Source organism: Lathyrus oleraceus, chromosome 5 (genome assembly GCF_024323335.1).
Source record: "Lathyrus oleraceus cultivar Zhongwan6 chromosome 5, CAAS_Psat_ZW6_1.0, whole genome shotgun sequence".
Lineage (NCBI taxonomy): Eukaryota > Viridiplantae > Streptophyta > Magnoliopsida > Fabales > Fabaceae > Lathyrus > Lathyrus oleraceus.
The window spans coordinates 549,664,932-549,737,020 of NC_066583.1; the positions used below are offsets into that span (position 1 = coordinate 549,664,932).

Here is a 72,089-nt window from a genome sequence, read left to right on the forward strand (position 1 = left end):
CTTTGAAATGGGCTTGTGTGAGAATGCTTAAAAGAAAAACAAAAGCGTAGCTTTTGTATCTAATGCTGAAGAGGAGTCAGAAGCAGGATCTACTGGAGGTGATGAAAGCATATCAGAAGCCTTAGCCATGCTTGGGAGACAGTTCAACAAGTTCGTGAAGAAGATTGATCAAAGAGGTAGACTTAATGTCAAGAACATCTCGTCTGACATCAAGAAAAGATCAACTTCTGAAGAAAAGTTCAACCAAGGCAAGGGAATCCAGTGTCATGGTTGTGAAGGGTATGGACATGTCAGAGCTGAATGCCCTACTTACCTCAAGATGCAAAAGAAGGGGCTAGCTATCACATGGTCTGAAGGAGATTCTGAAAGTGAATCTGAAGGAGAATCTGCTAAACATGTCACTGCACTAACCAGTGTTTGTGCCACTGATGCTGACTCAAGTGCAGATGAACTAACCTTTGATGAACTTGCTGCAGCTTATAAAAAGCTATGTGTCACCAGTGCAGAAGTGCGTGTACAAGGAGAAAAGCAGAAGAAACTCATCAAGGAGCTGGAAGATGATAGACAGAAGCATCTGACGGGCATAGAGGGTCTAAATGGTGAGATAACCCTGCTGACCTCCAAGCTGAATCAGATGACTAAATCCATCAGAATGATGAATAAAGGAACTGACACCTTGGAAGAGATCCTTAAGGTGGGACAGAAGTCTGGAACCATATCTGGTTTAGGCTTTGGGAAAAGATCCTCAGCTGAACACAAACGCTCAAAGGCTAAAATTCAGAAATCCAAACATAGGTCACATCCAATGTCTCAACATCGGGGTACCAGGATGAATAATCATCAGAAGAGGAAATTCCAGAAATGGAGATGTCACCACTGTGGTAGGCTTGGGCATATAAAAGCCTTCTGCTACAGGCTTCAAGGTTACCCGAACCAAGTCCACCATGTCAGGCCTAAGCACAAGACATATAGGCACCATGTCTCAAACAAGAAGAGACAATGGTATGCTAGGTTAGCTCACACAGCTCTAAGGGCTTCTACCAAAGAAGACTGGTACTTTGACAGTGGATGCTCAAGACATATGACTGGTATGGAAAATCTATTGGTAGATATTCAACCTCACACTACCAGCTATGTGACCTTTGGTGATGGTGCTAAAGGAAAAATAAAAGGGTTGGGTAAGTTGGACTGCTCTGGAGTTCCAAAACTGAATAATGTGTTGTTAGTAAGAGGACTAACTGCAAACCTCATCAGCATAAGCCAGCTGTGTGATCAAGGGTTCTATGTTCAGTTTACTAAGGAGCTATGTATTGTGACGAATGGTGACAATCAGGAAGTTATGAGAGGATCCAGGTCCAAAGATAACTGCTATCTGTGGGAACCTAAAGTCCCAAACTTCTCCACAATCTGCTCTTCAGCCAAGGAAGAACAGGAGGTGAAGTTGTGGCATAGACGCCTTGGACATCTCCACTTACGGGGAATGAAGAAGATCATATCCAAGGAAGCAGTCAGAGGAATTCCAAAGTTGCTTATTGATGAAGGAAGAGTCTGTGGAGAATGCCAGGTAGGCAAGCAAACCAAGATGTCACATCCGAAGCTGGGACATCCTACAACTTCCAGAGTTCTGGAACTGTTGCACATGGACTTAATGGGACCTATGCAGGTTGAAAGTCTGGGTGGAAAGAGATATGCATACGTGGTGGTTGATGACCATTCCAGATACACGTGGATAAGCTTTATCAGAGAGAAGTCAGATACATTTGATGTCTTCAAAGACCTGTGCATCAGACTCCAAAGGGAAAAAGGACAGTTGTGTTGTCCGAATTAGGAGTGATCATGGTACGGAATTCAAAAATTCCAAGTTTGATGAGTTTTGCTCGTCTGAAGGAATAAGTCATGAATTCTTCTCCCCTATAACTCCCCAGCAGAATGGGATAGTTGAAAGGAAAAATAGAACTATTCAAGAATCTGCCAGAGCTATGATTCATGCAAAGAAGCTCCCTATGCACTTTTGGGCTGAAGCTATGAATACCACGTGCTATGTTCACAACAGAGTCACCTTGAGAAAAGGAACCTCCTCCACTCTGTATGAAATATGGAAAGGAAGAAAACCCACTGTGAAGTACTTTCATATCTTTGGAAGTAAATGCTACATTCTCACAGATCGTGAACAGAGAAGGAAACTGGATCCCAAAAGTGATGAGGGTATATTTCTAGGATACTCCACTAACAACAGAGCTTACAGAGTGTTCAACTACAGGACCAACGTCCTGATGGAATCCATAAATGTTATTGTGGATGATAAAGAGGAAGGAATTGATGTCATATAGGATGTTGAAACATTCCTTGACAGTTCAACAGACATTCCAGTCAAGTCTGAAGAAGTACAGGAACCTCCTCCTGAATGTGAAGTAGATGCAACCACCAAAATGCCATCTATCAGAATTCAGAAAGACCACCCTAAGGATCTTATCATAGGGGATCCCAATAGTGGTGTGACTACCAGGTCAAGGAGAATAAGCTCAAATTCCTGTTTTGTATCCAAGGTTGAACCAAAGAATGTGAAAGAAACCCTGACTGACGAATACTGGATCAATGCCATGCAAGAGGAACTTGAGCAGTTTAAGAGGAATGAAGTATGGGAGTTAGTTCCAAGACCTGAAGGGACCAATATCATTGGTACCAAATGGATCTACAAAAACAAGTCTGATGAGAAAGGAGTAATTACTAGGAATAAAGCAAGACTAGTAGCTCAAGGATATACTCAAGTTGAAGGGGTTGACTTTGATGAGACGTTTGCTCCTGTTGCTAGGCTTGAGTCCATCAGATTGTTGTTAGGTGTAGCATGCATTCTGAAGTTCAAACTGTTCCAAATGGATGTGAAGAGTGCATTCTTGAATGGCTACTTGAATGAAGAAGTCTATGTGGAACAACCTAAAGGGTTCTGTGATCCTAACCAACCTAAGCATGTGTACAAGTTGAAGAAAGCCTTGTATGGGTTGAAGCAAGCTCTTAGAGCATGGTATGAAAGGTTGACTGAATTTCTTACCTCAAATGGATACAGAAAAGGTGGGATAGATAAAACCCTGTTTGTGAAAGATGAAGAAGGGAAAATCATGATTGCTCAAATCTATGTGGATGATATAGTCTTTGGTGGAATGTAAGAACAAATGGTAAAATATTTTGTTCATCAAATGCAATCTGAGTTTGAAATGAGTCTGGTTGGGGAACTGACTTATTTTCTTGGAATGCAAGTCAACCAAATGGAGGACTCTATGTTTCTCTCTCAAAGCAAGTATGCCAAAAACATAGTTAAGAAGTTTGGTATGGATAATGCTTGGCACAAGAGAACTCCTGCTCCTACTCATCTAAAGTTAACCAAAGATGATGGAGGGCCTAGTGTTGATCAATGTTTGTATAGAAGCATGATAGGCAGTCTATTATACCTCACTGCAAGTAGACCTGACATTTCTTATGCAGTTCGAGTGTGTGCTAGATACCAAGCAGAGCCTAAATTGAGCCACTTGAATCAAGTCAAAAGAATTCTCAAGTACGTCAATGGGACTTGTGACTATGGGATGTTGTACTCACATGGTTCTGAGCCTGTCTTATCTGGGTACTGTGATGCTGACTGGGCTGGGAGTGCTGATGACAGAAAAAGCACATCAGGAGGTTGTTTCTTCTTGGGAGACAATCTCATATCTTGGTTCAACAAGAAGCAGAATTGTGTATCCCTGTCCACTGTTGAGGCTGAATACATAGCTGCTGGAAGCAGTTGTTCCCAACTGGTTTGGATGAAACAGATGCTCACTGAGTACAATGTCACTCAAAATGTCATGACATTGTTCTGTGATAATCTCAGTGCCATCAATATTTCCAAGAATCCCATCCAAAACAGCAGGACCAAACATATTGACATTAGACATCATTTCATCAGAGATCTGGTGGAAGACAAGGTGATTACCTTGGTACATGTAGCCACTGAACTTTAACTGGCTGACATATTTACAAAGGCTCTGGATGCTACTCAGTTTGAAAACTTAAGGGGCAAACTGGGAATATGTCTCTCTGAGAATTTATAGCAACCAATGATGTTTGGAATGTATTGTTTAATATCTCTGCCTATTAAACAAATGGAACTATGCTCTGATTGGTCAACAGATCATAGCTATGCCACTTACAACAAGTGTGGCAACAAGAGGATAAGGAGATATCCTAACGTGAGGCGGCCTATGCACCTGCTGGAGTTCAAGGACGATGTTCATGCAGGAGTGGTTCTGGATGTCAGAAACAAAGTCATGGCATCTGATATGGCTGTACCTACTGTAAAGTAAAAGTGGATGATTACCTGATCAAAGCTGTGAAGCAAGATCAAGTGGATGCTAACTTGGTTGAAACTGTGAGACAAAACCAACTCTATAATTCTGTCATTTGTGTGTAATTCTGTTTTTTTCTGTGGTCTGTAATTTAAAGTGTTGCTTTGGCAACATTGTTGACAAAAAGGGGGAGTAACAGGTGATACCCCAGGACAACAGATTAGTGTGTTGAAACAGATATTCATGACAGATTCAAGATTCCCTCCCCTGCAGCTGATGTGTGATGAAGTTTTTATTTAACTTCTGTTTGTGTGCTGATGTGTGTGTGAAGTTTTTATTTAACTTCCATCTGTGTGAGTGTGTTGTCACTCTGAGTGTATTAGCTAGGTCTATTCCCTGCTAGATGTGTGATTTCCGCTGCTATGAACTTTGTTGTGGGATCAAAGTGTTTTAGCCAAAAATTTTCCAAAGGGGGAGTTTGTAGGTGTTTAATTGGCTGCATTGTATGGTAAAACACTAGCTAGATTCTAATGTCTTGACTGATGTCATGACATGTTGTGAAGGCGTATGTGTAACTGCATTGGAGGTTAGAGTATCTAACTATACTCTGATGTCTTGACTAATGTCATGACATACTTGAGTAACTTACTGCAGGATTAGCTAATACAGGATTTATTGAATGTCAAATTGGATGTGGTGACATTCATCCCTGTCAGCAGATACTGAGGAATAGAACAGTTGGTGTTCTGTTAGAGCTCAGTATTCATTTTCAGTCTGGTTATCAAGGAAATACCAGACCTGGCATAAGGCCTACTATATGAATGTCAAACGGGATGTTATGACATTCATCATGGACAGCATATACTGAACAATAGACAGAGTGGTGTTCTGCTACACTTCAGTATATTTCTCAGTTTGCCCTTCAAAAGGATAACAGAACTGACTTAAGGCTAAATGTGTAAATGTCAAATTGGATGCTTTGACATTTATTATTGTAAGTTGCTACTGTAGAATGGACAGTTTGGTCCTGTACAGTTCAGCAAACTTGTACAGTCTGTTTTCAGGAAAAACAGACTTAGCATATGGTCCTTGATGTCAAGCTGAATGTTATGACATTCATTCCTGACAGCATATGTTATATTGTAGGTTGTTTAGTTTTCTGTTTCAGCTTTTTCTCAGGCTATTCTTCAGGGATTCAACATCTGAGAGAAAATCCAGGAAATCAACAACCAAGCTACAATTAATGAACCTAACAAATAGCCTATTTGTTAGTAACCTAGATGTGGAATTTAAGGGAACTCGCGTGACCTTAATTTTAGGAGAATACAAGTGCAAAGCCCAAGTACTGCAATATAAAAGGAAGTCGTTCCTTCATTCAGAACTGGGGATTTTGAGGCGTGAAGATTTAGTGTGTCCATCATACTTCACTGCTGTATTTTTGTGAGTCTTGTATTAGACATATCTTGTAAACCAAGTTGTTATCTCGTAGATGATTGCTTTGGTGTAGGGTGTTCATTGAGTTGTAAGTGTTGTGTCACTCTAAGCTTTTAAGCGTGAGTGCTATGTATCTTGATGATCGCGACTTTATGAGTCGAATTTGGGGTACAAACTGCAAGTGCACAGTTCTATCGCGTAGTTTTAAAAGATATCGATCCCACAGGGACTTATGAATCGATATACCGTTTTCTAAGGTTACTTCGTAAAGCTAAGGCGGATGATAATTTGTTTGTTCGGGGGAAAAGTTAAAACTAAAATAAGATATAGATTAAATATCAATTAAGCGGATATCGGTATGTAGTTCGTCGTAATTAGGGAATCAAATCTTCGTTGGTTTCTTGGTTTTAAAATAAATCTTTTCAGTAGATACTATTGATTAAAAATCTTTTCTCAAACTCTCGCTCTGTTGAATAGACTATGACTTTATATTAACGTAGCTGTCACTTATTGGTTAAGTCAAAATCACTTTTTGAAAACAACAGAATCTATAGAAACTCTTTTTAAGAAAACACTAATCGTTTAAACACCCTCGTCTCAAACTCTCGCTCTGTTGACTTAGATTATATAATTAAATTCAAATGCTTAACTCTCGTCCTCACATTTAACTTTTAAAAATACTTTTTGAAAAAGATCAGAATTTAATTAACTCTAAAAATTGCTTTCGCCCTGATCTAGAATTAATGCTCAATTTACTATGTCCAGTTAAAAACTCAAACTCTCGTTCTATAGAATTTAACTTCTTTATGTCTTTTACTCTTGTACAAAAACTTTGTTATTAAACCTGTAAATTGAGACCATAAAAAGAGTGATTTTGTTTTTAAACGTAATTAAACCGACTTAGTTTTGATTCCTTCATTCCGCTTACTTTACATACCGATACCTAAGTAAATTAGCCAGACATGCTAAATAGATCTAAACAATCATTATGCTTAAATAAATTCATCTCAGGCAAACAATATAAATAAACAATAATGCAGGATATATAAATTTAAACAATAATTAAAGAACCTGAATAATTTATAGCAATCTTTGAACACTCCACCACAGACCGGTTGGATTTGTTCTTGAATTCTTCAATCGGACAGGAAAATAAAAAGTGAAGGAATAAAAAAACCTAGGGTCTAACGTAAGGTTAGATCTGGTAAAAGATACACAATAGTTTCCGGTGTAGAAACTATTGTGTGAAAAATTAATTAAGTGCTTAAAGGAATTGCTGGAAAAGAAAATAAAAAATTGCAAATAAAGCAAAAACTGTAAAAATAATGCTGTAAGGTATGCTTGCACGGTTGGAAGAGAAAAATTGAACGAAGCAGAGAAACGGCCGAGAGCTGCAGGGTTTGCCAAAAGCCACTATTTATATTGGTCACTTTTTGTAACGGTTTCCAAAGACCTTCCGTGTAAAAATCCTCACGTTCCAATAGTCAAGCGTAACAATAGGCTTCAACGTGCCTCTGTTGCGCTTCTGAAGCCAAAAATATAGGAGAATGGTGTGACGTCCGTCACACCATGTGTTACGCTCGTAACACAAGTAGGCAGGGCGTGACGCTCGTCACACCTTGTGTGGCGCTCGTCACAGGCGCAACGCCTGTGCTTTTGGGCTGGGCTTTGGCTTGGTGGAATTTGCTTCTTTTCATTTCTTTTTGCACCTCCTTTTCTTCCTTTTTCACTTGTGCTTCAAAAAAACTACCTGAGATAAATAGAAAGTGTCGCAACCCGAAAAATACGGAGTGCGAAAAAAACAACCGGCGAAAGAAAATGACAGAAGAGTCGCCACCGTGCGTTATTTATCCCAAAGGAGGGAAAGGAAACGCTCGAAGTAAACCTGGAGAAAGGAAAGGAAAAGACAAGGTCTCGCAACCAAATCTTGGGTTCGGGAGTCGATTATGCGAAGGGAAGGTATTAGCACCCCTACGCATCCGTAGTACTCTACGGGATCCACTCTTGTTGTTTCTTGTCTAAAGGGTGTGTGTTTATCTAATGTACTATTTATTAAAAGGGTCAAGAGAAAAATGACTCGCATAGATATCGCATCCACTGCATACGTATCTCATCTGGAATGAGAATCAGAGTCTTCGTAGCTCGGGTACCTATGGGTGAAAGGGATGTGTGCTCGCTAAGACAACGTGTCTTATGCCTACGTATCTCATCGGGAATGAGAATCAGAGCAAAACGTAGTTCAAGCTAACTACGGGAACAAAGGTCTCGATTGCGACTAGGGCAAGAGAAAAGGAAAGGTCTCGATCGCAACGAGGGCGAGAGAAAGGATCGCAACAAGGGCAAAAGCAAACAAGGATTAGTTGTTAGTCGTTAGTCAAACTCGGCAAGACATCGCATCTTGTGCCTACGTATCTCATCTGAACATGAGAATCAGAGTTGCCGTAGTTCGGCTAACACTCACCAACAAACACAGGCAAACGTGGAGCCTGACTGCCAATCACTGGGCTTACATCAGCATCCGAACCAAAACACACAAAAAGGCAAACGTGGAGCCCGAACGCCAATTACTGGACTTACATCAGCATCCGAACCAAAACACACGCACACTAGAACCCGAATGCCACTCGATGGACTTACATCAGCTTCCAAGCACACAACAACCAAACAAAAAAAAATAGGGAGTCGGGAACTCGAGCCTATAACTGTCAAGCACACACACAAAAAGAAAGAAAAGAAAGTGCCCGGAGAGATCTCGCACGATCTCCTGCCTACGTACCTCATCTGGTATGAGAATCAGGGCGACGTAGTTCCCCTGCATAGGGGAAAGGAACTAATAGGGAGTCTGGAACTCAATCCTAAAAGTCAAACAAACAAGAAGAGACGCTGAGACGTCAAAAGGAACAACAGGTTGGACGCACACAACACAAAAAAAAAAGAAGAGAAAAGGGCGCCCGGAGAGATCTCGCTCGATCTCCTGCCTACGTACCTCATCTGGTATGAGAATCAGGGCGACGTAGTTCCCCTACGGAGGGGTTGCCATCTGAACATGGACTTAGAAAAGGAGGACACCAGTTGTGTCAAAGGAGAGTGGGCAATGTGTTCACATCCTAGCAGTAGGTGTCGCAGCTCGCTGAATCGAGTCTTAGGCAGTTACCTCTTTGCAATAGAACGGACTACATGCCACAAGATCGGAGACGCTCGGAAAGGTCTAAAAGAAATGGGGAAGCTCTTCCCTAGAGTTGTCATGCAATGTGTACTTAAGTGTTTAGGATTTACAAATGGGGACATCTACCTAATGTTAGCATGCAAAGAATAAGGGAATCCTACCTATGTTATCATACAAAAGGATATGGGAATCCTACCTATGTTACCATACAAAAGGATATGGGAATCCTACCTATGTTATCATACAAAGGGTTCTATCTAATGGGTGCTACCTAATCGGAACAAGAATCGACGAATGGAGCAAGGAGAAGTGTTAGGGATGAGGGTAGACGGCGATGCATGAAGCAATCGACTTACAAGGTTGATGGCGATGCATGAAGCAATCGACTTACAAGGTTGATGGCGATGCATGAAGCAATCGACTTACAAGGTTGATGGCGATGCATAAAGCAATCGACTTACAAAAAGGGTGGATGAATACGTGCTGGTTCTGTTAGGTTTTGAAAAATGATTACTCGACGTTGGATCAAGGTTTTGGTCTTGTTTTGAAATGGTTATCGGGTGTTCATTTTATTTCTTGTATTAACAGATGAATAAAGAATGAAAGAATGTTATACATTTCATGGGAGAGGGATACATTTGTTATGAATGGGGATTGACATGGCAATCAAACAATATAAGTATATGCCTCATACACCATACAAGTAGGCCACAGTTAATCACACAAGTAAAATATTTAAACAAACATGTGATCAAATCAAATAATCAAAGAAAAGAAATGAATGAACATTAAACAACGTGTAAGTGTAAGGGAACCGGCTCATTGTAAGAAAGCCCAAGAGTAAGCTATGTGAAGAAAATAAATAACACAACAAGTTATATTTACAAAACACTTAAAAATTAAATCGAAAAAAGGATAAAATCGGGATTTGCACGGATGGAAATTGAGGGACACATAAAACCTAAATAATGTGCTCAAAGCCGGTTTGCACATATTGACAACAATTGAAATGTCATATGTGATTAGTCAAAACGCGGCGAAATACTATCACTTTATCGATAAAAATAATCACGGATAAATAACAAGAAAATTGTCAAATCCATAAATTAAAATCGATATTTAACAAATAAAAAATAAAATAACAGCGAGAGAATAAAAACTAAAATTGAAAAGTGAGAATAAAATAAAATAAAATGATTAATAATAAAAATAAAAAAAAATCCTAAATCAATTGAATAAAGTGAAAAAACTAAAACCAAAGTGAAGCACAAGGGTATTGAACCCGAGACCAAAGGTTTGCCAAAGCATTCCTTTACCAACTCCGCCAGACAAGCATCCTTGTAGTATGATCTCAAGCACTAATACATAAGATAAACAAACGGACCAAAATTTTTAAATGAAATGCAAAGTTGGAAAAAAAACAGTAGCAACAAGTTCATCGTTAACGCACTCTATTTCTTTCCAGTAGCAACAAGTTCATCGTTAACGCACTCTGTTTCTTTCCATTTTGAACATCAAAATTTTAACAGGAAGTTGACATCACAAACAAACAGGCAGCAGTATTTCTAAATCAAACATGGAGTTCAAAGCATAATCGAAACATAGAAATAAAGCTCGGAAAGGAAGCTAACCGGTTGCGGCGAGCTCGATCGACGAATGTGAGTAAGCATTTCACCTGAAGCGGTTTTGATCTTCTTGTCCGCTCTTCACCACCAAGAAAAAATATGGCCTTCTTTTCTCCTTGCCGTCTACTCCTCTTTCTCTCAGTGAACAGTGGCGGCTATCCTCCAAAGAATTTAGGGTTTTTTTCAGCTCTTTTTCTTAGTGAACAGTAACGGATCCTCTTATAGTCCCACTGCTAGGGTTTTGAATTGGCAGCTGAGATCAAAAGGATGTCGGACTTGGAAGTGCTTTTGGTGCCGTCAGTTTGTCTACCCTGTTTTGGTGCCTATTCTGAAAAAAGGTAACATGTACCTTGTACCTCTTCTGAAAATACTTTGATTCCCTTTTGCTTGTGGATTTTTACCGCCGGTAAAAAGCTATTCACGGCTGCGAATTTACTTGAATATGATATGTATTATTTGATGTTTGCAGGAAGGAGGCATGAATTGAATTAAGAAGAGCTTGTTGAAACTTGAGAGACGCCGGCGTTTACTGCGAGGACACTTTACCGGGATCCATGGTAACTCAAAGTTGGAGTTCTCAACTGAGGAATAACTACTGCTTTCAAAAATATTAGCCAATTTCAAGAATATGGAATAATTTTGCCATATTTAGCTCCAGCAGTCTTTTTAAGCTCGAATTAACAATATTTCTTCGATCAATATCAGAAAGTTCAGAAGCAGAGAAATTGTTCACAAGATTTGGTTTCTCATTTTGAGTTTCGCCGCACAAATCAAACGATGGTACTGAGAAAACACCAAGAGATGGCTCTTCAATGTGTTTGAATTGATCATTCCAATCTTGTTCCACAACGTCAGTTTCTACGTCATCATCAAGTGGAGAAGAATAAAAAAACAACAACATCACCAAGAATCTCCTCCGACACACCGTTAAAATTGTTGTCGAAAAACCAACAGTTCTTCATATTAACATTATCCGGAACTGAACTGGAAATTTAAACGGCGGTGGCAGTAGAGTGAATAATGAAGAGATGAGGAAGCACTTATCTACTGCTGCACTTGATTGATGATGCTGAACTATTTTCTCTATGAACCTGAATTTCCGAATCCGCGTTAGTAGCATGACAAACCACAAAATCACCGAGTTCTTCAACTTTATCTGCAGCACCTGCGAGAACATCTGTGCCAGTTTTTTTTGGTTGGAACCTGGTTGACAGCTTATCCACTTGATTTGAATTAACTGGCAAACTATGCACAATGATATGAGAAGAATCGCCATCACAGGCATTGAACTTTTGCAGCTCTAAACTACCACCTTCATGATCATTAATAGTCATATTTTGGCTTGTCTTGATAGCAGATATACAGCATGTGCCAATTGAAGTCATTCTGGAGGCAACCTGAGGATTTATTTTGTCAAGTTGCAGCACAATATCTCCCAAAAACTCATAGCCAGACCCATCCTTTGGCAATTACAAGTATATAGCAAGCTGCAGTGCGGTACCATCTACGTTGAAAACATTCCTCAAACAATTCTGTGGATCTTCCAGCAGCAGAGAACAAATCTGCCCAATGACGACCATCTGTTTTTCTTGCAACACTAACAACAACATCCAAGTACTCTGGAAAATTTCGGATAAGATCGCAGGTCTTCTCCAAAAGAGTTTTTACATGTTTAAGAACCGACATCTGGTTCTTGTCTACATTTGGCCTGGATATATCTGCTTCAAATACTGTAAAAAGAAGCCACTCTAGACAATGTGAAAAATGAGGCTTTTCTGCTGATAGTTCTGCCAGCCTTAAAGCTTCCTCAATTTTGTCTCTCTGAAGAAGATGGCGGAGTAGGCACTGCAGTATAGTTTGTGCTTGAGGAGATGGCTCAAAACACGGGAATTCTGCACTTGATGGAAATGACATTCTCTGGGAAACACCAACAACTACACCAGCATTCGGAAGAAGTCCCAGAGGGTATACTTCACGATCAAGCTCCAGCTCCGGATCCAGCTGCAAGAAGTCTTCCTGCTTAAAAGAATTTGGACCTGGAGATGGATACCAAACCTGCATGCCCCGATGACCGTAATCTAACCATGAAACTTCCTCAATCAAATTTGTTTTATCCTCAAACTGGCCACAAGTGACCCCAAAAAAAAGCTCAACTGAATCCGTAAGATTTCTCTCCCGCCCATCATCCAAATCAAGAAGCGAAAGCTCCCCATTTGACCTCAATATCAGACATCTTGCTGGTTCTCCACTAAATGAATCTGATGAAGATGAAATGTAACTTTTTTGAAATAGGTTCTCGTGGGATTTGATCAGGAATGAATCGCATTGCTGCAGGATGACTCTTGGCAGTCATAATTGAAAGTTCTCGTACTGCAGAAAGCTGTAAATCTGGATTTCATTTTGGAAGAATCAATATAGTTGCAGACAACAACAATCTTTCCCAGCCATAGCAAGCCCTTACACTGAATCTTTTGTTCCTGTGTAACATCTCCAAATACTCTCCATCTTTTCAATCGTATACCATACAATATCAAACCATGGAGACCAGCGACTGCTAAGTACATTCCATCCTGACTAGCTGCCACATGTTGAACAGGCCAGTTTTGGGAAATATAAGAAACTGGAAGCTTGAGATGCAGCATTTTAAGCTCGTCAATCTCTTCTGACTGCACAATGAGCAACCGGTCTTCCCCATAAATCACTTGCCGGATGTATGCAATTCCGGAAACACCTATGTTAAGACAGCATTTTCCAAAAGAGAATGAAAGAATTCTCTCTGAAGATCTCTCCTCAATAACATAAAGTCTATACCCATGTTCACCCCACTGCATCAGTGAGGTACCACCCATCAATGGCTCATGCTTACAATCACGGTTTGGCTTAGCAACTGGAGAAGATACAGAACTTAAACCTATCTGTCGGATTGTTGACATCAAGCGGCACCCAGAAACTGACCAAACTGTAAGCCCCCTTAATTTCCACCCAACTGCAAAAGCAGAGTTATCAGGTGTCCATGCAATGCAACTAACAGGGCCAGTGTCATCCATTGAATATCCCCAGTCATACCAAGAAACTGTGCGTATAAGCATTAATGACTCAGCCAAATCATACAACTCCACAATTCCTCTTCTGGTACCAACAGCCAGAATATCCTGCTCAAGAGCTACTGAAGCACATACAGCGTCCCCACAAGCCAACCTCTTTTCTGCTTTAATACAGTCAACTTGCTTTAAACCTTTCTTACTAATGGAACATGAGACAAGGTGCCCATCAGAATACAAGACAAATAGTAACCTCAAAGAAAGGCAAAGCTCCAGCTGTTTGATTTCAGAATTTTTTTGAATAATGTGATTGGGCATAGGAACCTTTAGGAGGTCTTTAAGCGAAACACCATTCTCTAAAGAATGTGGAAATTGAGAATTATCAAAGCTAGCAGAAGGATTTGGATCAAATTGAAAAGCTCCATAGGACTCCCCCTTCCAAGATATACTGTACAATGTTCCATCAGAAAGTCCAAGCAGCATATGTTTGCTATCACTAACAATATTGCTCAACGACAAATCCTTTGCTGCAAAAGGAACTTGCTCAGTAAGAAGAAGAGATATAGTTGCTAGGGACAAAGCAGAAGGTTGTTTCCCACCAATGTGTATTTTTGTATGGAATCAAATGTAATGAAATAAAATTGAAATGGATTAACAAAATGGTTTGAAGTTGGTTTCACAATTGGTTTTTTGTTTATGACTTGAGTGCTTGACTTTTGAAAAATAACTTGACCGATAATGCACGTGAACAAAGCCATGAAATGAGACCATAAGGTCAGGGTTTTGACATAGTATCCATGGACCAATAACTTGACTGGCAAGTGGCTAGAAACACAAGAAACTTGGTTGTTCAGATGATCAAGACCATATGTGCATTAACAATCACATGAACAACACCATGACTTTGGATCAAAACCAATCCTCATGTAAAACCAAAGTTAGGTTAGGCCAAGCATGCCAAACAAACATAAAAAATTCAGGAGCAAAATCGGGGTATGACAGTTGCCCCTATTTAAGCGTCTTCAACTAGAGAATATGAAGCAGGATGTTCTTCACATGATCGTAGTGGGAGATGGTTAAATACTAAGAAGACCCGGATTTTGATCATGAATCCCTATGAAACAATGCGTGTCAGCATCGTCAAAGAAGCAATCTCAAAAGAAAAATCCGTCTGATACGGTGAAAATCGGCCTGAGTACCGAAACAGAAAGTTGACCTGGATACCAAAATAAATGGTAACGTAGGAATACCCATGGCCTGAACGCCACACATTAGTCTGAACACTAAGCATTGGAATATGAGAGTATCAATGTTGGTCTGATCACCGAAAATCTGGTCTGAACACCACAAGTTCTTCGTCCTGATTGTTGAGAACTTCTTCGATCTGGAAATCGGAAACTGGCCTGAATGCCACTTCGGTCTGGATACCGGGAACTGGCCTGAATGCCACTTCGGTCTGGATACCGGGAAAACTGGCCTGAATGCCACTTCGGTCTGGATACCGGGAAAACTGGCCTGAATGCCACTTCGGTCTGGATACCGGGAAAACTGGCCTGAATGCCACTTCGGTCTGGATACCGGGAAAACTGGCCTGGATGCCACTTCGGTCTAGATACCGGGAATACTCTGGCCTGAACGCCACTTCGGTCTGGATACCGGGAAAACTGGCCTGGATGCCACCTCGGTCTGAATACCGGAAAACTGGCCTGAATGCCACTTCGGTCTGGATACCGGGAAAACTGGTCTGAACACCACAAGTTCTTCGTCCTGATTGTTGAGAACTTCTTCGATCTGGAAATCGGAAACTGGCCTGAATGCCACTTCGGTCTGGATACCGGGAAAACTGGTCTGAATACCATAAGTTCTTCGTCCTGATTGTTGAGAACTTCTTCGATCTGGAAATCGGAAACTGGCTTGAATGCCACTTCGGTCTGGATACCGGGAAAACTGGTCTGAATACCATAAGTTCTTCGTCCTGATTGTTGAGAACTTCTTCGATCTGGAAATCGGAAACTGGCTTGAATGCCACTTCGGTCTGGATACCGGGAAAACTTCATGTCTATCAGCATCGGCGAAGATAACAAAACAGTGATACGTGAGCCGGCCCGCATGCCAAAGACCTACGTTGGGGATAACAATCGAAAGATTGACCAAAGAGTGCATGAGATATATTATCTATAGTCGTCAAAACGTAGATAATACACTCGCATGGAAGATTATCCATAACCGGGTTGCAGGTTGTTAAATGAATGATCGACCGAAAAGAAAGGCATCAGGGTACCAGGACTAGGCATGCAAAAGATGACCAATCAAAAGAGGATAAAGTTGCTAACTCGGAGCAAATACCCAAAAGAAAGGGGAAGACCCACTGGGGACAATACTGCTTGATCAAGGCAAGTATCCAGAGGGGAAAAGAATATCAATACCGCAAACTGGATGCTGATAACTGCAAAGAGGGGATTACATCTACCGGTTTGTAGGCAGAAAACCACAGAAAGGTAACCAGTCATCGATAGGATGAGCACAAAGGGTTAACTCCAACAAGGGGATGAAAGTGGGATTTTACAACTACCTGCTAGTAGGTAGAAAACCACAGAAAAGTAACCAGTCATCAATAGGATGAGCACAAAGGGTTAACTCTGCTAGGGGATGAAAGTGGGATTTTACAACTACCAGTTAGTAGGTAGAAAACCACAAAGATAGGACTTGCAACTACCGGTTCGTTGGTAGAAGCCACAAACAGTCTGCTGAGAGACCGAGCGAGAAAAAAGGATTTACAACTACCGGGTAGTAGGTAGAAGACCGCAAAATCCGCCAACAATCAGAATGAACCACAACGGTTACCTCTGCTAGGGGATGAAAGTGGGATTTTACAACTACCAGTTAGTAGGTAGAAAACCACAAAGATAGGACTTACAACTACCGGTTCGTTGGTAGAAGCCACAAATTCTGCCGAGGATAAGATGAATGAGTGCCGGTTAATGAGCGACTATTCATTTATGCCCCAGGGAAGCACGGGAGACAGCCAACAGGAAGCCAATTTAGGATCGATCCAAAAAGGCAGACTGAATCAGGACTCATCCTAATGAGGAAAGAACTCAATAGGGAAAACCCATCCCATTAGGGAGGGAACGGAAACAACCGTCATCCACGAGGATGTATCTCAGTGGGGAAATGGCAGTAAAGGATAGACACTTTCTGCTTAAGGGGTTGGATCTACATGGAGAGATCAGACACGCCCACATATGCTAGGGGAATTGAACCAAGCTTGCAAAATGATGCCAACTTCGGGGAGTAACACTGCTGGGGATACCCACTTAACTAAGGAGTCACTTGTTGGGAAAACACCAACTTCTCAACCATGCTGATGAACCCACTTGTTGGGGATACCCACTTATCCAATGGCGCGATGCTAAACTCTTTCCAACAACCCAATCTCGGCTGGTCACCACGGCCTAGGGCTAATGGACATGTTTGCAATGTTGATGCATGAGTTTTTTTCTTGTTTTACACAATGCCCCATGATCATGGAAATGCTATGCACTAATGATGCAATATGCTATGCTTATCTAAATGATGAATGCATAAACACACGTCTCCTCCAGAGACCACACCGGCGAACTCCAGGAACTGTGCTGAGGATCTTATAATCACGTCAACTTCCACCCTGCTGGGGAAAGACAAACCTTGCTGGGGATGCACTCCATCGAACCCGAACTGCTTGGAGATTGCCCTACTAGGGGAGGCAACCCATTCTTATCTCTATTGGGGATGATTTTCTCCGAACTCGATCCGCTTGGGGATCTCACTGAGGGAAAACCATCAACACAAACCCTACTGGGAAGGCAGTAACCTTCAGGCTCGCTGAGGAGACACTGATCTCAAATCTGTTAGGGAGGATCTACTGGAGAGATCTGTATCAACAAATAGCAGGAGACAACCATCAACAGATACACGGCAACAGCTGCATCATGAGTATCTGAATGCTATGATTATGCATGCATGCATGATACCTAAGAATGTATGATGAATGCTGACAAACAGACGTGCTCAACACACAGGTCCGGGAATCAACCATCCGGTACCACTCTTCCGGAGGGAAAACCAAAGTCACCAGAGAGACGAGAAAATCCATTGGAGACTGGGATATCAGGGAGCAACACCATCCTGCAGGGGAGGAAGGCCACCAGAGGCTTCCGGAGGGATCGTCGGTCACAACCGGAGAACAGAGCTCAGCATACAAGCGGACGCGCCATGACCACTCGTGCTGGAGATCAGAGATACCATGAAGCAACCAGATCTCTGATAAGGATAGATAGGCACCGGTAAAGCTCATCATGCCAACAACTCCGCTGGGGATCTACCTGAGGACATGATGGAGTACTGGGATGTCAATCCACCAAATACTGAATCTTCCAAGAAGAGCACCCATGCTGGGGGAGGGAGGAAGACTGCTCTGCTGGAGAGAGGAAAGTTGAAGTCTTTAATAAATGCTCTGCCTAGGACTGCCCCACAAAAAGCGTCCAAAAAGCAAACTTGCTAGGGATGCCCCACAATAGGGCTCAAACAGCACTCTACTAGAGATGCCCCACAATAGGGCTAACAGGGACTTGGAGGAAGGAAACTGCACTGCCGGGGACATGAAGATGAACAACTTCAACCAACACTACACTGGGCAATCTCGCTGAGGAGAAAACATGAGAGGTTCTACAGGGAAAAGATACAGTCATGCTCGAGATACGAACAGTTGTCTTACCTGTTGGTAATCATACCGCCCTTGGGAGAGCACTGTGGGTCTCCTAAGTATCCTTCCATCATTGTGAATATTCACTTAGTTTGAGAGCAATTTTGAAAAATTTATTTATTTTGAAAAACAATGATACTTTATCAATTAAAACATGCAAAACGTTTGTTGAGTTGAAACAAATAAGAGTGCAAATAATTGGATAAAAGCTCAAATTGACGTGATGGAATGGTAGTCTGCAAAGGGCGAGACTCCATAGATCTGTACAAGTTTGAAATCGGTGATATATATTGGAGAGGGCTACATTGAACATAATGACCCTTACTCTACCATTCTGAATTTCGATGTATTCAGAGCTTCAGTCGACGACGCATCGAGAATTCCTGACGGATGACAGATGTACGGCACAGTCTTGTCAGGATGCAGTTACTTGCCAAATCCCTAATTTTTGCCTAGATTGCCCCAGCGTGAGGTGATCAATCTAGCGGGATGCAAATTCTTTTTTCAATGTCTCTAACTTTTGCCTGGATCGCCCTTTCGGGTTTTCAATCCACCGAGACGCTCCTTTTTGCCTAAGTCGCCCTTTGGGGTGTTCGACTTAGCGAGCTTTTTGTTCTTTTTTGTTTTTTTGCGAAGTATTTCTTGACTGCATCGGGAATTCACAGGACGAGTGAACTTCTTCATCCATTGCTGTAAGTCTCAGAGCACCGCCTGAAAAGACTCTCTTGACAACCTATGGGCGTTCATAGCTTAGGGTTCACTTGCCCCTGGAATCGGGTACGAAAGACAAGACTTTCTTGAGCACAGGGTCCCTCGGAACACACGAGGCTTGACCTTCTTATAGCATGCTTTCGTCACTCTCCGCTGATATAACTGACCATGACACATGGCAGTTAATCTCTTCTTTTCGATCGAATTCAGCATCAGTCAACTTGGGACTTTGAGGGTGCTATTTTTTCTTTTTTTTTTCTTTCTTTCTTTCTTTTGATTTTGATTTCTTTTGATTTTGCACCCTCTTCTTTCTTTGTATTTTCTTTTTTCTTTTTCTTTTATGCCCCAGTTGGCTGTTCTGCTGATTCTCGAGATACAGCTGAGTGATCTTCTTTTCTTGCTCAAGAAGTCGGAAAATCTCGTCAAGAATCCCTTCAACATCATCTTCTTCCGCTTCGAATACAGGGAATTCACAATTGGGAGATGACGTCAGATCATTGTGTTCAATGGGTTTAAGAAACAACCTGCATAATGATTTTGATATGAAAAGCTTTTTGGAAATCAAACAAGACAATCGTTATGCAGATGAAAAGATTGTTTTTATTCCTGTTTTTAGGGTTTTTTGTGATCACCAATTTCATGTAAAAAGCGAAAAAGGAAAACAATTGGAAAAAACAAATGTTTAACATGCATTTATTTGAATGAAAATATCATTGCACAAAATGTTGCCAACAATGTCATCACTTCTCCTTTTGGCATGGGAGAAGGGTTTTTAAACAAAGTGATTATTACTCTGACTTCTGAGCAACTGTAGGAACACCCACAGTGACCCATTTGTGATAGATCCCACCAGGGATAACAACTGTCAGTATCCTTTGCATCAGCAACTTCTGCTTTTGAACAAACCTCTTCGTTGAAGACCTCAGAAGAACAACCATCGCCAACCCGGGACTTGCCGCCTTCAAGCTTGATTAACACGGGGACCTAAGTCTTCAAAGCTCAGAATCCCTGACCTCACAAGGTCTTGAACCTTCATCTTCAGCTGGAAACAACTATCCACATCATGACCAGGAGCACCCGAATGATACACACAATGCTGTTCAGGCCTATACCACCACCGAGGGTTGACGGGTATAGCCGGCGGGTCTCTGGGAGTAATCAAGTTCCGCTCTATCAAAGAGGGATACAGCTCTGCATAGGACATAGGGATCGGATCAAAAATGATTTTCTTCCTCTCATTACTCGTACTGGATTGATTACCATTGGGAGGCCGGTAAGCCTGCTGCTGAGGACGGTGTTGCTGATGTTGATATTGCTGAGTTGGTCTTCTCTGTTGTTGTTGAGTTTGAGTGGCTGGAATAGTCACAGCAGCAACTTGCCGATGCTGTCCTTTGTTCACGCTCCTCCGACGGTGCACAACGTTTGTTTCACCCTCTCCCCTTCTGGGTGCCCCAGAGGATGGCTTTTTAGAACTTGAAGGATTTGAAGAGCCAGGATGGCGAACCGGAGCAAGGGTTGCTCTGACATTAACAGTCTCTGTAGCAAGGGGCTGTCCACTGATTATAATACCCCTCAAATCTTCACCCACGGCATAGTTGTTGACGGGAATAGTGACAGCAGTAATTTGATAATTGACAGGGACCCTCTCTGGTGAAGCACGACTGGGCGACAGAATCACAGCTTCCTGTCTCTGGGCTAAGGCACGCAGCTCCTCTTGCCCCTGAACAACTCCTTGCATCATGGTCATGAACTGGGCCATGTTCTGCCCTCATCTCAGCCAACTCAGTTTGGACTTGATCCATACTCCTCTGATGATTCAATCTGGTTGCGGTGCGGACGATGATCAACAATCCCGTCTCAGTCAAAACCCAGAGTGAGAAGTCTCTCCCAAGCATGTCTGCAATGCAAGGATGATATGTGCATGATATGCATATGATGCAGATGCTATTTTATCATGAATGATCCTGAAAAGGATATGCACATGCGAGTTAACTTTTTTTTTTTCATGCATTATTATTTTTTGGAAAATAAACATGCTATGATGCAAAGGATGGAGCCAAGACTGGCAGGTTGTGCATCTCGGCACACAGGATCCGAAGCTTCGGCTTGAACTCTGATCACAACCATCTGAAACCCAAAGTCAATCTGATCAACTGGCATCTGAACCCACGTCTGGAGAACTGAGTCACCATCTGAGTGAGCACCCACAGATTCAGCCCAGGGATCCGAAATAAACGGAACCCGCTGATAAACCACGGACAGAACTCCAGCGTCCCAGAAATAAACGTCCATAAATTTGGCTGAACCAAAGTCACCATCACAGCACCACTGGCAAAAACCGTATCTGTAGAGATCAAACCCTCCCCTCACTGGTAGGTTCTAAGAACAGAAGTTTGTCAGCTTCAGCCCTTCAGTCGAGAATAATACGTTTACCACTGAAGGTTTGGCATTATTACGGGATAAAAGACCTCTGCTGACTCCCCTCAACAGGATATCCTAAAGCAAGTTCCCAGTCTCGGGGTCCTCGGGTTGAGCAGTGAGAATGCGCCCACCAGAGCTAACATAATCCCGTCTCGGAGGAGAGGCCTCGACTGAGTTCTCGGGAAATGGTCACCAGAGTCGATAATTTCTAGAGGAACATCATGTCGTTACGGAACATCCGTAGGACATAATATATCCAAGAGAAACCTCGTCTGGGTGTGGTTCTTCATGAACGACTTAACGTAGCAACATGCCACGCAAGCCTCATGAACATCCACTCTAAAATCTGTGTGTACACTCAAACCTGGGTAATGGGCTTACCTCTCATAGAACACCCCACCCCAACAAACAGATAAACGGCAGCAGATACAGCAAACATATGTACATGAATGCAATAAGGTAAAGCAGGTAAATGCTGAAAATAAATAAATGTACAAAAGAATAAACACCCAATAAACAAGAAACCTACAAAAGCTAGGAGGGACTCGCTTAGGGAAACCACTTCCCCAGCAGAGTCGCCAGCTGTCGCAACCCGAAAAATACGGTCTGCGAAAAAAACAACCGGCGAGAAAGAAAATGACAGAAGAGTCGCCACCGTGCGTTATTTATCCCAAAGGAGGGAAAGGAAACGCTCGAAGTAAACCTGGAGAAAGGAAAGGAAAAGACAAGGTCTCGCAACCAAATCTTGGGTTCGGGAGTCGATTATGCGAAGGGAAGGTATTAGCACCCCTACGCATCCGTAGTACTCTACGGGATCCACTCTTGTTGTTTCTTGTCTAAAGGGTGTGTGTTTATCTAATGTACTATTTATTAAAAGGGTCAAGAGAAAAATGACTCGCATAGATATCGCATCCACTGCATACGTATCTCATCTGGAATGAGAATCAGAGTCTTCGTAGCTCGGGTACCTATGGGTGAAAGGGATGTGTGCTCGCTAAGACAACGTGTCTTATGCCTACGTATCTCATCGGGAATGAGAATCAGAGCAAAACGTAGTTCAAGCTAACTACGGGAACAAAGGTCTCGATTGCGACTAGGGCAAGAGAAAAGGAAAGGTCTCGATCGCAACGAGGGCGAGAGAAAGGATCGCAACAAGGGCAAAAGCAAACAAGGATTAGTTGTTAGTCGTTAGTCAAACTCGGCAAGACATCGCATCTTGTGCCTACGTATCTCATCTGAACATGAGAATCAGAGTTGCCGTAGTTCGGCTAACACTCACCAACAAACACAGGCAAACGTGGAGCCTGACTGCCAATCACTGGGCTTACATCAGCATCCGAACCAAAACACACAAAAAGGCAAACGTGGAGCCCGAACGCCAATTACTGGACTTACATCAGCATCCGAACCAAAACACACGCACACTGGAACCCGAATGCCACTCGATGGACTTACATCAGCTTCCAAGCACACAACAACCAAACAAAAAAAAATAGGGAGTCGGGAACTCGAGCCTATAACTGTCAAGCACACACACAAAAAGAAAGAAAAGAAAGTTCCCGGAGAGATCTCGCACGATCTCCTGCCTACGTACCTCATCTGGTATGAGAATCAGGGCGACGTAGTTCCCCTGCATAGGGGAAAGGAACTAATAGGGAGTCTGGAACTCAATCCTAAAAGTCAAACAAACAAGAAGAGACGCTGAGACGTCAAAAGGAACAACAGGTTGGACGCACACAACACAAAAAAAAAAAGAAGAGAAAAGGGCGCCCGGAGAGATCTCGCTCGATCTCCTGCCTACGTACCTCATCTGGTATGAGAATCAGGGCGACGTAGTTCCCCTACGGAGGGGTTGCCATCTGAACATGGACTTAGAAAAGGAGGACACCAGTTGTGTCAAAGGAGAGTGGGCAATGTGTTCACATCCTAGCAGTAGGTGTCGCAGCTCGCTGAATCGAGTCTTAGGCAGTTACCTCTTTGCAATAGAACGGACTACATGCCACAAGATCGGAGACGCTCGGAAAGGTCTAAAAGAAATGGGGAAGCTCTTCCCTAGAGTTGTCATGCAATGTGTACTTAAGTGTTTAGGATTTACAAATGGGGACATCTACCTAATGTTAGCATGCAAAGAATAAGGGAATCCTACCTATGTTATCATACAAAAGGATATGGGAATCCTACCTATGTTACCATACAAAAGGATATGGGAATCCTACCTATGTTATCATACAAAGGGTTCTATCTAATGGGTGCTACCTAATCGGAACAAGAATCGACGAATGGAGCAAGGAGAAGTGTTAGGGATGAGGGTAGACGGCGATGCATGAAGCAATCGACTTACAAGGTTGATGGCGATGCATGAAGCAATCGACTTACAAGGTTGATGGCGATGCATGAAGCAATCGACTTACAAGGTTGATGGCGATGCATAAAGCAATCGACTTACAAAAAGGGTGGATGAATACGTGCTGGTTCTGTTAGGTTTTGAAAAATGATTACTCGACGTTGGATCAAGGTTTTGGTCTTGTTTTGAAATGGTTATCGGGTGTTCATTTTATTTCTTGTATTAACAGATGAATAAAGAATGAAAGAATGTTATACATTTCATGGGAGAGGGATACATTTGTTATGAATGGGGATTGACATGGCAATCAAACAATATAAGTATATGCCTCATACACCATACAAGTAGGCCACAGTTAATCACACAAGTAAAATATTTAAACAAACATGTGATCAAATCAAATAATCAAAGAAAAGAAATGAATGAACATTAAACAACGTGTAAGTGTAAGGGAACCGGCTCATTGTAAGAAAGCCCAAGAGTAAGCTATGTGAAGAAAATAAATAACACAACAAGTTATATTTACAAAACACTTAAAAATTAAATCGAAAAAAGGATAAAATCGGGATTTACACGGATGGAAATTGAGGGACACATAAAACCTAAATAATGTGCTCAAAGCCGGTTTGCACATATTGACAACAATTGAAATGTCATATGTGATTAGTCAAAACGCGGCGAAATACTATCACTTTATCGATAAAAATAATCACGGATAAATAACAAGAAAATTGTCAAATCCATAAATTAAAATCGATATTTAACAAATAAAAAATAAAATAACAGCGAGAGAATAAAAACTAAAATTGAAAAGTGAGAATAAAATAAAATAAAATGATTAATAATAAAAATAAAAAAAAATCCTAAATCAATTGAATAAAGTGAAAAAACTAAAACCAAAGTGAAGCACAAGGGTATTGAACCCGAGACCAAAGGTTTGCCAAAGCATTCCTTTACCAACTCCGCCAGACAAGCATCCTTGTAGTATGATCTCAAGCACTAATACATAAGATAAACAAACGGACCAAAATTTTTAAATGAAATACAAAGTTGGAAAAAAAACAGTAGCAACAAGTTCATCGTTAACGCACTCTGTTTCTTTCCAGTAGCAACAAGTTCATCGTTAACGCACTCTGTTTCTTTCCATTTTGAACATCAAAATTTTAACAGGAAGTTGACATCACAAACAAACAGGCAGCAGTATTTCTAAATCAAACATGGAGTTCAAAGCATAATCGAAACATAGAAATAAAGCTCGGAAAGGAAGCTAACCGGTTGCGGCGAGCTCGATCGACGAATGTGAGTAAGCATTTCACCTGAAGCGGTTTTGATCTTCTTGTCCGCTCTTCACCACCAAGAAAAAATATGGCCTTCTTTTCTCCTTGCCGTCTACTCCTCTTTCTCTCAGTGAACAGTGGCGGCTATCCTCCAAAGAATTTAGGGTTTTTTTCAGCTCTTTTTCTTAGTGAACAGTAACGGATCCTCTTATAGTCCCACTGCTAGGGTTTTGAATTGGCAGCTGAGATCAAAAGGATGTCGGACTTGGAAGTGCTTTTGGTGCCGTCAGTTTGTCTACCCTGTTTTGGTGCCTATTCTGAAAAAAGGTAACATGTACCTTGTACCTCTTCTGAAAATACTTTGATTCCCTTTTGCTTGTGGATTTTTACCGCCGGTAAAAAGCTATTCACGGCTGCGAATTTACTTGAATATGATATGTATTATTTGATGTTTGCAGGAAGGAGGCATGAATTGAATTAAGAAGAGCTTGTTGAAACTTGAGAGACGCCGGCGTTTACTGCGAGGACACTTTACCGGGATCCATGGTAACTCAAAGTTGGAGTTCTCAACTGAGGAATAACTACTGCTTTCAAAAATATTAGCCAATTTCAAGAATATGGAATAATTTTGCCATATTTAGCTCCAGCAGTCTTTTTAAGCTCGAATTAACAATATTTCTTCGATCAATATCAGAAAGTTCAGAAGCAGAGAAATTGTTCACAAGATTTGGTTTCTCATTTTGAGTTTCGCCGCACAAATCAAACGATGGTACTGAGAAAACACCAAGAGATGGCTCTTCAATGTGTTTGAATTGATCATTCCAATCTTGTTCCACAACGTCAGTTTCTACGTCATCATCAAGTGGAGAAGAATAAAAAAACAACAACATCACCAAGAATCTCCTCCGACACACCGTTAAAATTGTTGTCGAAAAACCAACAGTTCTTCATATTAACATTATCCGGAACTGAACTGGAAATTTAAACGGCGGTGGCAGTAGAGTGAATAATGAAGAGATGAGGAAGCACTTATCTACTGCTGCACTTGATTGATGATGCTGAACTATTTTCTCTATGAACCTGAATTTCCGAATCCGCGTTAGTAGCATGACAAACCACAAAATCACCGAGTTCTTCAACTTTATCTGCAGCACCTGCGAGAACATCTGTGCCAGTTTTTTTTGGTTGGAACCTGGTTGACAGCTTATCCACTTGATTTGAATTAACTGGCAAACTATGCACAATGATATGAGAAGAATCGCCATCACAGGCATTGAACTTTTGCAGCTCTAAACTACCACCTTCATGATCATTAATAGTCATATTTTGGCTTGTCTTGATAGCAGATATACAGCATGTGCCAATTGAAGTCATTCTGGAGGCAACCTGAGGATTTATTTTGTCAAGTTGCAGCACAATATCTCCCAAAAACTCATAGCCAGACCCATCCTTTGGCAATTACAAGTATATAGCAAGCTGCAGTGCGGTACCATCTACGTTGAAAACATTCCTCAAACAATTCTGTGGATCTTCCAGCAGCAGAGAACAAATCTGCCCAATGACGACCATCTGTTTTTCTTGCAACACTAACAACAACATCCAAGTACTCTGGAAAATTTCGGATAAGATCGCAGGTCTTCTCCAAAAGAGTTTTTACATGTTTAAGAACCGACATCTGGTTCTTGTCTACATTTGGCCTGGATATATCTGCTTCAAATACTGTAAAAAGAAGCCACTCTAGACAATGTGAAAAATGAGGCTTTTCTGCTGATAGTTCTGCCAGCCTTAAAGCTTCCTCAATTTTGTCTCTCTGAAGAAGATGGCGGAGTAGGCACTGCAGTATAGTTTGTGCTTGAGGAGATGGCTCAAAACACGGGAATTCTGCACTTGATGGAAATGACATTCTCTGGGAAACACCAACAACTACACCAGCATTCGGAAGAAGTCCCAGAGGGTATACTTCACGATCAAGCTCCAGCTCCGGATCCAGCTGCAAGAAGTCTTCCTGCTTAAAAGAATTTGGACCTGGAGATGGATACCAAACCTGCATGCCCCGATGACCGTAATCTAACCATGAAACTTCCTCAATCAAATTTGTTTTATCCTCAAACTGGCCACAAGTGACCCCAAAAAAAAGCTCAACTGAATCCGTAAGATTTCTCTCCCGCCCATCATCCAAATCAAGAAGCGAAAGCTCCCCATTTGACCTCAATATCAGACATCTTGCTGGTTCTCCACTAAATGAATCTGATGAAGATGAAATGTAACTTTTTTGAAATAGGTTCTCGTGGGATTTGATCAGGAATGAATCGCATTGCTGCAGGATGACTCTTGGCAGTCATAATTGAAAGTTCTCGTACTGCAGAAAGCTGTAAATCTGGATTTCATTTTGGAAGAATCAATATAGTTGCAGACAACAACAATCTTTCCCAGCCATAGCAAGCCCTTACACTGAATCTTTTGTTCCTGTGTAACATCTCCAAATACTCTCCATCTTTTCAATCGTATACCATACAATATCAAACCATGGAGACCAGCGACTGCTAAGTACATTCCATCCTGACTAGCTGCCACATGTTGAACAGGCCAGTTTTGGGAAATATAAGAAACTGGAAGCTTGAGATGCAGCATTTTAAGCTCGTCAATCTCTTCTGACTGCACAATGAGCAACCGGTCTTCCCCATAAATCACTTGCCGGATGTATGCAATTCCGGAAACACCTATGTTAAGACAGCATTTTCCAAAAGAGAATGAAAGAATTCTCTCTGAAGATCTCTCCTCAATAACATAAAGTCTATACCCATGTTCACCCCACTGCATCAGTGAGGTACCACCCATCAATGGCTCATGCTTACAATCACGGTTTGGCTTAGCAACTGGAGAAGATACAGAACTTAAACCTATCTGTCGGATTGTTGACATCAAGCGGCACCCAGAAACTGACCAAACTGTAAGCCCCCTTAATTTCCACCCAACTGCAAAAGCAGAGTTATCAGGTGTCCATGCAATGCAACTAACAGGGCCAGTGTCATCCATTGAATATCCCCAGTCATACCAAGAAACTGTGCGTATAAGCATTAATGACTCAGCCAAATCATACAACTCCACAATTCCTCTTCTGGTACCAACAGCCAGAATATCCTGCTCAAGAGCTACTGAAGCACATACAGCGTCCCCACAAGCCAACCTCTTTTCTGCTTTAATACAGTCAACTTGCTTTAAACCTTTCTTACTAATGGAACATGAGACAAGGTGCCCATCAGAATACAAGACAAATAGTAACCTCAAAGAAAGGCAAAGCTCCAGCTGTTTGATTTCAGAATTTTTTTGAATAATGTGATTGGGCATAGGAACCTTTAGGAGGTCTTTAAGCGAAACACCATTCTCTAAAGAATGTGGAAATTGAGAATTATCAAAGCTAGCAGAAGGATTTGGATCAAATTGAAAAGCTCCATAGGACTCCCCCTTCCAAGATATACTGTACAATGTTCCATCAGAAAGTCCAAGCAGCATATGTTTGCTATCACTAACAATATTGCTCAACGACAAATCCTTTGCTGCAAAAGGAACTTGCTCAGTAAGAAGAAGAGATATAGTTGCTAGGGACAAAGCAGAAGGTTGTTTCCCACCAATGTGTATTTTTGTATGGAATCAAATGTAATGAAATAAAATTGAAATGGATTAACAAAATGGTTTGAAGTTGGTTTCACAATTGGTTTTTTGTTTATGACTTGAGTGCTTGACTTTTGAAAAATAACTTGACCGATAATGCACGTGAACAAAGCCATGAAATGAGACCATAAGGTCAGGGTTTTGACATAGTATCCATGGACCAATAACTTGACTGGCAAGTGGCTAGAAACACAAGAAACTTGGTTGTTCAGATGATCAAGACCATATGTGCATTAACAATCACATGAACAACACCATGACTTTGGATCAAAACCAATCCTCATGTAAAACCAAAGTTAGGTTAGGCCAAGCATGCCAAACAAACATAAAAAATTCAGGAGCAAAATCGGGGTATGACAGTTGCCCCTATTTAAGCGTCTTCAACTAGAGAATATGAAGCAGGACGTTCTTCACATGATCGTAGTGGGAGATGGTTAAATACTAAGAAGACCCGGATTTTGATCATGAATCCCTATGAAACAATGCGTGTCAGCATCGTCAAAGAAGCAATCTCAAAAGAAAAATCCGTCTGATACGGTGAAAATCGGCCTGAGTACCGAAACAGAAAGTTGACCTGGATACCAAAATAAATGGTAACGTAGGAATACCCATGGCCTGAACGCCACACATTAGTCTGAACACTAAGCATTGGAATATGAGAGTATCAATGTTGGTCTGATCACCGAAAATCTGGTCTGAACACCACAAGTTCTTCGTCCTGATTGTTGAGAACTTCTTCGATCTGGAAATCGGAAACTGGCCTGAATGCCACTTCGGTCTGGATACCGGGAACTGGCCTGAATGCCACTTCGGTCTGGATACCGGGAAAACTGGCCTGAATGCCACTTCGGTCTGGATACCGGGAAAACTGGCCTGAATGCCACTTCGGTCTGGATACCGGGAAAACTGGCCTGAATGCCACTTCGGTCTGGATACCGGGAAAACTGGCCTGGATGCCACTTCGGTCTAGATACCGGGAATACTCTGGCCTGAACGCCACTTCGGTCTGGATACCGGGAAAACTGACCTGGATGCCACCTCGGTCTGAATACCGGAAAACTGGCCTGAATGCCACTTCGGTCTGGATACCGGGAAAACTGGTCTGAACACCACAAGTTCTTCGTCCTGATTGTTGAGAACTTCTTCGATCTGGAAATCGGAAACTGGCCTGAATGCCACTTCGGTCTGGATACCGGGAAAACTGGTCTGAATACCATAAGTTCTTCGTCCTGATTGTTGAGAACTTCTTCGATCTGGAAATCGGAAACTGGCTTGAATGCCACTTCGGTCTGGATACCGGGAAAACTGGTCTGAATACCATAAGTTCTTCGTCCTGATTGTTGAGAACTTCTTCGATCTGGAAATCGGAAACTGGCTTGAATGCCACTTCGGTCTGGATACCGGGAAAACTTCATGTCTATCAGCATCGGCGAAGATAACAAAACAGTGATACGTGAGCCGGCCCGCATGCCAAAGACCTACGTTGGGGATAACAATCGAAAGATTGACCAAAGAGTGCATGAGATATATTATCTATAGTCGTCAAAACGTAGATAATACACTCGCATGGAAGATTATCCATAACCGGGTTGCAGGTTGTTAAATGAATGATCGACCGAAAAGAAAGGCATCAGGGTACCAGGACTAGGCATGCAAAAGATGACCAATCAAAAGAGGATAAAGTTGCTAACTCGGAGCAAATACCCAAAAGAAAGGGGAAGACCCACTGGGGACAATACTGCTTGATCAAGGCAAGTATCCAGAGGGGAAAAGAATATCAATACCGCAAACTGGATGCTGATAACTGCAAAGAGGGGATTACATCTACCGGTTTGTAGGCAGAAAACCACAGAAAGGTAACCAGTCATCGATAGGATGAGCACAAGGGTTAACTCCAACAAGGGGATGAAAGTGGGATTTTACAACTACCTGCTAGTAGGTAGAAAACCACAGAAAAGTAACCAGTCATCAATAGGATGAGCACAAAGGGTTAACTCTGCTAGGGGATGAAAGTGGGATTTTACAACTACCAGTTAGTAGGTAGAAAACCACAAAGATAGGACTTGCAACTACCGGTTCGTTGGTAGAAGCCACAAACAGTCTGCTGAGAGACCGAGCGAGAAAAAAGGATTTACAACTACCGGGTAGTAGGTAGAAGACCGCAAAATCCGCCAACAATCAGAATGAACCACAACGGTTACCTCTGCTAGGGGATGAAAGTGGGATTTTACAACTACCAGTTAGTAGGTAGAAAACCACAAAGATAGGACTTACAACTACCGGTTCGTTGGTAGAAGCCACAAATTCTGCCGAGGATAAGATGAATGAGTGCCGGTTAATGAGCGACTATTCATTTATGCCCCAGGGAAGCACGGGAGACAGCCAACAGGAAGCCAATTTAGGATCGATCCAAAAAGGCAGACTGAATCAGGACTCATCCTAATGAGGAAAGAACTCAATAGGGAAAACCCATCCCATTAGGGAGGGAACGGAAACAACCGTCATCCACGAGGATGTATCTCAGTGGGGAAATGGCAGTAAAGGATAGACACTTTCTGCTTAAGGGGTTGGATCTACATGGAGAGATCAGACACGCCCACATATGCTAGGGGAATTGAACCAAGCTTGCAAAATGATGCCAACTTCGGGGAGTAACACTGCTGGGGATACCCACTTAACTAAGGAGTCACTTGTTGGGAAAACACCAACTTCTCAACCATGCTGATGAACCCACTTGTTGGGGATACCCACTTATCCAATGGCGCGATGCTAAACTCTTTCCAACAACCCAATCTCGGCTGGTCACCACGGCCTAGGGCTAATGGACATGTTTGCAATGTTGATGCATGAGTTTTTTTCTTGTTTTACACAATGCCCCATGATCATGGAAATGCTATGCACTAATGATGCAATATGCTATGCTTATCTAAATGATGAATGCATAAACACACGTCTCCTCCAGAGACCACACCGGCGAACTCCAGGAACTGTGCTGAGGATCTTATAATCACGTCAACTTCCACCCTGCTGGGGAAAGACAAACCTTGCTGGGGATGCACTCCATCGAACCCGAACTGCTTGGAGATTGCCCTACTAGGGGAGGCAACCCATTCTTATCTCTATTGGGGATGATTTTCTCCGAACCCGATCCGCTTGGGGATCTCACTGAGGGAAAACCATCAACACAAACCCTACTGGGAAGGCAGTAACCTTCAGGCTCGCTGAGGAGACACTGATCTCAAATCTGTTAGGGAGGATCTACTGGAGAGATCTGTATCAACAAATAGCAGGAGACAACCATCAACAGATACACGGCAACAGCTGCATCATGAGTATCTGAATGCTATGATTATGCATGCATGCATGATACCTAAGAATATGATGAATGCTGACAAACAGACGTGCTCAACACACAGGTCCGGGAATCAACCATCCGGTACCACTCTTCCGGAGGGAAAACCAAAGTCACCAGAGAGACGAGAAAATCCATTGGAGACTGGGATATCAGGGAGCAACACCATCCTGCAGGGGAGGAATGCCACCAGAGGCTTCCGGAGGGATCGTCGGTCACAACCGGAGAACAGAGCTCAGCATACAGGCGGACGCGCCATGACCACTCGTGCTGGAGATCAGAGATACCATGAAGCAACCAGATCTCTGATAAGGATAGATAGGCACCGGTAAAGCTCATCATGCCAACAACTCCGCTGGGGATCTACCTGAGGACATGATGGAGTACTGGGATGTCAATCCACCAAATACTGAATCTTCCAAGAAGAGCACCCATGCTGGGGGAGGGAGGAAGACTGCTCTGCTGGAGAGAGGAAAGTTGAAGTCTTCAATAAATGCTCTGCCTAGGACTGCCCCACAAAAAGCGTCCAAACAGCAAACTTGCTAGGGATGCCCCACAATAGGGCTCAAACAGCACTCTACTAGAGATGCCCCACAATAGGGCTAACAGGGACTTGGAGGAAGGAAACTGCACTGCCGGGGACATGAAGATGAACAACTTCAACCAACACTACACTGGGCAATCTCGCTGAGGAGAAAACATGAGAGGTTCTACAGGGAAAAGATACAGTCATGCTCGAGATACGAACAGTTGTCTTACCTGTTGGTAATCATACCGCCCTTGGGAGAGCACTGTGGGTCTCCTAAGTATCCTTCCATCATTGTGAATATTCACTTAGTTTGAGAGCAATTTTGAAAAATTTATTTATTTTGAAAAACAATGATACTTTATCAATTAAAACATGCAAAACGTTTGTTGAGTTGAAACAAATAAGAGTGCAAATAATTGGATAAAAGCTCAAATTGACGTGATGGAATGGTAGTCTGCAAAGGGCGAGACTCCATAGATCTGTACAAGTTTGAAATCGGTGATATATATTGGAGAGGGCTACATTGATGGCGATGCATGAAGCAATCGACTTACAAGGTTGATGGCGATGCATGAAGCAATCGACTTACAAGGTTGATGGCGATGCATAAAGCAATCGACTTACAAAAAGGGTGGATGAATACGTGCTGGTTCTGTTAGGTTTTGAAAAATGATTACTCGACGTTGGATCAAGGTTTTGGTCTTGTTTTGAAATGGTTATCGGGTGTTCATTTTATTTCTTGTATTAACAGATGAATAAAGAATGAAAGAATGTTATACATTTCATGGGAGAGGGATACATTTGTTATGAATGGGGATTGACATGGCAATCAAACAATATAAGTATATGCCTCATACACCATACAAGTAGGCCACAGTTAATCACACAAGTAAAATATTTAAACAAACATGTGATCAAATCAAATAATCAAAGAAAAGAAATGAATGAACATTAAACAACGTGTAAGTGTAAGGGAACCGGCTCATTGTAAGAAAGCCCAAGAGTAAGCTATGTGAAGAAAATAAATAACACAACAAGTTATATTTACAAAACACTTAAAAATTAAATCGAAAAAAGGATAAAATCGGGATTTGCACGGATGGAAATTAAGGGACACATAAAACCTAAATAATGTGCTCAAAGCCGGTTTGCACATATTGACAACAATTGAAATGTCATATGTGATTAGTCAAAACGCGGCGAAATACTATCACTTTATCGATAAAAATAATCACGGATAAATAACAAGAAAATTGTCAAATCCATAAATTAAAATCGATATTTAACAAATAAAAAATAAAATAACAGCGAGAGAATAAAAACTAAAATTGAAAAGTGAGAATAAAATAAAATAAAATGATTAATAATAAAAATAAAAAAAAATCCTAAATCAATTGAATAAAGTGAAAAAACTAAAACCAAAGTGAAGCACAAGGGTATTGAACCCGAGACCAAAGGTTTGCCAAAGCATTCCTTTACCAACTCCGCCAGACAAGCATCCTTGTAGTATGATCTCAAGCACTAATACATAAGATAAACAAACGGACCAAAATTTTTAAATGAAATACAAAGTTGGAAAAAAAACAGTAGCAACAAGTTCATCGTTAACGCACTCTGTTTCTTTCCAGTAGCAACAAGTTCATCGTTAACGCACTCTATTTCTTTCCATTTTGAACATCAAAATTTTAACAGGAAGTTGACATCACAAACAAACAGGCAGCAGTATTTCTAAATCAAACATGGAGTTCAAAGCATAATCGAAACATAGAAATAAAGCTCGGAAAGGAAGCTAACCGGTTGCGGCGAGCTCGATCGACGAATGTGAGTAAGCATTTCACCTGAAGCGGTTTTGATCTTCTTGTCCGCTCTTCACCACCAAGAAAAAATATGGCCTTCTTTTCTCCTTGCCGTCTACTCCTCTTTCTCTCAGTGAACAGTGGCGGCTATCCTCCAAAGAATTTAGGGTTTTTTTCAGCTCTTTTTCTTAGTGAACAGTAACGGATCCTCTTATAGTCCCACTGCTAGGGTTTTGAATTGGCAGCTGAGATCAAAAGGATGTCGGACTTGGAAGTGCTTTTGGTGCCGTCAGTTTGTCTACCCTGTTTTGGTGCCTATTCTGAAAAAAGGTAACATGTACCTTGTACCTCTTCTGAAAATACTTTGATTCCCTTTTGCTTGTGGATTTTTACCGCCGGTAAAAAGCTATTCACGGCTGCGAATTTACTTGAATATGATATGTATTATTTGATGTTTGCAGGAAGGAGGCATGAATTGAATTAAGAAGAGCTTGTTGAAACTTGAGAGACGCCGGCGTTTACTGCGAGGACACTTTACCGGGATCCATGGTAACTCAAAGTTGGAGTTCTCAACTGAGGAATAACTACTGCTTTCAAAAATATTAGCCAATTTCAAGAATATGGAATAATTTTGCCATATTTAGCTCCAGCAGTCTTTTTAAGCTCGAATTAACAATATTTCTTCGATCAATATCAGAAAGTTCAGAAGCAGAGAAATTGTTCACAAGATTTGGTTTCTCATTTTGAGTTTCGCCGCACAAATCAAACGATGGTACTGAGAAAACACCAAGAGATGGCTCTTCAATGTGTTTGAATTGATCATTCCAATCTTGTTCCACAACGTCAGTTTCTACGTCATCATCAAGTGGAGAAGAATAAAAAAACAACAACATCACCAAGAATCTCCTCCGACACACCGTTAAAATTGTTGTCGAAAAACCAACAGTTCTTCATATTAACATTATCCGGAACTGAACTGGAAATTTAAACGGCGGTGGCAGTAGAGTGAATAATGAAGAGATGAGGAAGCACTTATCTACTGCTGCACTTGATTGATGATGCTGAACTATTTTCTCTATGAACCTGAATTTCCGAATCCGCGTTAGTAGCATGACAAACCACAAAATCACCGAGTTCTTCAACTTTATCTGCAGCACCTGCGAGAACATCTGTGCCAGTTTTTTTTGGTTGGAACCTGGTTGACAGCTTATCCACTTGATTTGAATTAACTGGCAAACTATGCACAATGATATGAGAAGAATCGCCATCACAGGCATTGAACTTTTGCAGCTCTAAACTACCACCTTCATGATCATTAATAGTCATATTTTGGCTTGTCTTGATAGCAGATATACAGCATGTGCCAATTGAAGTCATTCTGGAGGCAACCTGAGGATTTATTTTGTCAAGTTGCAGCACAATATCTCCCAAAAACTCATAGCCAGACCCATCCTTTGGCAATTACAAGTATATAGCAAGCTGCAGTGCGGTACCATCTACGTTGAAAACATTCCTCAAACAATTCTGTGGATCTTCCAGCAGCAGAGAACAAATCTGCCCAATGACGACCATCTGTTTTTCTTGCAACACTAACAACAACATCCAAGTACTCTGGAAAATTTCGGATAAGATCGCAGGTCTTCTCCAAAAGAGTTTTTACATGTTTAAGAACCGACATCTGGTTCTTGTCTACATTTGGCCTGGATATATCTGCTTCAAATACTGTAAAAAGAAGCCACTCTAGACAATGTGAAAAATGAGGCTTTTCTGCTGATAGTTCTGCCAGCCTTAAAGCTTCCTCAATTTTGTCTCTCTGAAGAAGATGGCGGAGTAGGCACTGCAGTATAGTTTGTGCTTGAGGAGATGGCTCAAAACACGGGAATTCTGCACTTGATGGAAATGACATTCTCTGGGAAACACCAACAACTACACCAGCATTCGGAAGAAGTCCCAGAGGGTATACTTCACGATCAAGCTCCAGCTCCGGATCCAGCTGCAAGAAGTCTTCCTGCTTAAAAGAATTTGGACCTGGAGATGGATACCAAACCTGCATGCCCCGATGACCGTAATCTAACCATGAAACTTCCTCAATCAAATTTGTTTTATCCTCAAACTGGCCACAAGTGACCCCAAAAAAAAGCTCAACTGAATCCGTAAGATTTCTCTCCCGCCCATCATCCAAATCAAGAAGCGAAAGCTCCCCATTTGACCTCAATATCAGACATCTTGCTGGTTCTCCACTAAATGAATCTGATGAAGATGAAATGTAACTTTTTTGAAATAGGTTCTCGTGGGATTTGATCAGGAATGAATCGCATTGCTGCAGGATGACTCTTGGCAGTCATAATTGAAAGTTCTCGTACTGCAGAAAGCTGTAAATCTGGATTTCATTTTGGAAGAATCAATATAGTTGCAGACAACAACAATCTTTCCCAGCCATAGCAAGCCCTTACACTGAATCTTTTGTTCCTGTGTAACATCTCCAAATACTCTCCATCTTTTCAATCGTATACCATACAATATCAAACCATGGAGACCAGCGACTGCTAAGTACATTCCATCCTGACTAGCTGCCACATGTTGAACAGGCCAGTTTTGGGAAATATAAGAAACTGGAAGCTTGAGATGCAGCATTTTAAGCTCGTCAATCTCTTCTGACTGCACAATGAGCAACCGGTCTTCCCCATAAATCACTTGCCGGATGTATGCAATTCCGGAAACACCTATGTTAAGACAGCATTTTCCAAAAGAGAATGAAAGAATTCTCTCTGAAGATCTCTCCTCAATAACATAAAGTCTATACCCATGTTCACCCCACTGCATCAGTGAGGTACCACCCATCAATGGCTCATGCTTACAATCACGGTTTGGCTTAGCAACTGGAGAAGATACAGAACTTAAACCTATCTGTCGGATTGTTGACATCAAGCGGCACCCAGAAACTGACCAAACTGTAAGCCCCCTTAATTTCCACCCAACTGCAAAAGCAGAGTTATCAGGTGTCCATGCAATGCAACTAACAGGGCCAGTGTCATCCATTGAATATCCCCAGTCATACCAAGAAACTGTGCGTATAAGCATTAATGACTCAGCCAAATCATACAACTCCACAATTCCTCTTCTGGTACCAACAGCCAGAATATCCTGCTCAAGAGCTACTGAAGCACATACAGCGTCCCCACAAGCCAACCTCTTTTCTGCTTTAATACAGTCAACTTGCTTTAAACCTTTCTTACTAATGGAACATGAGACAAGGTGCCCATCAGAATACAAGACAAATAGTAACCTCAAAGAAAGGCAAAGCTCCAGCTGTTTGATTTCAGAATTTTTTTGAATAATGTGATTGGGCATAGGAACCTTTAGGAGGTCTTTAAGCGAAACACCATTCTCTAAAGAATGTGGAAATTGAGAATTATCAAAGCTAGCAGAAGGATTTGGATCAAATTGAAAAGCTCCATAGGACTCCCCCTTCCAAGATATACTGTACAATGTTCCATCAGAAAGTCCAAGCAGCATATGTTTGCTATCACTAACAATATTGCTCAACGACAAATCCTTTGCTGCAAAAGGAACTTGCTCAGTAAGAAGAAGAGATATAGTTGCTAGGGACAAAGCAGAAGGTTGTTTCCCACCAATGTGTATTTTTGTATGGAATCAAATGTAATGAAATAAAATTGAAATGGATTAACAAAATGGTTTGAAGTTGGTTTCACAATTGGTTTTTTGTTTATGACTTGAGTGCTTGACTTTTGAAAAATAACTTGACCGATAATGCACGTGAACAAAGCCATGAAATGAGACCATAAGGTCAGGGTTTTGACATAGTATCCATGGACCAATAACTTGACTGGCAAGTGGCTAGAAACACAAGAAACTTGGTTGTTCAGATGATCAAGACCATATGTGCATTAACAATCACATGAACAACACCATGACTTTGGATCAAAACCAATCCTCATGTAAAACCAAAGTTAGGTTAGGCCAAGCATGCCAAACAAACATAAAAAATTCAGGAGCAAAATCGGGGTATGACAGAAAGCAAAATACCAAGTAGTACCGAATAAAATGAAATAAATTGAAGTGAATAATAATATAATTTAATTAAATCGAGTCCTAGAATATGATATTATTTCATGTTATCACTTGATTAAAGCTGTTAAGCACAATCAAGAATTGTTTGAAGTGTGACTTCAAAATTGTCTTTAATATTGATTAAAGGTAGTAATCACTGAGGTGATTGAGGGGGAGTGAGTAGGAACTCTGATCTTAGTGTAAGATTGAAATTGCATTGGGTAGGGATTAAGTGAAGAGTTGTAAACGGGTGAGTTTAGCTTTGAATTAATACTACTGATAGTGGATTTCCTCCCTGGCTTGGTAGCCCCCAGACGTAGGTCATGTTGGACTGAACTGGGTAAACAATTACTTGTGTTATTTACTGCACTTACTTTTAAGATCTGCATAATTCTTGTTTGTGCAGAATTGGATGTCATAACAACCCGTGTGACATCGAAAGTCTGATAACTAGAATTTCAGAAGTGATGTTGGATGAAGTGTTGTGAAATTGTGTTATGTTGTGTCGTTTGAGTCTCATGTTTTGTGATGCGTTTCTTAGAGTCATACTTTAAGTCTTCATGCATTATTCATTTTGATTGGTTTGTTTTGCTGCTAGCTATATATTTAACAATGTTACTAATTTGTTTTAATATGAGACAGTGGTTGCACTATGTCTATTGTTTTGAATGATAAATATGTAATATTGTTGTGTTTATTAATTTTGTGTATTTTCATGTATGTTGAGTATATGTGAGTGCACGTTCTTATCTTTGCAATCACCTTATCATATATTGTATATGTGATCTGTTGTATCTATGTGATGCTATTAATAGCTTTCTTTGTCTCTTTTTGATATTGCCAAAGGGGGAGAAGTATATGAATCTATGATGCATTCATTCAGGGGTAGCCTTCATGGACATGAAACACATAGTTTCAAGTTTTGCTATCATAAAAAAAGCAGAGAAACAGCCGAGAGCTGCAGGGTTTGCCAAAAGCCACTATTTATATTGGTCACTTTTTGTAACGGTTTCCAAAGACCTTCCGTGTAAAAATCCTCACGTTCCAATAGTCAAGCGTAACAATAGGCTTCAACGTACCTCTGTTGCGCTTCTGAAGCCAAAAATACAGGAGAATGGTGTGACGTCCGTCACACCATGTGTTACGCTCGTAACACAAGTAGGCAGGGCGTGACGCTTGTCACATCTTGTGTGGCGCTCGTCACAGGCGCAGCGCCTGTGCTTTTGGACTGGGCTTTGGCTTGGTGGAATTTGCTTCTTTTCATTTCTTTTTGCACCTCCTTTTCTTCCTTTTTCACTTATGCTTCAAATAAACTACCTGAGATAAATAGAAAGCAAAATACCAAGTAGTATCGAATAAAATGAAATAAATTGAAGTGAATAATAATATAATTTAATTAAATCGAGTCCTAGAATGTGATATTATTTCATGTTATCAAACTCCCCCATACTTAGATCTTTGCTTGTCCTCAAGCAAAATACAATATAGAAATCGTTTAAAAATTTAGTCAGATGAAATTTCAAAACACACATCAATTCGTACTAGGTTGCAAGTAGATTTTATTTAGGAGTAACTTGAGTTTAATCTTGACATCAACAACTACCGTTACAACCTCAGGTAACCTCACCTTATGCAAACCAGTTCGAGTCATGCCATTATAGCTAGCCTAGTTCTTTCACTCTTATTTCACCTGTTTTCATTCTAGCGAAATCACATTAAGCCCTTTATCGTTTCGCGCACATAGTGGAGTGACCGGTTAGTGATTCCGATTCCCTTTTTAGCTTGAAGCTCTGGTACATTAGTCGGATAACTTCATTATTTGGTCCATTGCAAATTGCGGGGGATCGGACCGTAGTCCGCCCTACCAAGTTCAGCACCAGATACCTGCTGAACCAACTCCTAATGGATCTTTCGTATTATGTTTTTGTATGATCTGCAACCTTTAGATTAAATGATCTGGTAAGGATCACCTAACTTAGTTAGTGCATTTCCTGATATATATTTTTTATTTATTTTGGGAATCATTCACTTATATTCATCGGCCCTCCACGTAGTTTGCTATTAAGATGGTGCTGACTTCTTGTATAAACTACTCGGGGTTACTATAAAGTTAAAAGTCCAGGGACTTGTATAACAGGTACCTTTCTGATCTAATATTTTGAGGTTTGTTTAGAGTGTTGGGGCGGTAATAATTTTTTGTCTTAATTTTTCTCAAGTTTGATAAAATAAGCAACTTTTATACTTACTGAGTGTGTTGAATTTTTGTTATGGCTCATGAAAATTTGAGGGAATAGATAATAGAAATTTCTCACACTAGGGACTTAATTTAGAATAAATATATATTATAATTTTTTTTCATAAATAATAGAAAGGGAAATAACATTGAAAGGAAAGATAACGTATTTGAAAAGGGAAAGTTTAAAGAACAAGGTTCCCCCCTGTCGCGTTACGCGAAAAACCGGCGGGAAAACGAAAACAACAGAGCCGCCACCGTGCATTATTTATCCCAAAAGAGGGAAAGGAAACGCTCAGAGTAAACCTGGAAAAGACGTGGTCTCGCGACCAAAGAGAAAGGGTAAGGGAGTCGGTTACGCAAGGGGAAGGTATTAGCACCCCTCACGCCCGTCGTACTCGACGGGATCCACGCTCTAAGAAAGAAAAGGTTGCTAAAACAAACACCACACACACACACACTGGCTGAAAGAGACACAAGAAAACAAACAAGACTGAAACTGACTCGGCAGGATATCGCATCCTGGGCCTACTTAGTCTATCAGGCATAGACATCAGAGTCGAAGTAGTTCGGACTGGGGAAACGACACGTGCTCGCTAGGATGTCGCATCCTATGCATACGTATCTCCTTGGACGAAGGAGAATCAAAGCATTCGTAGCTCAGCTGACACGCACACAAAAACAGGCAAAGGCAAACGTGGAGCCCGAATGCCAATCACTGGACTTACATCAGCATCCAAACCAACACACGCACACTGGAACCCAGATGCCACTCGATGGACTTATACCGGCTTCCAAGCACACAACAAGAACAAACAGACAACAAATTGCTAAGGAGTCGGGAACTCGAGCCTAGCAATCGTCAAACAACACACACAAAAAGAAAAAAGGTGCCCGGAGAGACCTCGCACGGTCTCCTGCCTACATACCTCGTCTGGAACGAGGATCAGGGCGATGTAGTTCCCCTACAGAGGGGAGAAAGACTAGCCTAACCAGATAACAGAGGGAGACACAACTAGGGAGACTACGACTCGAGCCTAGATGTTATCATGCAAATCATCCCTAAGTTAAGGTTTCTAGCTAACTTGCACAGGAAGCAAGCCTATCCTAACCCTGACTTGCACAGGAAGCAAGCCAAACTAAACCTAACTTGCACAGGAAGCAAGCTAAACTAAACCTAACTTGCACAGGAAGCAAGTCAAACAAACACACAAGCACAAGTAGCACACACTATATGCAAACAATGGGCTCAATCAAGGTTAGGTTTTAGTCGAGGGGTCATATCAACCTCAACAAACAAACCTCTGTAACTGGGTTAATGGTGCTCTTAACCTTGACATTGAGAGCCAAGGTGAAGCAGATGAAAGGATATGAGGGGTGTGCCTCATTGCTCTTATCCCTGGTCAGGGAGAACATTTGAATATCAGAAGGTGTGGGAGTTCAGAAAGTAGGAACTCTCTCCACAGATTATTGACTCGATAGATCTTGGGTTAGGATCTCAATGCTACAACCATGTCATGGGAGCAAGGAGAAGACTCACAGAATAGTGGGAGATAGACTACATATCTCTTATATCCACCAATTGCCTTATTTAAAGGACTTTTCCTGCTTGGGACAAATGTAAACACACACAAGCATTGCCTCTTAAGGAGGACTTCAGACAGTTGCCTGGCCAAGTAACAGGCCAGGTCTTCCAGACTACATGGAGTAAGGAATTATACCTCAATGCAAATTGCTTATCAAGCAAAGCAAAGCAAAGTTCACAAGGAACTAAAAGCAACTAAAGTACCTGAAATCAGTCAAGCACAGTTAGTATATCAGACACAAAGTTAGAACAAACAACATAAACCAAACAGATAATACAGTCAATCAGTTGTGCAAAGCACAAGCTCAAAGCAAGTGAGCTAAACAACCTACAAAACACACAAGTTAGTCCATGATAAAACATCAAACTCAAGCAACTGGTATTAATCTCTTTGAAGCATTTGTTGCTTAACCTGAAACAACAAGCTTAAACATGAGCAACAAGACCACTAGGACAAGCCTAGGGTCAAAAAGAGATAAGAAAGTCAAAACAGCAAGTGGCAAGTGTCCAAAATCAAGTTCAAACAATCAAGAAACAAACTCAATTGGTTTCACAATCATATCATTCATCATCATCATTTTATAAGCAAAAGAAGTCAAAGCATGGCATATGGAAGCTCATAGAAGTCAACAGCAAGACTCAACTCAAAACCAATAATAAACAATTCCAAAAATCATCAAATAATTCATGCTCAAACATAATCCATAACATGATATGCATATCAAATTTCATCTCATTTGGATCAAAGGAAGTTGGTCAATGAAAATCAGAAAGGCAAGGCAAGTTCAAGCATACTCAAAGAAGTCAACCAAACATGCACCAACTTGAATAATTCATAAAACAGTGATAGAATATGAGAAATGAATGGGATCAAAACCATGGCAAAGCTTAAGATGTCTACTAATCACATGTCAAATTTCATGTTCATCCAATAAAGTATGAGAATTTCACAAATGAAATGGGAACATGTGTCACAAAAAGTCAACATAAGACCAAACAGGGGAGAAAAACCTCAATCAATTAGGAAATGCCACAAATAATTCCAAGAAAAATCACATGTAAACTAGGCATACTCAAGTACATTCATGCAAAAATTCAATCCAATTTGAGGTCCAGAGGCATGGTATTGAAAATCATCAAGTTGCACATCAATGGTGTGACACAAATTGTCACACCCTACTTCAAAAAATCATAACTCAATGACCAGAGATGATAAATTCACAAACTCTATACCAAAATCACCATGAATATGTCTAGTTTATGCACAAACAATTTCAAGGCCAAAGGACAAAGCATCATCATTTCACAAATGTTTTGGTAAAAGGTACAAAATATGAGCACATGAACAAAACCCTAATACCAATTAAAATCCACTCATTCAAAAAATCAGGAAAAAATATGATAATAAACTAGAGATTGTGATGAACATGATGCAAAAAATCCCATGAATTTTGGATTAGAAATGATGGACTTATGATTTTTCAAAGATGATGCATCAATTTGAAATGAATATTGAAGAAAATAAATGAAATAATGGTTTAATTGAATAATTTGGTCACGATGGCAAACTTGTAATAACCTGAACAACTTATCAAAACGCAGTGTATTGACAAGGGAAAGGAAATGTTGTGATTGGTCAGGAGCAATAAAACAGTACCATACAGTCATGCATACGTGAAAAATTCTGGGCTCATGTGTGAAGAACTAGGGTTTTGTGTCTACAGTGCACATCATCTTCATCCCCAAAATCGTGCCAAAGCAATTTTCCCAGAAATAGAAATTGAATATACCATCATGACCAGCAAACATCACACATCAAGAATACATGATCCATTTTCACTAAATCAACTTATCCAGCATGAATCGAACAAGAACAATAATGCACACAAAAATTCATTTCCACATAACTTCCAAAATACACAATCATTTTCAAAACCAAGACCACCATAGAACTCAGCATGCAAAGACCTTTCCAAAACATGTTAAGATTTAGCAAATGGTGAGGTTCGAAATCTTACTTGATTTTGAAGAAAATGATGAAGCAGTGATGATTCGGTAGTTTTGGCTTGAAACAGGTGAAGCTTTGAGTTCCAAATGGTGAATGCTTGAAGATCCTAGCTCAGCAAGGCTTGAAATGATCCATACTTTGAGCTGCCATGGATGAATGCTTGGAGAAACAGAGCTCGAAATTGCTGTTACAGCTACGAAATAAAGCTTGTAATGTGCTCAAAATGATGATGAGTGATGAGGCAAATGACCAAGAACCCTGCTCCTTTGAGTTTTTTTTGGTCGAAAATGCAAAATGAATCAAATGGTGAAAATGAGAGAAAGTGAGTTTTTCTGTGTGATACTGTGGCTGCTAGGGCTTCAATCAGAAAGAAAATGATCTTATATACTTCTGTTTATGATTGGTTAAGTGTGTTTAGCAAGGTGGTAATCCAAATTTGTAAAATGACCTCTTTTGCTAATTTTGCCAATTTCACTTAAGTGGTGAGGTGTATGATGGCTGCAGCTCGAATTGGGCCTTCCAACATGTTTCAAATGCAATTTCTGAACTATTCCAAATGGCCAAAATGATTAAAAATGGTTATTTCAAAAAGTCAAATTTCACCCTCACTTGAAATTAATTCATGTAAGTTCAAAAATGCCATTTTGATTTGTGATGTTTTGGTGAATGATGGTTACATATTTGGAAAGAGGGGATCAAATGTGACTTGTTGCAAAAAACCCCACCCAATTTGGCCAAATGGTTTGAGAAATATGGCCTTTTGAAGTTCAAAAATTTCTGAGAATGATTTGATCATAACTTGCCAACCATACATGGGAATTGAGTGTTCTTGGACTTTTTTGGAAATGGGAGAACAAGATCTTCAACTTTCATGTTGGGCAAAAATTCATTTGAAGCTTGTATCATGATGTAAGTTTAGGATCAAGAAGTTTCCATTTTTGGCAAGTTTCAATTACAGGTCAAGTTTCTATTTTTGGAAATTTCTTGTCTGGCTTCAAATTCTTCCATGATGATGTTTGACATGTTATATGAGGCTTGTATGGACATGAATGAGCCTTCTCAAACCAATTCCCACCATCCAATCACTGATTAAATGCACAGTTGACCAACAGTTGACTTTTTAGGGTTTCTGGTGAACTGAGCCATGACTGATGACTTCTGAGCAATCAAACCTTGACCAAAACACTTCAAAAGGACCCCTAGGTCATGTGAACATGTTGGACCAACCATAGGGCCTTGGCTCAATGAAAATTGCCCTTGCTTGCTTGATTGACTGATCTCCTGACCAGTTTGACCTAACTTGTCAGCTGAACTTGCACTTGGGCAAATGGACAATGCAATGTTATGCAGTGGACTATATTATGTTAATGAACTAATGATGAAAATGTATGTACAAAATGTAGGTGCAAATTTGAGGTGCTACACCCCCCCCCCCCCCCCCCCCCCACACTTAAATGAAACATTGTCCCCAATGTTTCAGAGAAAACAAAAGAAATACAAAAAGAAAAAAGAAACTAGAGTCAATGTTGCCTTCCGCCGCGTGTTCTTGGACCTGGTGATCTTTGACGTACTTCCAAATCATCGAACCTGCTGAGCAACTGAGCGAACCGCTGATCGGTTTTTGCATTTCTCGCTTCCTGTTGTTGTTGCATCTGGCGCATCATCTGCATCACTACGAGATTCTGCGCTTGCATACCATCGATAGCATCCATGATGTCGTCGTTGGTTGCTGGCCTTCTTCGTCGACGACGTCGTGAGGATGGACCAGCTGCATTATCGGAAGGGTTGAGCGGGACTGATTGTTGTGCAGGAACTTGATCACTGTCATACGGTGAACTGACTTTATGTGTTTTTTCTTTGGAAAGCAAATGTCGCGGATAGCAAGAGTCGCCACCGACTTTTCTTTTATCCAATAAGGAAAGGCGGAAAAGAACAGGAAAGACCTTAATTAGATTTTGGGTTCGGGAGGTACATTATACAAAGAGAAGGTGTTAGCACCCTTTGTATCCATGGTTATCCATGGGCTCTTAATTGCTGGATCACTTATGTTTTTCTTGTCTGAAAAAGTGTTTGTGAATTGCTTAGAAAATGTTTTGAAAAGAGAGTTTAACTTTGTAATGATTCTTGTACGAATGTATACAAAGTATTTATCTCGTTTAATTTTGAAAGCGGCTTGGAAAAATATAACTTGGTAATGATTCTAGTATGAATGTATACCAAGTGGTGATTTTCTAGTAGATGTTTTGCAAAGTGTGATGTATGAAAAATGTTTTAGGTTGTGAGTCAGCAATTAAGAGTTATACCTACCCAAGGTCTTTATGGGTATTTCCTATCCTTATGAGGGTAAAACTGTCCTCACTATTGAGAAGTAAATAGTTTTATCCTTTGGATGTAAAAGGGTCATCGTAGGGTCGTCGATGGGTCATTGATGGGTCATTGAAGGCAACATTCGTAAGGATACCTTAGCATTCGGAGGGACGATCATCATTTAACCGTAGGCTACACCGAAGGGTCATCGAGGGACAAAATCATATATTCGAAGGCAACATCCGCGGGACTATGATTTATCGGGACATGATGATTTAATCGAAGGGTCTTTGCTAAGTGTATCCCCACATTCGCGGGACATGACCATAATACCGTAATACCGTAATACCATAGGGTAACAAAGAGAGGTCCAAGATCACATATTCAAAGGCCATATTTTACAATCAATTAGGTAATTAGGATGAATCTCCACATTAAAATTAATACATTAAAATCAATTAAGTAATTTAGGGTGGATCTTCGCAATAAAACTAATACATTAAAATCAATTAAGTAATTTAGGGTGAATCTCCACAAGGGTATCCCACAAATAAAGTGGAATACCTATCAAGCTATCTTTTCCGGGGATATGCGAACCTTTACAAAACTCAGCAAACATGTCAGAATACCAAATCAGGGTGCAATCGAGAATATACACCACAAAAGAAATCACAACAGTCATAGGGTCAGGTAAACAATGCATGGCTATGATAAAACATGTCAGATGAGCAAAAATCAGAACAGAAAAGTCAGCGTCTGTCACGTTCGCTCCTGCCTCGCCTAGCGAAGGCTTAGCGAATACTCGCTACATGCTCGCTTAGCGATGTGCTAGCGAGCGACTGCGGATTCTGGTTTTGATAACGGTACAATTTCAGCCAATTTTATGCCTTATGGCATCCATTACAGAGATTATATGGTTAAACATTCCAGATATTCATACATACTTAAACTCACATGCAAAACTTAAGATATTTTTATAAATTCAATCATAATGCCATATGCAAATTAAGAACCTAAAACGGTAATAGCAATGCAAACCTGTTTGCAATTGAATTGCAACCTTGAATCAGCAACTCGGTTTGAATTGGGCGGAGGTAACCTTGATGCGGCTGAGTTTCCCTCAGGGTTTCTTTTAGGGTTGCTCTGAATTCTCAGGGTTAGCCTCCAGGGTTTGCCGTCTGTGAGTGTTCGCCTTTCTCCTCCGTTTCCGTTCTCTTTTCGTCCTCCCCTTTTCTGACTGAAGTTGTGATATTTATAATGCTCTTTTTATGACCTAATGGGCTCAGAATGAAGCCCAGAATTTTCTGTTATTCGCACGCTTCGCTAGGCGAGTGGCATAGCGAAGGGTTCGCTAGGCGAAGGAATTGCTCGCCTAGCGAGCAAACCAGTTTAGGCCATTTTCTGGATTTTGTCATCTGTGTGTTGGGTCCTTGTTCTTTTAAGATCAATGCCTTGAAAAATAAGTTGGAGTGCCTTAAAAAAGGCATTGTGATATTAGCGGGCAAATTTTGGGGTATGACAGTTGCCCCTGTTCAATATTCTTGAACCGAGAGAGTTAGAATGGTATGTACGCCATTCGTGGTCTGGAGGTGGAAGATTATTGAACACTAGAATGCCCCAAAAATTTGCACTTGTTAATCAGAAGTTATTCCTGATGGAGATGGGCTTAAAGATGTCATCCAGGAGGTTTGATGATGAAAGATCAGAATAGATCATATGCTGCTGGGGATAAAGGATCAGAATGGACCATATGTTAGATCGTATCTGAGTAGCAGAATGAGTTATCCATTAGGCGGGTGACTTCGCTGGGGATGAAAGATCAGAATGGATCGTACGCTAGATCGTATCTGAGTTGCAGAATGAGCCGTACGTTAGGCTGTATCTGACGAAGGTAGAATCAGAATGGATCGTATGCTAGATCGTATCTGAGTTGAAGATCCAAATGGGTCGTACGTTAGACCGTTTTGGGGTTGCAGAATGAGTCGTACGTTAGGCTGTATCTGAAGAAGAAAGTAGTCGTACGCTAGACTACACCCCGGAATGTACCGTACGCTAGGCAGTATCTGAGGATTTGAAGATCCAAATGGGTCGTACGTTAGACCGTATTGGAATTGCAGAATGAGCCGTAGGTTAGGCTGTATCTGAAGAAGAAAGTAGTCGTACGCTAGACTACACCCCGGAATGTACCGTACGCTAGGCAGTATCTGAGGATTTGAAGATCCAAATGGGTCATACGTTAGACCGTATTGGAGTTGTAGAATGAGCCGTACGTTAGGCTGTATCTGAAGAAGAAAGTAGTCGTACGCTAGACTACACCCCGGAATGTACCGTACGCTAGGCAGTATCTGAGGATTTGAAGATCCAAATGGGTCGTACGTTAGACCGTATTGGAGTTGCAGAATGAGCCGTACGTTAGGTTGTATCTGAAGAAGAAAGTAGTCATACGCTAGACTACACCCCGGAATGTACCGTACGCTAGGCAGTATCTGAGGATTTGAAGATCCAAATGGGTCGTACGTTAGACCGTATTGGAGTTGCTGAAGGGCAGAATGGATCGTACGTTAGATTGCATCTGAGTTGAAGGAGTCATATGTTGAGCTGAATCAGAATGAACCGTACGCTAGGCTAAATCTGATAGTATTTGCAATGAATATCTGGGGTGGGCTTTAGAGATGCCACCATTGGGAGGATATCAGAGTGTCTGTCAGAATGGATGTTATGGATTATATTTGAGAGCTGTATTTGAATCTTGAATGTAATTGATAAGGACGTCCGTCTGAATGGATCTTTTATTTTGACTATATCAGGAGGATAATTAACCTGAAAAGGAAAGTTAGCTTCATGCCATGTCATGATGCATGAGATGTTTTATGCTTTTGAAAATAAATGCGAACATCGTATGCATGTATGTGATGTGAAATGATGCATGAAATGAATTATGCGTTTGAGAATTTTGCCAGGGAAAATAAATCCCCACATCCTGGTTGGAGATATTTGTATTGATGATCCTTTCTCAGTCGGGGTATTGGATTTCTGTCTGATGGTAGAAATGTTCAACAGAAGCCTGGCTGGGGGTGGAAGAGATGACCAATTTGTCTAGTAATGCCAATTTCTTCTGGGGAATAATTGGCTTTGCTGGGGAATAGAATTAGCAACGGATTCATTGGAAAGCATGGTTAGACCTTCTCCTCGATCCTGAAGTCTTGTAGTAATCGCTATTTCTATTTCATGCATGCATTTTTGGTAAACATCGATCATATTCAAATGCATATATTAATTCAAATTAAATCAATAGACGTTTACGCAAACAAAACAGAAAAAGTAAAACAAAAGCATCTTTTTGGAAATAAAATTGTATTGATTTTGAAATAGGGCCTATAAACAGGCAATTTGAGCACAAGGAGACAGAAATCCTAGTAAGAGGAAATCGTCGAGACAACAAAGAAAAGCTATGAAGAAAAAGTCCTATTGATTTTAATTCTGCCACTGTCATTATGTCTTCAAGTATCTCATCTCCTACTGTCGGATTAGAAGTGATTGGCTTGTTCAGTCCCTTTGACTTGGATGAAGCTGTCTGAGAACGGGACATAGTCATACGCTTTTAATCCCTAATTTTTGCCTGGACCGCCTTTTCAGGTTTTCAGTCCACCAGGATACCCTTTTTTGCCCAAGCCGCCTTTTCAGGTTTTCGACTTGCCGGGTGTACATTTTTATATGTTTATCCCTAATTTTGCCCGAACCCTTTTGGTTCGCCGGGATGCCCTTACTTTTGCCTAGATACGTCGACCTAGCGGGTCTCTTTTATGCGTAGTATTTTTTGACTATGTCTGCGTTCACGGGATGCGGGAAGTCTTCGCCATCCATTGTAGTAAGCATCATGGCTCCACCAGAGAATGCCTTCTTAACTACAAATGGCCCTTCGTATGTGGGAGTCCATTTGCCCCTGGGGTCACCTTGTGGTAGAATGATACGCTTGATCACCAAGTCGCGAATTTGATACACCTGTCTCTTGACTCTTTTGTTAAATGCCTGGGTCATGCGCTTCTGATATATCTGCCCATGACAAACAGCCGCGAGTCTCTTTTCATCAATCAAATTTATCTGATCGAGTCGAGTCTGAATCCATTCATCCTCATCTAAGTCTGCATCTTTCATAATTCTTAGAGAGGGAATCTGAACTTCCACTGGTAAGACGGCTTCCATTCCGTAGACTAAAGAGAAGGGAGTTGCCCCTGCCGAAGTGCGTACTGAAGTGCGATAACCATGAAGAGCAAAGGGTAACATCTCATGCCAGTCTTTGTATGTTACTGTCATCTTTTGTATGATCTTCTTAATATTCTTATTAGCAGCTTCTACGGCGCCATTCATCTTTGGTCGGTACGGAGAAGAGTTATGGTGTTTTATCTTGAACTGCGTGCAGAGTTCAGTAATCATCTTGTTGTTCAAATTAGTGCCATTGTCAGTGATAACTCTTTCAGGGATGCCATATCGACAAATGAGATTATTCTTGATGAATCGTGCTACCACATTCTTGGTGACAGAAGCGAATGAGGCTGCCTCTACCCACTTTGTAAAGTAATCAATAGCAACAAGAATGAAACGATGTCCGTTAGAAGCAATAGGTTTAATCTCTCCAATCATATCAATGCCCCACATTGCAAAGGGCCAAGGAGCTGTCAACACATTTAATGGGGCAAGAGGCACATGTACTTTATCCGCATAGATCTGACACTTGTGACAAGTTCTGGAGTGATGGTGGCAATCAGCTTCCATGGTAGACCAATAATACCCTGATCTCAGAATCTTCTTGGCCATTGTATGTCCACTAGAATGAGTCCCAAAAATACCGTCATGCATGTCTTCCATAATCTTTTCTGCTTCCTTTTTATCCACACAGCGAAGCAGAGTCGAATCATGATTACGTTTGTATAATACTCCATTACTCAGAAAGAATTTAGCGGAGAACTTCCTCAGAAATTTTCTGTCGTTGATGGATGCCCCTTCAGGGTATTCCTGAGCTTCTAAATATCTTTTTACTTCGTGGAACCAAGGCTTCTCTTCTACTTCATCAGCGTTGAGTTCATAACAGTATGCTGGTTCATCTAATCGTTCAATGGTGATCTTGGGAGCTTCATTGTCCCATCTGACTCTGAACATAGATGACATGGTAGCCAATGCGTCTGCCAATTGATTCTCTTCTCGTGGAATATGTTCGAATGTAATCTTTTCAAAGTGTGGGATTAATGTCAACACCCGCTCTCGATAAGGGATGAGATTCGGATGTTTAGTGTCCCATTCTCCTTTGATCTGACTGATTACTAAGGCTGAGTCTCCGTACACACTCAAAGACTTGATTCTTAGGTCTATAGCAGCTCTGAGTCCCAAAATACATGCTTCATACTCAGCCATATTATTGGTATAATCAAAACATAGTCTAGCAGTGAAAGGCGTATGGCAACCCCTGGGAGAAATAATTACAACACCAACACCATTGCCCAATGCATTAGAAGATCCGTCAAAAACCATAGTCCATCGGGATCCCAGTTTGGGTCCTTCATCCGGTCCAGGTTCTTCATAATCAGTAACAAGCATGACATCCTCATCTGGGAACTCAAAATTCATAGATTGGTAATCATCCACTGCTTTATGAGCCAAATGATCGGCTAACACGCTTCCTTTGATGGCTTTTTGAGTAGTATATTGGATGTCGTACTCTGTTAAAATCATCTGCCATCTTGCTATTCTTCCGGAGAGGGCAGGTTTCTCGAATATATATTTGATAGGATCCATCTTAGAAATCAATAAAGTGGTATGATTCAACATATACTGTCTTAGTCGGCGAGCAGCCCAAGCCAAAGCACAACAAGTTTTCTCGAGCAATGAGTATCTTGTTTCACAGTCGGTAAAATTTTTGCTAAGGTAGTATATAGCATGCTCTTTTCGACCAGACTCGTCATGTTTCCCCAACACACACCCCATTGAATTTTCTAACACGGTCAAATACATGATCAGAGGTCTTCCTTCAACTGGTGGCATCAGAATCAGAGGTTCTTGGAGATACTTCTTGATTCTGTCAAAAGCTTCTTGACATTCATCATTCCATACCATCTCTTGATTTTTCCTCAGTAATTTGAAGATGGGTTTGCAGGTAGCAGTCAAATGGGAGATAAATCGGGCAATGTAATTCAAGCGTCCCAAGAAACCTCTGACTTTTTTATCTGTACGAGGAACTGGCATTTCTTGAATAGCTCTCACCTTAGCCGGGTCAACCTCGATTCCTCTGCCACTGACAATAAATCCCAAGAGTTTACCGGATCTTACTCCAAAGGTGCATTTGTTCGGGTTCAATCTCAGCTTGTATTTCTTCAACCTCTCAAACAACTTGTACAAATGATCGAGATGTTCTTCTTCAGTATGAGATCTGGCTATCATGTCATCCACATATACTTCTATTTAATGATGAATCATATCATGGAACAAAACCACCATAGCACGCTGGTACGTTGCCCCGGCGTTCTTTAAACCGAATGGCATTACTTTATAACAGAAAGTGCCCCATTGCGTCACAAACGTAGTTTTCTCCATGTCTTCAGGTGCCATCTTAATCTGGTTATAACCCGAGAATCCATCCATGAAGGAGAATACTTTGTGTTGAGCGGTGTTGTCTACCAGAACATCAATGTGCGGGAGCGGAAAGTCGTCTTTGGGACTCGCTTTATTCAAATCTCTGTAATCTACACACATTCGCACCTTACCATCCTTCTTTGGCACTGGTACCACATTAGCAACCCATTGAGGATAAGAAGTAACAGCCAGAAAACCTGCATCAAATTGTTTCATAACCTCGGCTTTGATTTTCTCAGACATTTCAGGACGCATGCGACGAACCTTTTGCTTAACAGGACGACAATCTTCCTTCATTGGCAGACGATGCACTACTATATCAGTATCCAGTCCTGGCATGTCTTCATAAGACCAAGCGAAAATCTCTACATAGTCATGTAACATCTGAATCAATCTTCCTTTGACACTGTTTTCCAAGCCTGCTCCTATTTTGACTTCTTTCTTGTCCACTTCGGTACCCAGATTTACAGTTTCAATTGATTCCTCATGCGACTGTATAGTCTTTTCTTCTTGCAGTAACAGTCTGGCAAGTTCTCCAGGTACTTCACAATCTTCCTCACTTCCATCCTCGGCTTGGTAGATCGGATTTTCAAAGTCATAATGAACAATAGCAGAACTATTATCAACAAGATCCAAAGTGGGTATGGATCTGCAATTCGTTATGTGAGTGTGTGTAAGAAAACATAGCTTTTTTGGAAGATGACAGGAAAGATAAAGAGCGCAATATTTGAATGCAAAAAGTCCATTGATTTATTGAATGTGAATATGCTTATGAAAATGACAAAACCCTTAACAAATTAGCTATTGTGCCCCGGGCTTAGACACAATGCTTTAAGAAGTTCGATTGTAAAAACTAAAAAATTTGCAACACTAAAATAGACAATAACAATTACTCCTGACTAAAGGAAATCGGGATAGTGTCTTCAGCCTTCTAGTTATTGAGCCCGTCACCAATTGTTGGGAAAATCCAGCTATCCAGGTCGCAATCACTGTCAGCATCTTCTACAGCATTAATCGGATCCTTGACTCCCTTCTCAGAGCTAAATCCCAGGCCACGTCTATCAGACTTGAACGGTACATTGATCAGTTGACCCCAGCCAGTACGACTACCATCTTCAACTACGGCTTGAGCGTCCTTCAGAGAAATCATAGCAGGAGGAGCACGAATAACCTTGGGCACACAGGAAGTTGGCTTAAGGACAGGACTAGTCGGAGGAACTACTTCAAATGATTGAGAAGGAGTCTCAAAGAATTCGCCATCCATCTCGACGTATCTGAAGGCATGCACACTACTGACAATGTATTCTTCTTCTCCACACACAGTGACAATCTTGCCCTCTATTGGATACCTCAGCTTTTGATGGAGGGACGAAGCTACAACACTTGCCCCATGAATCAAAGGGTGTCCCAGCAAGCAGGAATAGGCAGGATGAATGTTCATTACGTGAAAGGTAGTGTTAAAGACTTGAGGTCCTATTTTGATAGGAAGAACTACTTCGCCATAGACAACACTCTTCGCACCATCGTAAGCACATACCACAATGTCACTAGGTTTCAGTTCGATGCTTTTACAGTCAAGTTTATCAAGCACAACTTTCGGCAGCACATTCAAAGAAGAGCCATTATCGATCAACACATGAGACAAAGTGATCCCCTTACACTCAATGGAGATATGCAGAGCTTTATTGTGATTCTTTCCTGCTGGTGTCAGGTCAGCATCGGAAAAACCTAGGCCATTGTCAACAGCCAAGTTAGCGACATAATTTTCGAACTGGTCGACAGATGTCTCTTGAGGTACATGGGCGGTCTTCAAGAATTTTATCAACGCGTTGGCATGAGATTCAGAAGATAACAGCAAGGGTAACATCGTGATCTTAGACGGAGTATGCCCCAACTGTTCTACCACATCAAAATCACTCTTGCGGATGATTTTCAGCACTTCTTCCATTTCTTGTTTGGCAACATCTTTGGTAGTAACTTGGACCGGTGTCTCTGACTGAGAAGGGTGGACTGGTTCCTTTCCTCGAGTTTCAAGGGCAGGAGGTGAGATTTCTGGAGAGAATATCCTTCCACTTCGAGTAATTTTACTAGTCCCAACAATGCCATTAGGATTAGTAGAATTATCAACTTGCTTTACGCCATGGATGTAAACATCACCTCCATAATTCCACGGAATAGCTTTGCTTGAGGAATACGGCACTGGGCCGGGTGCAGTAATGATTAGGGGAGCTACCTTGGGCTCAGCAGTAATCTTCACAGGCGCCCTAGCAGCGGTAATCTTCACTGGAACTTTGGACCTGGCAATCACAAATATTTCTTCAATAGGGTTTTCCGCCTTAGGAATCTTTTCAAAGAGAATTGTACGATCATCCATCAGCCGTTGAATACCATTCTTCAACTTCAAACAATCATTGGGTCGGAGTATGCAGAGATCGCAATTTTCAGCACAACCTGGAAATAAACCAGCTTGCACTAAATTCTTCTTGATGATCAGGAGAGGAGATGCTAAGTCAGCTACATTAGAAATGTGAGAATAGTCATCCACAGCATTAACAGTCTTGTCATGATTAGGCATGGGAGCAGTGATGACATTAGGAGTCTCTGGCGGGTCAAATTCAATTTCTCCAGCGTCGATCATATCCTGAATCTTATTCTTCAACAACCAACAATCGTTTGTATCATGCCCAGGGCTATCGGAGTGATATGCACACCTGGCATTGGGATTATAACGAGGAGAAGCAGTGTTAACATTTGCAGGAGGGCCTCTGAGGGTAATTAGATTTGCCTTTAGCATACCCTGCAGTGCTTGTGCTAAAGTCATATTGATCTTGGTAAACTGCCTTCTTGGCCTGTCTTGCCCGTGCTGGAAGTTTTGAGATGGCGGTGCTGCAATCGTAACTGCTCCAATGGCATGGTCACGATTTTTCTTGTTATGACTCCTTTCACCGTACACAGCATTTGATTCATTCTTTCCCTGATGGGTCTTTCTGGTGCTTGCGGAGGTAGCTGTCTGTATCTTTCCACTTCGAATACCACTTTCAACACGTTCCCCTGTCAATATCAAGTCAGTGAAACCCGATGAAGAACTTCCCAGTAGATGGCTGTAGAATGGACCAGTCAGTGTACCCATGAACATGTCCACTAATTCTCGATCAGTCATAGGGGGTTTGACTCTGCCAGCCAAATCTCTCCATTTTTGAGCATATTCTTTGAAGCTTTCTTTAGATCCCATAGTCATACTCTGCAACTGTATCCGAGTAGGCGCCAATTCAGAATTATACTGGTAGTGCTTGTAGAAAGCTGTCGCTAAATCAGTCCAGGTGCAGATGTTAGAGCTCTCGAGCTGGTAATACCACTCCAACTGTGTGCCAGACAGACTCTCTTGGAAGAAATGGATCCATAGCTTCCTATCAGTGGTATACGGCTGAATTTTCTCACATAAGCTCTCAGATGCATCTGAGGACAAGATGCCCCATCGTATTTAGTGAACGTGGGGATCTTGAATTTGCGAGGAATGACCATATCAGAGACCAGTCCCAAGCTTTCGAAATCCAGACCGGGCGCCTTCTGACCCTCCATAGCTAGCATACCTTCTTCTAGCAATTTGTACTTGTCATCTTTTGGGGAGTACTGTTCATTTTCATAATCTTCATCGTCGTCCTCAGGGCTGAAAGGATCAGCATTCTCATCTTCTGAATCGGTCCCCTCTTCTTGATCCTTCGGAATCCTAATATTGACTCCTGCAGTCTGTCCTTTAAGCCTTCTTCCCGGGTTAATGTAACTCACAGGTTTCTGGTCTTTCTTCTTCTCGAGCAAGAGGGCCTTCAGTTCCTCCTGTCCCTTGGATAAGCTCAGGATCATCTCCTGGAATTGAGCATTTTGAGTCTGGAGATCTTTGACAATTTGTTCGAGAGCCATTTTTCTGTTTAGAAGGAAGACCGTGAGGACATTGATCTTTTAGAATACCTGTTATGCAATGTTATGTTATGCTATGCAATGTATGAAATGTTTTCAAGGACTTTTGGAATTTAACTTTGCGTAAACCACCAAAAAGAGAGGAACTTTTTATTAATAACTTCTTTAATCAGTGTTCATTACAAAAAGGAAATAATAAAATACAATGAAAGCTCAAGTCTCCCAGGGACGGCTTCTTTTTGGGCGAAGATATGCATTGAGTCTTCGTTCCTTATTAAGCCGGCTGGTGAGTTCTAACACTTTCTTCCTTTCAGCGCAGAACTGGGTTTCAAAAGTATCCCTTTCCTCTCTCAACTGGATCCAGGATCTCTTTAATTCTTCAACATCGGTAGGCATATCTGGATAAGGAATGATCTGAGGAGTACCTCCTTCAACTTCTGGTTCGACAATCAGAGGTCCGATTGCAAGATATGGCATGGTAAATTCACGAGCTCTTGCGCGTACCCATCTGAGATAAGGTTCCATAGGAATAGAGTTTTTCTGTCCTAAAGTACTTCTTTTCACCATGCCCCAAGCTCGTACAAACCTTTGGCGGAGACCTTGGGAATCGTTGTCATAGTCAAACACAGTGCCTTGGATAATTATCTCATGTGGACCATCTCTTCGAGCATAACCAAACTGGCGTAGGGCTAAAGTTGGGTTATAAGTAATACCTCCTCTAATCCCCAAGAGTGGTACATTAGAGAATTCTCCACAACGGTCGATGAGGATAACGTCTTCTTTGAGATGAGGACACCAACGGATGTCTGAATGGGAGAGCGACATTATCCTTTGAGACCATTTCAAATTCTGCTCGTTCTTCAAGACTGATTGAGGAAAGTGCGAAATAAACCACCTAGACAATAAAGGTACGCAGCACATGAGGGTCCCTTGCCTCTTCATAGTACGGGTGTGGAGGGAATGCAAAATGTCTCCAAGCAAGGTAGGCACAGGGTTACGAGTGAGAAATATCTTAATAGCATTCATGTCTATGAATTGGTCTGGGTTAGGGAATAACGCCAAACCATAGATTAGTAATGCTAGGAAATCTTCGAAAGCATGGACATCCATAACTTTTAAGAATTCTCGGGCCTTATTTATCAGAAATTTGGCAAGTAAACCCTTAACTCCACTTCTTGTTACCCAATTGGTTTCAATATCGGACTTCGTCATGTGTAAAGCCGCGACAACTTCTTCAGGCTTCGGAATCATTTCCAAACCACTGAAAGGTGTTTGATCAAGGATAGGTATCCCAAGCAGCCTGGAGAACTCTTCTAACGTGGGCACCAACTGATAATCCGGGAAGGTGAAGCAATGATGTTTAGGATCGAAGAACTGGAATAGAACTCTCATCATATCTTCCTTGAAACCAGCAGTAACCAAATTGAGGAGGGAACCGTGTCTCTTGATGAACTGAGCGTGATCGGGAAGTTCTGACACTAAATCCTTGAGTTGAGGAGAGATGGCTACAAAATTGATCCGAATGGTCTTCCTGGAAGCCATAACCTGTTTAACAGAGCAAAGCTAAATCCCTAAGTCCTTGAAATGGTTAGTACAATGTTATGATGTTATGATGTTATGATGTTATGATGTTATGTAAATAACAAGCACAAGTAAGTCACACAACAATCATTCCTAGGTTTTAAGGCTTGCATGAGTTCCATAGGTAAGTACCCTCTCCACTGAAGTTTGGTTGGTTCAACCTGTCCTAGAATAGTAACCGGGTTCTAGAAGGATCTCAAATCATTGACCTTCCTTTAAGTCTACTTCAGTGCAACACCAAGTGGTTGACCGAAGCTTCCCTAAAGTCCAATCTCAAAGAGTGTAGTATCGAGTCTCAACCAACCCCAGTCGGAACCGAAGTCAGTTATCTCACTACTTTCTAATGGCTAGGATGAGTCAATTAGGGTTCTAAAGGTCTGGTTAATGCTTTGATGGCACCACGCGGAAGCCAAATTTTTCCTCAAGTAAACATGAGGAACATCAGGACATCCAAAGTGTCACATTAACCGTAGCCATCATTTTAACCATTCCAGTATACGCCGGATAGTCACGATGATCTATTGCTACTTACCTAAGGTACACTAGATCCGGGTGTAGGATCTTTCACTCAAAAATACCCAAGCAATCCCTTAAAAGTAAATCAGACAATTTGAATAAGTGATCTTGTTTTTAAGGTAACCTCTCTTTTAAAGGTTCCCCAGCAGAGTCGCCAGTTCTGTCATACGGTGAACTGACTTTATGTGTTTTTGCTTTGGAAAGTAAATGTCACGGATAGCAAGAGTCGCCACCGACTTTTCTTTTATCCAATAAGGAAAGGCGGAAAAGAACAGGAAAGACCTTAATTAGATTTTGGGTTCGGGAGGTACATTATACAAAGGGAAGGTGTTAGCACCCTTTGTATCCATGGTTATCCATGGGCTCTTAATTGCTGGATCACTTATGTTTTTCTTGTCTGAAAAAGTGTTTGTGAATTGCTTAGAAAATGTTTTGAAAAGAGAGTTTAACTTTGTAATGATTCTTGTACGAATGTATACAAAGTATTTATCTCGTTTAATTTTGAAAGCGGCTTGGAAAAATATAACTTGGTAATGATTCTAGTATGAATGTATACCAAGTGGTGATTTTCTAGTAGATGTTTTGCAAAGTGTGATGTATGAAAAATGTTTTAGGTTGTGAGTCAGCAATTAAGAGTTATACCTACCCAAGGTCTTTATGGGTATTTCCTATCCTTAGGAGGGTAAAACTGTCCTCACTATTGAGAAGTAAGTAGTTTTATCCTTTGGATGTAAAAGGGTCATCGTAGGGTCGTCGATGGGTCATTGATGGGTCATTGAAGGCAACATTCGTAAGGATACCTTAGCATTCGGAGGGACGATCATCATTTAACCGTAGGCTACACCGAAGGGTCATCGAGGGACAAAATCATATATTCGAAGGCAACATCCGCGGGACTATGATTTATCGGGACATGATGATTTAATCGAAGGGTCTTTGCTAAGTGTATCCCCACATTCGCGGGACATGACCATAATACCGTAATACCGTAATACCATAGGGTAACAAAGAGAGGTCCAAGATCACATATTCAAAGGCCATATTTTACAATCAATTAGGTAATTAGGATGAATCTCCACATTAAAATTAATACATTAAAATCAATTAAGTAATTTAGGGTGGATCTTCGCAATAAAACTAATACATTAAAATCAATTAAGTAATTTAGGGTGAATCTCCACAAGGGTATCCCACAAATAAAGTGGAATACCTATCAAGCTATCTTTTCCGGGGATATGCGAACCTTTACAAAACTCAGCAAACATGTCAGAATACCAAATCAGGGTGCAATCGAGAATATACACCACAAAAGAAATCACAACAGTCATAGGGTCAGGTAAACAATGCATGGCTATGATAAAACATGTCAGATGAGCAAAAATCAGAATAGAAAAGTCCGCGTCTGTCACGTTCGCTCCTGCCTCGCCTAGCGAAGGCTTAGCGAATACTCGCTACATGCTCGCTTAGCGATGTGCTAGCGAGCGACTGCGGATTCTGGTTTTGATAACGGTACAATTTCAGCCAATTTTATGCCTTATGGCATCCATTACAGAGATTATATGGTTAAATATTCCAGATATTCATACATACTTAAACTCACATGCAAAACTTAAGATACTTTTATAAATTCAATCATAATGCCATATGCAAATTAAGAACCTAAAGCGGTAATAGCAATGCAAACCTGTTTGCAATTGAATTGCAACCTTGAATCAGCAACTCGGATTGAATTGGGCAGAGGTAACATTGATGCGGCTGAGTTTCCCTCAGGGTTTCTTTTAGGGTTGCTCTGAATTCTCAGGGTTAGCCTCCAGGGTTTGCCGTCTGTGAGTGTTCGCCTTTCTCCTCCGTTTCCGTTCTCTTTTCGTCCTCCCCTTTTCTGACTGAAGTTGTGATATTTATAATGCTCTTTTTATGACCTAATGGGCTCAGAATGAAGCCCAGAATTTTCTGTTATTCGCACGCTTCGCTAGGCGAGTGGCATAGCGAAGGGTTCGCTAGGCGAAGGAATTGCTCGCCTAGCGAGCAAACCAGTTTAGGCCATTTTCTGGATTTTGTCATCTGTGTGTTGGGTCCTTGTTCTTTTAAGATCAATGCCTTGAAAAATAAGTTGGAGTGCCTTAAAAAAGGCCTTGTGATATTAGCGGGCAAATTTTGGGGTATGACAATCACCCTGCTCCATTTCGGCGAACTCGTCTGAAGGCGGGTTTGCTTGTGTAGGCTCGGTGGCTTCGGGAGCATTCAGATCATAGATGTGGCGGATGGGATTGGTGACATCTGTTAGGGCAATGTTGGGTAGAACAACACTTGGGACTTCCTGGTTGTTCACCATAAGGTAATACCCTCCGCCTACTCTGTTTTTGATTAGACGGCTGGACCGACAGTAGCTTATATCCATAGATAGGGGAGGTAAAGATTCTAAATTTTGGAGTTGGTCCCCTAGGTTTAAGCCAAGTGCTATTGTGGTTATTAATCCACCTATTACAAAAGGTTGACGGCCTCTAGCATATAGGGTGCGGATGTGATGAACTAGGAAAGAGGCAGCGTTTACCTGAGTATCGCTTTCAAAGACGCATTGGAGGAAGAATAATTCCTTGGCGTTTACTTTGCTGTTATTCGGTCTTCCAAAAACTGTGTTTTGCAGGATGCGGATAAAGTACCGGATGGTTGGGTTATGTATATGGGAAGCAAGGAGCACATCCCAGTTGTTGGTTTCTACACCAGATATTTTCCTAAAGAGGTCGAAGGCGTGTATGTGCCACTGGGAATTCGGAGGGATTCTCGGGTGGACTTGTCCTTCTACGGGGAACTGTAGCATGGTACTCAATTGGTTTTGGGATAGGGAGTACTCGGTGTTGAACAAACGGAAGGTTGCGGTACCGGTTAAGTACTCGTCTTCACCGGCGGGAGTGTTGTACGAATAGGAACTTAAAAATTCTAAGGTTAGGGATAGATAGGTAGGTTGATTGTGAGTGCACAGAAAGGTTAAACCAGCAAGGCGGAGCATCCATTCTATACCTTGAAGTAATCCTAATTATTGTAAACAAGTTAAATCAGGGTACCTGGTGGGTTGGACGCCTCGCTGTTGGAAACGCTCGAACTGCTCCCTTTGATAATTATCATCTTCAGATCAGAAGATGATATTTCCGAAAGCTTGGTTGCCCGCCATATCGATAAGTGGTTTGAAAGAAGTAGAGGGTAAGAAGATGAAATGTATTTTATAGAATGGTTTGTGGTGTATGAAGAAAGGTATGGTGGGTATTTATAGGAAAGGATTTGGAAATTGGAAAGGGAGTGGTTGAAAAGTAAATAAATGTGGGTAAATGTGAATAAATGGGGAAGGTAAAAAGGTGGGATGTGTGTAACGGTCGTGTCCCAACGGATAGTAACGTTCACATAGCCAGACGGTGTCACGCTCGTGACAGGGGCGTTACGGGCGTCACAAGTACTTGGTGTGACGTCCGTCATGGAGTGTGTGACGCTCGTCACACGGTAAGCTGCAACGGTCACTGCTTGCGTTCTTCATAATAATTTATAGTAATTTATTTTTATTATTTTGTTTTGCTTCCGTTTATTTTATTCTGCTATTGTGATAATTTTAAATTGCCTTGCATGCTATTCTACTTTCCATAATATATATATCTTTAATAAGTCATGTAGGTAGTAACAGTAGAGAGCATTATTGCTAGATATTGCATAAGCCATAATAAAGTAAAATAGATCAATAGCTTCATAAAATAATCATAATGTAACATTGGAAAACAAAAACAAAAATGCGAAAGAGAGACGAATACTAATATTAAAAATAATGTAAAAACTAATGAATAGCCTAAACTAAAACTAAGTAACTAAGAAAAATAACTTCTAGCCACTTGCGGGATCTCTGGCCGGAGGAGCAAAGGAGTTAACACGGTTTAGCAACTCGTGGAATTGATTTGTCATAGTGCTCATGTATCCCAGAAATTCTTGTCCCATATTAGCTAGCTCTTCTCTGAGGGCGTCCTGTTCTGACATCAAAGCTTGAATGATGGTGTTATAATTATCTCCGGGCATATGATGTCTAGGATCGGGTATTGCTGATTCTTCGGTCGGGACAGGTTGAGGAGGAGGGTCAATATCATAATAGCCAAATGGTGTCTGAGGGTCAGATTCAGCATAAGGGATCTGGTCATCACAAATCTCATAGTCCTGGATGGATTCAGTAGATCTAGCAGGAGAAGGTGTTCCGTTCAGGTTGTAGAGCCAGTTACTGCGGTTATGAACACTAGTCCTCGGACTAGGCAAGGTGAATAGGCAAAGAACTTGGTTGTTAATTATAAGCTCAAACTCTTCAGGCCCTAGGTTCGCTATAAACATAGTGTTGAAGAGGAAAGGTATACTCATAGTCTCAATGCCACAAAAAGGGCTTAAGTCAAGCATAGGCTGACGTAATCCGATAGCATTACCAATCATGGTTATTAAACCGCCTATTCAAATTGGTGCTCGTTCATCTTGGATAAGATGGTCAAAATTTGCCAACATAAAAGTGGCACCGTTTACTGGACGGTTCTGGGAAGCACAAAATATGATGAAGAGTTCATCACGTGAAACTGAGGTACTGTTTGACTTCTTCCCAAATAAGGCGTGGGTCAAGATCTTATGGAAATAACGAAAGGCCGGGTTATGTATGTTTCCAGAGAGAAACTCATGTTCCTCGGGATCGTCATTTTCAGTCAAGCTTCCCCAAAAATATTCAAGTTCTCTATATTCAAAAAGTTCTTCTTGGCTCACTGTGAATGTATCAAGGGAGGTAAGGAAACCTAAAAGGTTGGTAAAGTCTCGAATGTTAAATTGATACTCCATGTTGAACATTCTGAACTGGATGAAACCTCTGCTTATTCCTTTTCCATGGCTGGGTAGATAGATCAGGGAGCTAAGGAATTCTAGTGTCAGTCTCCGGTAGGTGACGAATTGTCTACGGATAGGAGAGGTTTCCCACCCTATCTGACTCAGCAAATACAGGACACTCTCTCTTAGTCCAAGGGCAGTCATTGCCCAGTCATCAGCATACAAACTAGGTAGCATCTCTCTCGCTGCTAGTTCCTCAAACTTTTGTTTCTGAGCTTTCCCTCTGAATTTGATACCCATACGATCAATTTGTCCCATCAGGTTAGTGTTAGCTAGAGAAAAGAAAAACAAGAGTTTTAGTCAGGATTTGGCCAAATGCCGAAAGAAAGAAATTTTTTATAAGTTAAAGTAAATTAAGAATGAATACTAAATAGAATTTAAAAGAAAAAGAATAATTAAAGAAGAAAAAAATAAAAATAAAATAAAAATTTGTGGGTTGTCTCCCACTAAGCGCTTTGTTTAATGTCGCAAGCTCGACATAAAAACTATCAAATATAATCTATAAAGTCTGGAGGCATTACGTCTAAGTGCAAGACTCGTGAATCTTCATTGTTTTCTGCATAGTGATAATGTTTTAGACGTTGTCCGTTTACGGTAAATGGTTCCATAGATTTGCCTTTAATTTCTACCGCTCCACTGGGAAAGACATTGGTGATTTGGAAAGGACCTGACCATCTAGATCATAGTTTTCCCGGGAATAACTTTAGCCTATAGTTAAATAATAGGACTGTATCGCCTTGTTTGAAGATTTTCCTTGATATGCGCTTGTCATGCCATTGTTTTGTTCTTTCTTTGTAGATTCTGGCATTTTCGTAAGCGTCTTGTCGAAGTTCCTCTAATTCGTTTATATCGAGGATTCGCTTTTCACCAGCGGCCTTATAGTTTAAATTTAGATTTTTAATAGCCCAGTAGGCTTTATGTTCTAATTCTACCGGGAGGTGGCAGGATTTTCCATAAATAAGCTTAAATGGGGTTGTCCCTATGGGAGTTTTGTAAGCGGTTCGATATGCCCATAAAGCTTCTGGTAATTTCAGTGACCAGTCTTTCCTTGAGGTTGCGACTGTTTTTTTCAATATTTGTTTGATTTCTCTGTTAGACACTTCCACTTGCCCACTGGTTTGAGGGTGGTAAGGTGTTGCTACTCTATGTCTCACACCATACTTAAACAGTAGTTTTTCGAGTATCTTAGATATGAAATGCGATCCACCATCACTGACTACTATTCTCGGGATGCCGAATCTTGGAAATATTATATTCTTAAAGAGTCTAGTTACTACTCACGTGTCGTTTGTTGGAGAAGCTATAGCTTCAATCCATTTTGATACGTAGTCAACCGCTACGAGTATGTACTTGTTACCGAAAGAAGATGGAAAAGGTCCCATGAAGTCTATTCCCCACACGTCGAAAATCTCTACTTCCAAAATGCCTTTTTGTGGCATCTCGTCACGTCTAGATATGTTTCCTGTGCGTTGACATCTATCACATTTCTTAATAGCCGCATGCACATCCTTCCATATGTTTGGCCAATAAAGACCGGCTTGTAGGATTTTGGAGCAGGTCTTGGATGTACTTGCATGTCCACCATAAGGTGCGGAGTGACAGTGTTGGATTATGTTTTCTACCTCTTCTTCAGGTATACACCGACGGAAAATACCATCGGGGCCTCTTTTGAAAAGTAAAGGGTCATCCCAGTAATAGTGTTTTATGTCATAGAAGAATCGTTTCTTTTGCTGGTAGGATAAAGTAGGTGGAACTATTCCGGCAGCTAAATAATTGACGAGATCAGCGTACCATGGTGTAACAGATATAGCTAAGGTGGTTTCTACCTGTTTATCAGCTTTATTTTCTTCCGAAGTAGCTATAAGTTTATCGTACGAGAAATCATCGTTGATCGATGTTCTTTCCGGTTCCAGGTTTTCGAGTCTAGAGAGGTGATCTGCTACTACGTTTTCAGTTCCTTTCTTGTCTTTGATTTCCAAATCGAACTCTTGTAGCAACAAGATCCACCTTAGGAGTCTAGGTTTAGCATCCTTTTTTGTTAAGAGGTACTTGATAGCAGCGTGGTCAGTGTAAATGATTATTTTGGCTCCGACCAAGTAAGAACGAAATTTATCTAGCGCAAAAACTACTGCTAAAAGTTCTTTCTCGGTTGTGGCGTAATTCATTTGTGCTTCATCTAGAGTTCTACTTGCGTAGTATATGACGTGAAGCTTTTTATCCTTTCGTTGTCCTAAAACAGCACCCACAACGTAATCACTGGCATCACACATTATTTCGAATGGTTCATTCCAATCCGATGTCTGCATTATGGGCGCGGAGATCAATGCTTGTTTAAGCGTTTGGAATGCTTCTAAACATTTGTTGTCGAAGATGAATTCAGCATCTTTCATCAATAGTCCGGTTAAAGGTTTAATTATTTTAGAGAAGTCTAGATAGCAGAAATGAGAATGTTTTGCTAATCGTTCTAACATCTGGTCAATGAATGGTAAAGGGAAATGATCTTTTCGGGTTACTTTGTTTAGTTTCCTATAGTCAATGCACATTCTCCATCCCGATTCGATTCGTTTAGTTATAGTTTCTCCTTTTTCATTTTCAATAACTGTTATACCTCCTTTTTTCGGTACTACGTGTACAGGACTAACCCATTTGCTATCAGATATAGGATATATGATACCTGCCTCTAATAACTTGGTTATTTCCTTCTTCACTACCTCACTCAGGATCGGGTTTAGTCTCCTCTGATGTTCCCTAGAAGTTTTACAGTCTTCTTCTAGCATGATGCGGTGCATACAAATAGAAGGACTTATTCCTTTAAGGTCGGTGATGTTGTATCCTAGTGCGGTTGGATATTTTCTTAAGATATGCAGGAGTTTTTCTGTTTCGAGTTTTCCTAGGTCTGCATTAACTATCACTGGTCGTTCAAGTTCTAAGTCTAGGAATTCATATCTCAGATTTTTGGGAAGTGTTTTCAGGTCTAGGGTTGGTTTCTTAAGGCATTGCGTAGGATCCGGTGTCATTGCTAAACATTGGTTAAGTTTGTCTTCTACAAGATAGTCAGATGATTTGTCATTTTCTAACTCTGTTTCTTTTATGCATTCATCGATGATATCCATGAAGTAACATGTGTCTTCTATTGCAGGTGCTTTCAAAAATTGGGAAAGAATGAACTCAATTTTCTCTTCTCCTACTTCGAAAGTGAGTCGTCCTCGTTTTACGTCTATGATTGCACCGGCAATTGCTAAGAACGGTCTTCCCAGTATAATGGGTGTAACTTCATCTTCTCTTATGTCCATAATTATAAAATCGGTTGGAATGTAGAATTGACCTATGCGCACGAGAACGTTTTCAAGAATTCCTACAGGATATCTAACGGAATGATCTGCTAGTTGCACAAACATTTTAGTTGGTCTTAATTCTCCCATTTCAAGTCTCTTGCATATGGATAAAGGCATAACACTAATACCGGCTCCTAAATCGCATAAGGCTTTATCTATGACAAATTTTCCTATGTGACAGGGTATAGAGAAACTACCCGGATCTTTAAGTTTAGGAGGCATATTCTGGATTATAGCGCTACATTCAGCAGTGAGTGTAACGGTTTCGCTATCTTCAAGTTTCCTTTTATTAGAAAGAATTTCTTTTAAGAACTTAGCATATGAGGGTATCTGCGTAATATCTTCTGTAAAAGGAATTGTGACGTTTAATTGTTTTAGTAGGTCAACAAATTTTTTAAATTGGCCCGCATCTTTGGTTTTAATAAGCCTTTGAGGGTAAGGGATAGGTGGTTTATAAGGTGGTGGAGGTACATAAGGTTCTTTCTTTTCTACGGTTTCCTTATTACTCTCTTCCTTTTCCTTAGGTTTATTTTCTTCCTCAATTGACTTTTTAGAGTTTTGGTTCTCAGCTCTTGGATCAGACGGTCCTTCCACTTCCGTTCCGCTTCTTAGTATGATTGCATGAACGTGGCTTCTCGGGTTAGGTTGGGGCTGTCCAGGAAATGTACCAGTTGGGGCAGCAGTAGGCGCTTGTTGTTGAGCTACTTGTGATATTTGTGTTTCCAACATTTTGTTATGGGTAGCCAGGGCATCTACTTTACTTGCTAGTTGTTTAATTTGTTCGCCAGTGTGTACATTCTGGTTTAAGAAATCTTTATTGGTTTGCTGTTGAGAAGCTATGAAGTTCTCCATCATGATTTCCAAGTTAGATTTCCTAGGAACGTTATTGTTAGGTGTAGATGGGATCGGCTTTTGATATCCAGGACGTATAGCTGGGGCTTGATTTGGAGCTTGTCCAGGCGCGTATAAGGCATTATTACTCTTATATGAAAAATTAGGATGATTCTTCCAGTTGGAGTTATAGGTATGCGAGTAGGGATTTCCTTGAGCATAGTTTACTTGCTCTGCTTGGATTCCTGTTAGGAGCTGACAATCTGCAGGAGTGTGACTTTGGATTCCACAGACTTCGCAATTCTGAGTCATGGCAACCACGGTGGCTGGAGGTGATACATTTAAACTTTCAATTTTCTGGACCAGAGCATCCACTTTTGCATTAACATGATCAAGGTTACTTATCTCGTACATGCCACTTTTCGTTTGAGGTTTCTCTACCATTGTTCTTTCGCTTCCCCATTGATAGTGGTTTTGGGCCATGCTCTCGATAAGTTGATAAGCATCAGCGTAAGGTTTGTTCATAAGTGCACCACCTGCGGTGGCGTCTATTGTTAACCTCATGTTGTACAAGAGACCATTATAGAAGGTATGAATCACTAACCAGTCCTCTAAACCATGGTGTGGACAAAGTCTCATCATGTCTTTGTATCTTTCCCATGCTTCGAAAAGAGACTCGTTATCTTTCTGTTTAAATCCATTTATCTGGGCTCTTAACATAGTTGTTTTGCTCGGCGGAAAATATCGGGCAAGGAAGACTTTCTTCAACTCGTTCCATGTGGTGACTGAGTTGGAAGGAAGAGACTGAAGCCATCTTCTAGCGCTATCTCTTAACGAGAAAGGAAAGAGACGAAGTCGAATTGCCTCTGAAGTGACACCATTAGCTTTAACAGTATTAGCGTATTGGACAAATACGAATAAATGAAGGTTTGGATCCTCGGTAGGATTTCCAGAGAATTGGTTCTGTTGCGCAACTTGCAACAGTGAAGGTTTAAGTTCGAAGTTGTTTGCTTCGATTGCGGGTGGAGCAATACTCGAATGCGGCTCATCTTGCGATGGAGCGGCGTAATCTCGAAGAGCACGAGCTGGTTCTGCCATCTCGGGTATCGGCGAAGGAAGAAGATTTTTGAGATCAGGAATTTCAATAGGAGGGAGATTGTTTGCAGCACGATATTCCCGAATTCGTCGTAAGACTCGGAGATATAGTTCGATGTCGTTGATTCGTAAGTAGAACGGCTCGCCTTATGAGCGAGTGTGTGGCATACAAATCAACAAAAGAAATATAAATAAAAATAAGCCTTAGTCTCTACAGCGTAACAGAAGAGTTACGATATCGACTAAATAAAAGTCCCCGGCAGCGGCGCCAAAAACTTGATCGCGACTTTATGAGTCGAATTTGGGGTACAAACTGCAAGTGCACAGTTCTATCGCGTAGTTTTAAAAGATATCGATCCCACAGGGACTTATGAGTCGATATACCGTTTTCTAAGGTTACTTCGTAAAGCTAAGGCAGATGATAATTTGATTGTTCGGGGGAAAAGTTAAAACTAAAATAAGATATAGATTAAATATCAATTAAGCGGATATCGGTATGTAGTTCGTCGTAATTAGGGAATCAAATCTTCGTTGGTTTCTTGGTTTTAAAATAAATCTTTTCAGTAGATACTATTGATTAAAAATCTTTTCTCAAACTCTCGCTCTGTTGAATAGACTATGACTTTATATTAACGTAGCTGTCACTTATTGGTTAAGTCCAAAATCACTTTTTGAAAACAACAGAATCTATAGAAACTCTTTTTAAGAAAACACTAATCGTTTAAACACCCTCGTCTCAAACTCTCGCTCTGTTGACTTAGATTATATAATTAAATTCAAATGCTTAACTCTCGTCCTCACATTTAACTTTTAAAAATACTTTTTGAAAAAGATCAGAATTTAATTAACTCTAAAAATTGCTTTCGCCCTGATCTAGAATTAATGCTCAATTTACTATGTCCAGTTAAAAACTCAAACTCTCGTTCTATAGAATTTAACTTCTTTATGTCTTTTACTCTTGTACAAAAACTTTGTTATTAAACCTGTAAATTGAGACCATAAAAAGAGTGATTTTGTTTTTAAACGTAATTAAACCGACTTAGTTTTGATTCCTTCATTCCGCTTACTTTACATACCGATACCTAAGTAAATTAGCCAGACATGCTAAATAGATCTAAACAATCATTATGCTTAAATAAATTCATCTCAGGCAAACAATATAAATAAACAATAATGCAGGATATATAAATTTAAACAATAATTAAAGAACCTGAATAATTTATAGCAATCTTTGAACACTCCACCACAGACCGGTTGGATTTGTTCTTGAATTCTTCAATCGGACAGGAAAATAAAAAGTGAAGGAATAAAAAAACCTAGGGTCTAACGTAAGGTTAGATCCGGTAAAAGATACACAATAGTTTCCGGTGTAGAAACTATTGTGTGAAAAATTAATTAAGTGCTTAAAGGAATTGCTGGAAAAGAAAATAAAAAATTGCAAATAAAGCAAAAACTGTAAAAATAATGCTGTAAGGTATGCTTGCACGGCTGGAAGAGAAAAATTGAACGAAGCAGAGAAACGGCCGAGAGCTGCAGGGTTTGCCAAAAGCCACTATTTATATTGGTCACTTTTTGTAACGGTTTCCAAAGACCTTCCGTGTAAAAATCCTCACGTTCCAATAGTCAAGCGTAACAATAGGCTTCAACGTGCCTCTGTTGCGCTTCTGAAGCCAAAAATATAGGAGAATGGTGTGACGTCCGTCACACCATGTGTTACGCTCGTAACACAAGTAGGCAGGGTGTGACGCTCGTCACACCTTGTGTGGCGCTCGTCATAGGCGCAATGCCTGTGCTTTTGGGCTGGGCTTTGGCTTGGTGGAATTTGCTTCTTTTCATTTCTTTTGGCACCTCCTTTTCTTCCTTTTTCACTTGTGCTTCAAATAAACTACCTGAGATAAATAGAAAGCAAAATACCAAGTAGTACCGAATAAAATGAAATAAATTGAAGTGAATAATAATATAATTTAATTAAATCGAGTCCTAGAATGTAATATTATTTCATGTTATCACTTGATTAAAGCTGTTAAGCACAATCAAGAATTGTTTGAAGTGTGACTTCAAAATTGTCTTTAATATTGATTAAAGGTAGTAATCACTGAGGTGATTGAGGGGGAGTGAGTAGGAACTCTGATCTTAGTGTAAGATTGAAATTGCATTGGATAGGGATTAAGTGAAGAGTTGTAAACGGGTGAGTTTAGCTTTGAATTAATACTACTGATAGTGGATTTCCTCCCTGGCTTGGTAGCCCCCAGACGTAGGTCATGTTGGACTGAACTGGGTAAACAATTACTTGTGTTATTTACTGCACTTACTTTTAAGATCTGCATAATTCTTGTCTGTGCAGAATTGGATGTCATAACAACCCGTGTGACATCGAAAGTCTGATAACTAGAATTTCAGAAGTGATGTTGGATGAAGTGTTGTGAAATTGTGTTATGTTGTGTCGTTTGAGTCTCATGTTTTGTGATGCGTTTCTTAGAGTCATACTTTAAGTCTTCATGCATTATTCATTTTGATTGGTTTGTTTTGCTGCTAGCTATATATTTAACAATGTTACTAATTTGTTTTAATATGAGACAGTGGTTGCACTATGTCTATTGTTTTGAATGATAAATATGTAATATTGTTGTGTTTATTAATTTTGTGTATTTTCATGTATGTTGAGTATATGTG

The 72,089-nt window shown here is 40.9% G+C and overlaps 1 non-coding gene and 2 pseudogenes across 1 annotated transcript; 1 reads left to right on the top strand and 2 right to left on the bottom strand.

Annotated features, from left to right (window-relative positions):
* Nucleotides 1-26,511: 26,511 nt before the first annotated feature.
* Nucleotides 26,512-28,730, bottom strand: LOC127081994 (uncharacterized; annotated as a pseudogene).
* A 7,133-nt stretch (nt 28,731-35,863) lies between these two features.
* LOC127081995 (uncharacterized) lies at nt 35,864-38,082 on the bottom strand (annotated as a pseudogene).
* A 30,852-nt stretch (nt 38,083-68,934) lies between these two features.
* LOC127088620 (small nucleolar RNA R71) lies at nt 68,935-69,041 on the top strand. Its single transcript, XR_007790449.1, has one exon. It is a non-coding gene; the product is annotated as a small nucleolar RNA R71 (small nucleolar RNA).
* Nucleotides 69,042-72,089: the final 3,048 nt, after the last annotated feature.